The sequence below is a fragment of the Pistacia vera genome, unplaced genomic scaffold, assembly GCF_008641045.1.
Source record: "Pistacia vera cultivar Batoury unplaced genomic scaffold, PisVer_v2 Contig672, whole genome shotgun sequence".
NCBI classification, from domain to species: domain Eukaryota; kingdom Viridiplantae; phylum Streptophyta; class Magnoliopsida; order Sapindales; family Anacardiaceae; genus Pistacia; species Pistacia vera.
In genome coordinates, this window is record NW_022196526.1 from 1 (window position 1) to 72,089 (window position 72,089).

Here is a 72,089-nt window from a genome sequence, read left to right on the forward strand (position 1 = left end):
AAATCAGTAATTAGTAACACTATCCTCGTGGGAACGATACTCACTCATCACTCTATTACTTGAGCGACTAGTATACTTGCTATTTTTGCATAAACTCTCAAAAGCACTGTATGGTTTAAAGCAAGCTCTTAGAGCTTGGTTTGATAGATTAAGTAGTTTTCTTTTTCAAAATGGTTTTTCAAAAGGGAATGTAGAATCTACCTTATTTACAAAAAGGCATAGGCAAGATATTTTGGTAGTTCAAATCTATGTTGATATTATCTTTGATGCTACTAATGAAATCCTTTGCAAGGAATTTTCTAAGATGATGCAGGGTGAATTTGACATGAGCATGATGGGAGAATTAAATTATTTTCTCGGATTACAAATCAAGCAACAAAAGGAAGAGATCTTATTGAATCAATCCAAAATACATACATGATCTCCTCAAGCGTTTCAAGATGAATGAGACAAAAGATCAACCTACTCCTATGAGCACATCACTCAAATTGGAAGCCGATGAGGGAGGTAAAAGTGTTGATACTAAGCCTTATAGAAGCATGATAGGTGCACTTTTATATTTAACTGCATCTAGGCCAAACATATTGTTTATTGTTTGCATGTGTGCATATTTCCAATCATGTCCTAAGAAATCTCATTTGAATGTTGTCAAAAGAATTCTTAAGTACTTGAAAGGAACTCCAAATATTGGTTTATAGTATCCTAAAGGATCATCTTTTAGTCTTATAGGATATTCAGACGCTGATTTTGGAGGATGTAGGATAGATAGAAATAGCACTAGTGGAGCATGTCAATTCTTAAGAAGTATGCTAATTATACTTGGCAAGGCCTAGTCCCTGCTGGGCTTAGGACTGGTCCCAAAATGGGACCGGTCCTTCAAGGACCACATCTCATGGGCCTAGGATCGGTCCTAGGCCTATGAGATATAATCAGGGCTTGGACCAGTCCTTGGGTACGATCTTATGGGCCTGGAAAATTACTTATACCCCCCAATTTTTTTTTTTTTTATATTTAGGGGCTAAATCGAAATTATATACGGGTTTTATGTAATTTTTCAGGGGGTTTTTTAAAATTTTTAATTAATTAGTAAATAAATAATTAAAAATAAATGAATGGTTAATTGGTTATACATTATGAAATTTAGGGTGTTTTTAATATATATTTTAAAGAGATACTTTAATTTTAACATAAATATAATATTCATACTTCACAAATAAACGAGTAAATAAATTTATTTTCATTAAATTAATTTATATCGTCCAAATCTGTGTTTAGGAAGAGGTTGAGTAGTTCGAGATCTTCAAGGTGATGTTGTAGCCCTCTCTCTACATGAGTCTAATCCCGTAGATATGTTATGACTTCAATCATCTCATTGGTTAAATAACATCTTCTGTCTTCAACAATGCAACCACTAATTGAGAATGCTGACTCGGATGCAATTGTCGAAATTGACATAGATAAAATGCCACTTGCCATTTGGTCTACAATATGGAATCGACTTGCATTTTTGCTCCACTATTAAAGCAGATCCATCTCACATTTCTCCTTCATCGTGTAGGACATGTCCATTTGTAGGTACCGATGCAGCTCATTTGGTCCATGTCTATGCAAGCTGGAGCTTCTACTTCCGCCATGTTCCATATACATCTACATGCTTGATCTTATTCCTTGTTGATAAATGTCTTCATTAGGCTCTTGGTTGTCTCTGTTGGCACTGGTCGTTCCTCTATACCTAGTCTCATACAAAGAAAAAAAGTTTTCTAATTTTCTGTTAAAGTCTATTAAATAAGAACTATAGTAATAATCTAAATACTGGCCTATCTTAGTAACCATGCATTTAGATACGTGTAATTTAAACCTAGGATCTACAATAAGACCTAATCCATCTTAGAATGGAATATCTAACCAATATTTATGGTTTTTTTTTTTCCATTTTTGAAACAATTTCACCTAAATCTTCATCATATCTATGTCTAGCAAAAGTTTTAGATATTTGAAGTAAAATATCTAATGCTACATTTGTAATAAGATAATAAATACCACTCAATATATTAGTGAAATTGTAAAAAAATTTAAGAAATGAAAGAAAAACATCGCAAACCGTCCAATCCGAATCGTTAACAACTTTGTTTGGATAGTTTTTCCGGTTGATAAAATCTGTAATTTGTCTTGCGGTTGGCATAGCTTTTTACAACATCAAGTACATGGAGTTCCAACAGATAGGCATGTCCATACATATCCTTTTTGGTCGAATCGATGGCTCCTCTTGTCGACAATATTTTATGTACTCAGGCCATCTTGTATTGCTATCGGCGATGAATCCAGTAGTCACGCGCACCCTTTTAATCCTTGAATTTATAGCTTCCAAATCTGCTTTAACAATCAGATTGATGATGTGGCAAACGCATCTCTGGTGAAAAAATTTGCCTTCACCACGCGGATCCAATCTCTTTTCAAATAAAGAAATTGTCGTGGTGTTAGCAGTTGCATTATCAAGCATTAGTGCTATAACTCTATCAGTTAATACATATTTTTGCAAAACTTCAATAATTGTAAAATAAATTGTGTCAGCAATATGTTTTTCATATAATAGTTAAAACCTATCAATTTTTGTTATAAATGCCAACAATGATTTAGGTAATGTATTGTGACACTCAAAAAATCAGTTTTTGATCTAGCAGTCCATATGTCTAAAGTAAGTGCAATAGATATATTCCTAAAATTTTTAAATTATATTTTAAGTTGATCTCTTATTTTATTATAAAGATTTAATATGTCCCTTTTACATGTACCTTTACTAACAAGGCTATATGCTGGACAAAAAACATTTTTAATCAATTAAGCAAAAAAAGGATTTTCAGATAAAGAAAGAGGAGAGTCCGTAGCAACTATGTATCTTGCCATTGACTCTCATGCTTTGAGTACATTGTATTGCTAGGCTAAGAGAGTTGAGAATTGTGAATTAAAATTAAGTTGAGTTTGAATTTGCCTAACTGGTGCGATTGGAGTTGAACCAGACCTCAAGATTGCGCAATAAATTGGGGGTGCTTCTTCTCTAGGTGCCTCCATATTGTCAAAGTCTTGTGCTCAGCTCTAACAACGGTTGAACAAAAATTACATACCCTGCACGATTCTTCCCCCTCTCCATTTGGCTTTGCCTATTTTTATCTGGTGAAGTATTGCCATATCCCAGACACAACCCTCTTTGACGGTCTTGTTGAGCCCGTGGTGTCGTAGCTCGCTTTTGTTTGGCTGCACGTAGTTCTAGCCGTTTTTGGTTGGGGAATCGCTACCTTTGGAAAGGTTGAAAATGGATCGAACCATTCTATTTCTTTAGTGAATGGAACGTAAAACTTATTTGAGGATGATACTCCAAATGCATAATTTCGGGAATCCATTCGGGAATCCATTATGAATTTATGATAAAATAAAAAATAATTAAAATGAAAGAAACTGAAAAATATAAATAATAGAAAAAATAGAAAAATGAAAGAAATTGAATAATATAAACAATAATATGAATAAATGTAAATATAAATTGAATTGAAGAGAATTTGAGAATTTGAGTAGAGAGATTGAGAGATCGAGAGATCGAGAGTTGAGTTGTGAAGAAAATTGAGGTTTGGGAGGTTATTTATACTTGAGGTTTGGGGTGGAAAGTGTTAAAAAAAAAAAAAAAAACAACTTTCCCCCCATCATGACGATTGGCTGCTCAACGGTCAAATCAAGTTTTTTTTTTTTTTTTTAAATATCATTTTAGCCCCTATTATGTCTATTTCATAAAAACTAGACGGTTTTTTTATATTTGTAGGGGGTTTTGAAAAAAGGGAGAAGGGTTTGGGCCCCGCCATGGGACGTTGGAGGAGGGCCCAACCCAAAGACTGATCCCTCCTCCTTTGGGCCAGTCCGGGTTTGGGCCCAGGCCTTATAAGACTGATCTTGAGTCTAGGTTTTTAGGTGGGTTAATTGGGCTCGGACCCAAATTCTCACCTCTAATGCTCGTTTCATGGTTTTCAAAGAAACACAATTCAATGGCTATTTTTACCACCACTACAAGAAAAACTCTGATTCTTGATAATTATTAACTATCAAGAAGGGGGTTCTTTGACAAGTTTTGAACTGTCAAGGAAGCCTCTATCACAAAAGAGCCTTGATAATTTCCGAACTGTCATGAATCTCTTAACATATTCTTGACAGGTTTTGAACTTTCAAAGATTTGATTTTGTTTTTTGAATTTTAACCAAATTCTTATCAGTCTTAAAACTGTCAAAATTGTTTTTCGTAAATTTTTTTTGGGTAAATTTTTTTGGTTTATTTTCCTTACTATTACCAATTAAATTATGGAATAGTGCAACACAATTATTCATAATATTTATCTTTCTAACAACAATTATCACAAATAAATTAATTTATTGAATGTTACATATATTATTGTTACTCTTAAAAAACAAAATTGAACATTAATATAAGTTTTAAAATATTGCAAATAAAAAACTATAAAAGCTGAAAAGTAGATAAATTCCGTATATATATATAAATAAACCCATGGCATTAGTGCATCAATAATTAAAAGTTTGATACATATTTTTTGCCCTCATTGACTTCTGACATCACTGAAATATCAATAATTAAAAAAAGTTTGATACGTACATTACCCATTCTCCTCTAACTTCATTGACCTTCGCATTTGTGTATATTTCTTTTCCCATGAAATATAAAAGATTACAAGTAGATAAATTCAGTATATATACATGAACTACTAAAAATGCATGCAAATAAAAACATATAGAATGAAATTGATCAACAAACTACTCTTCATGAGCACACATCTCAGCTACAGAATTCATCACAAAATAAATAAATCCCTTCATCTCTGCATCTTAACTTCAGCTACTACTCTTCGACTCAATAAAAGTTCCATACAAAGGAGTAAAAGTGACAGCCCTTAACAACATAACTCATCTCAGCTCCCCAGTAAAGCAAAATAGAAAATAGCAACAACCAGCTACACTTCATTAGTAGTAACTACCAAAACAAATCATCTAATATTTAATATCTGACTATAGTCTAGTAGCAAAACCATCAACATTGCTAGTAGAGACTTGTTGAATATCCGCAAAAAGTTAACAGATAATAGACGACAAAGTGATTCGAGGGCAACATGCAGTAATACATCACCATGGTTAAAATCAGATGCAATTTCAGAATTCAGTCCAGCTAGACGAAAGGCAATAGTGTTGGCAAAATTACGTTATCCTGAATTCAATTGTGGAAGTAGTTTACCTTCTCAATAGGAACTTCATGTCGCTTGCACCATGCAACTGTGATCCTAGGGTCGAGGTAATTGTTCTTGGTTGTGCCCAACGCCACAGTTTTTAAATCCGCTTTGGTCTTCATATCTAGTTCCATTTTTTCAATCTTCGCATTGGTTTGAACTATCTTCCTCTCTATCCTGTTTATTAAATCATAAACAATAATTTAATATCACAAGAAAATGCATTAAGAGCCCAAAAAAATGGTTGCCAGTTATATTATGATTTAGGGGTCAGGTTCCTCTTTCGCTTTCCATCAGAATCCTTCAATGGGGGCTTCCCTTTTCTAGCCCTGTCCAAATCAATTTTCAGGTCCTTCAGAACACCAGCAAAATTACAGTCAGTTCCACCACTGCAAGTTCTGAGAGGAACCAATGAAGTTTCAAAAAGCATGTTCATAAGGGGCTTGACTTGGCAGCATCAAGCACCAACCCAACACAAAGAATACAATAGATCCCTATTTTTCATCAGAAAATTTATCAACAGGCAACCAAAAACTAAATATTTTCCACCAACGATATTTCTCAACCATGAGAGCTCTAAATTTCTCATTGATCTAGGAGTGGTCATTAGCTCTTCTATTTTCTCGGTCAACCTTGTCATCTGTGCACCATGTGTTTTGGAAACAGTCCGCTGATGATTACAAATAATTGCAACCTACAGCCAGGAAAAAGCCATATTTATTGACGCCATAATGGTTACTCATGACAGGCATCATCAGCATTTGCCAAGTAATTCTTTTTTAGTACCCGTCTTTACCCCTTTGTTTGCACTGTTATAAACAACAATCTTTTCCGCAGCATCACCTTCTTTAGTTCCCCTACTCAACTGTGAAAAGGCAAAACAATATTCAGAAGGAATTATATCATAGCAGGAAATTGAACAAGAAAATCCTATAAAGATCAAGCTAGATAGAAATACTAAACAATCTGTCAAATCATGAAATGATAAAAAAAAGGTTCGATGACGTGGTTAAGTGCCAAGCAAAACATAAGGCCTAACGTCTAATGGCTTTTAATGCTATTACTTATTCACAAAAATATTGAAAATTTTCATAACAAAATTATATGCCCACAGTAATCATGTTTGCAATAACTGTCTTTCCCACACATTAACTCGGTAAAACCATTGAATCTAGTCAATGATCACAAAGAAATTCCAGTCTCCAGATGACAACTTACCATATAATCCAATGTGATCAAGGGCATATACGGAAAAACTTTGTGCTGTCAGGCCAGGCATGTGTCTTCAGATGAGCATTCGGTTTAGCTGTATCCAGTCCGTCGAAAAGATCATCATTTCGCTTCTTTCCTGGAAAAAAAGAAAAACAACGCATAAGCCAATAATAAAATAAAAAATATAAACATGTGTAACCAAGTGATGGCAAATTTTTTTTTTGGCTTTACTCACCAGTTTGAAACTGCCCAATTGCCTTGTACACAGGAAGCTCAACTTCGACTGTGTTTACAGTTGAATTGAATCTTACCAGGAAGTCAAACTGATCGATCAAACAGGAATACACTATTAACACTCTAGCTAGAAGCCTAGAACAGGTACCGATTGCTCTCAATCATTCAGCTCATACTTTCCCAATCTTGTATTTATAAAATAAAATTCACTAATGTTTAATCTTGTGAGACATGAGCACCATACCTTTAATTTTGCCGGGATACACTCTACTCCCCACTTTCAAGTGTACAGCAAACAACAATTCAACTTCATCATCATCCTGCAAAAGTCAACCAAAAAAAGAAAGAACCTTGATAACCTCCTTATAACAGTGCAAATGAGAAAGTGTCTGACTAACAGCTATCAGAATTTGGGCAGCAAAAATGCAGAAGAGATATGCAAGCACCACATATAGAACTGTGGCACATGTTCTAAGAACGCTCAAAGAAAAAAAAAAAAAAAAGCAGCCAAAAATTAGAAAAGCACAAGGTATCCAACGCTTCAGACAGTAGATAAATACGCATTCGATCCCAAATTAACAATGACAAAAAGAATTGAATATAACTTAAAGTAATCCAAAAGCACAGAAACAAAACAAGGTTAAAATAGTTCAGCTTTTATCTAGTTGAAACGAACCAATATGTAAATAGAACTCAATTTGGAAAGCTCGTTGCAGAGTAAAAAGGCACAGAAGGAATAATGAATGAATCATCATAAAACTTGGTGCTGCTCATAACATCTTTACACCAGGAAAAAGACCAAACTCTACACCAAATCAACACACACAACATCCCCAAGTACGAAACCCATGTTTATTCAAATTCATCAAATAACTAACATGCACAAATAAATAACAAAAACAAACCTGTAAAATGCGTGAGAACGAAGAAGATTGGAGAAGGATTTTTGGTGAGAACGAAGAATCGAAGAGAGAATGAAAAGAGGAAAATAATTTGGGGTAGAGAGAAGGAAAAGTTTAAAGGGAAAATGATTTCGGGCAGGAGAGAATGAAAGTTTAAGGATTTTTATTTTATGATATATAAACCTTTGCGATAATGAAAAATGGGTGGAAAACTTTTCCCTTAGCGAAATTTTGAATTTTTTTTTTTTTTTTTAACTTAATCCTTGATAGTTAGCTATAGATTATCTAGTATCGAGACTACAATTATCAAGAATAAAATTAGTAAATTTTATTGTTTACCAAATTCTTAACAATTAATAACAATCAACAAAAATATAAAAAAATATTTCAAATTATTGACAAATAAAAAAATATAAAGAATTTGTCAAAAATTAAAATTATAGACAGTTTTGAGAACAATAAAGAAAATATGTCAAATTATTCTGTTAATGATGAAGTTTTTTCTAGTAGTGCACAAAAGCCAAATATGTGTCAACAACAAGTTTTTGTGCACAACTTCATATTCATTGTGATAATAGAAGTGCTATTAATTTGTCTAAAAATCTTGTACATCATTTTAGAACAAAAAATAGAGAAATTAGACATCATTTCCTACGTGATCATGTTAGAAAGGGTGATATTGTGCTTGAATTTGTTAATACTGATTACCAATTGACTGATATTTTCATTTAGCCTCTAGCTAAAGAAATATTCTATACTATTCGGAGAGAGCTTGGAATGATTGATGCGAACCAGGTACGATTCATCATCCTATGATTGTTTATAATGTGAAATTGATAGATATTATATGTTTTGTGTGTATATTGAGTATATGTTTGAGTTGATTGTGATAACATGCTTTATATACTGATTGTGTGATTGTCTTCGCATAAATCAAAGTGCAATAACTCTTACATAACCCTATTAGTGATGTGATCCATCAAATTGCAAAGATAAAAGGATTGGGATTATGAGTTGGGTACTTAAAATCTGATTTTGCAACAATCCGTATAGAGAAATCTATACGTGCTTCTCCAAAGGAGACCAATAAGGTACATTAGATAATAGACTTAAAAATCACCAAGTGGTATGCCTTTTCTCATGAAGATATGAGAACCTAGAATTGAAATCATGTGTAACAATCATTTGTAACTTGACATATGTGAAACATATCTTTATGAATTCTTGCATGAATTGTTTTGTGTTTATGACTGATAAAAAAAAAAAAAAAAAAAACTCAAGTTGATAAAATCTTGTGGTTACCATCAATTTGATATAATTTCTCATACATGAAAATTCTCCAAGTGATTGAAGTATCTAGAACATGTTTGTTTGATTATATTTTGATCGATGTGCATTAGAGTCAAAATCTTTAAACTTATTCCAGTTGGAACAATCATACCCCATAGTCATTCCTTGTCATTTGAGCGTTCAAGTATTTGCATGGCTTGTAACTACCATTAGTTTAGGTTTAAAAACCTAAGCACAACCATACCACTTTCGTGTACGACCGTGTAGAATCAAGTTGACCTAACCCTAAACATTCAAAGTTTTTAGAACAATCGTGCTAAATGAACCACACGACCGTGCTGCGTGATTTCTATAAATATAACTGTTCATTTTCTTTGGAACATGACGTTCCAAGTTAGTTTCGTCTCAAAAAAATCTCTCAAATCCTTTCCAAATCAATCCAAACCTTAGTTCTTTCCTCCTAAACCCTCAAATACATCAAGGAAAGATGAGAACCAAGAACATGGCAAGAGGTGATCGTTTACCAAGATCAAGAGACCTCCAAGGACCATATGGAGTTACATTCAAGATTCCAGTTCAAAATAAGGTGTTCAATACAATCGAGAAAAGAGGTATGAATCTTGGCAGCACTTTTGATTGGGCTATTCTTCGTGCAGTAGGACTGGAAGAAAAATTGATAGAACTTATTGATAACTTGAAATGGAGAAAGTTGATATGTCTTAGGTTGCCATGGTATAGGCGTTTGATCAATGAGTTTTACATTAGTCTAGAAGTTGTTGAATCAGAAACGGAAGAATATCCTGCTTATACAATGCTTTTTATCACTTCTGAAGAATTAGTAGAATGGTTAGAATGTGATTGTGACGGGATTTTGGATCCTCCAAGAGGATGGAGTTCTGAAATTGCTTGGCACTCAGTTGGAGGAACAGGACTTATGATCCTCATGGGTCAAAATCTACCAAGTTGAGTAATCCAGAGATGAGATTACTGTATAGATATATTACTTACTCTCTATATGCTCGAAGAAGGTCAAATGGTCAAATTACGACCAAGGATACGCTGTTAATGGAAGCGATATACAACGGAGCAACCGTAAATACAATAATCTTGCTGATAAGGAAACTTGAGGAAATTAAAAGGGACTCGGGAGAGATCCCCATGGGCATGCTAATTACTTTCTTCTGCAACGAGCTGAATCTGCCATTGACTAATTTGGATGAAGAATAGAAGATAAATTTTGATGACTCAAACTTGTTTTCACATAATGCTTTACAAAGAATGGGAATGATTCGTGCAACGAAAAATGGGCAGTGGGAATTGATTCCTACCGGAGGTTAACAAAGAAATGCAGATGCAACTGAATCATCAAGTGAGGAACCAGTTGACTCTCGAAAAAGGATGAGAGTGCAGGTCGGATCAAGCTCAATGCCTTCACGTTTGGTTGATGAGACAGTGGACAGAATTGTATTGCACGATGCAAAATTTGAAAGGCTAAACAAGGATGTGACGGACAAGTTCCTACTTCTATCCAATCAAATTTTTGAAGTCTCTAACAACCTTCATGTCCTTCAAGCCTATATACCATCTCAACCTCCTCAACCTTAGCCAAATAAATTCCATATCTGTCTTTGTCTCATCCAAGTGTCAGGTTTTGTTTTTTTTGTTTTTGTTTTTGGTTCTCTTTATACACATGGGAAACAATTGTGTCTTTTGAAAACTTGAACTTATTGTTAATACTTAGTTTTTGTTCTCATGACATTTATATTGAAATGTTTGTGATTTTTGTGCTTATTGGTATGTAATGCATTTCTTTTCATCACTCTTATCTGTCATTAGGATTATGTTGATATCTTTTTTCTTAATGACAAAAAGTGGGAGAGATAATGCATATTGAGTTTGATTGTGTGAGATATTGAAATATCTTTTGAAATGAATATGTTCTTTTTGATTGTGTGAGATATTGAAATATCCATTGAAATGAATATGTTTTTCTTCTTTGATCTTAAAAAAGGAGGAGATTGTTGAGCCCTTGTGTGTTTTGATGTGCAAAAACTAATCAAAGAGTTGATTGATCTAACAAACATGCTTAGGCATGACAAAGAGTCAAAACCAAAACAAAATGTAATTTTCCCTTTTGGAACGACCTTGCAGGATAAAGGAATGACTATTCCTTTGTATTAAATTTGCCTAGATGCACGTTTCTCTTAGCACAACAACATTATGTGTGATCGTGCGTGCTTCTGTCCAAAATGGAGCCAAGTCGCTCACACCAACATGACCAAAGCAGCACGCCCGTTCCATCTAAGTTCCATCTAAGTCAAAAGTCAAAGTTCTCAAAACCCAAACTCTTAGTGCCTTTGACGAATCATGGAAGACAAGCCTTCAATATCAAGTTGAAGATTCAAATTTCAAAAGCGGAATGACCATTCTCCGTGCTGGAATGACCGTTCACAACTTAAAGATCATTTTTGGCTAAAAGTCATCATTCCAGGTTGCCATTCATGCTATTGGAATTTTATGGATTTTAAGGAACCAATGGTTAGACCATTCCTCTTGGTAGAATGACCATTCGCGGTGACGGTACGACCGTTCCTTGTTGTGGAACGACCATACCAAAAATCCTAAAGCTGTATGAATTGATTGTTGGTGTCAAGAATAACCGTTCACGATAATGGAATGATCGTTCCCCTATGTCTGCAAGCTTTTCAGACATGCATTAAATGCAGCAATGACTCTTTGCAACCAAAGGAGAAGTCAAGCTTAAATAGATCACTTCAATGCTTAGAAAATGAGAGAGTATTTTAGAGATTTAAGTCATATCAAACATTCTCACATAATCCCTTGATCTCAAAATCCAAATCCAAGCATCACTCTCTTGTACCCATTTGCAAACCTTTGACAGTATTGTCCTTATTGTGTGTTCAAGCCTAAGTTAAGAGACAACCTTTCTCACACTTTTTATCAAATACTTTGTAGGCAAAATCCTGTAAATCTAGAGGTGAAATCTTGTCAAACTATTGCAAAGGTGAATCTTGTGAAAATTAACTAGTGTAAAGACGAAATCCGATTCTAGTGAAACTTCAAGAAGGTTGCCTCGAAGAAGTGGATGTAGAAGGGAAGTGGATAGAGCTCCAACCATTATAAATCTATGAGCATTTCTTATCTCTCAACTCATTTATTACTCATCTCATACTTACTTGAAGCATCATTCTCATACTCATATTTATTGCTCACATTCTTATATACATCTCTTTCATTTATTGCTTATTACTAATTACCCATATTGTTTGAATCACTTTCATTCATTGTTTATCATTTGTTTAACATCATACATATTTATTGCATATATTTTTTTGTGTTAGGTGTCTATAACTTGCTTGGGTTGGTGATAGTTTTATTTTCGCAAATATTCCTAAAGTATCCCATTCACACTCCCCCTCCCCCTGCCCGCCTTTCTCGAACTATTTTGCCATATAGGGTTTGATAATCACCAATATCATAAACAACCTTTTTAACTTCATCCGAAGTCACTGGGCGAGTCATATGGTCACACAAATGCTATGGGACTTTCTTGATAAACAAATCCTCTAATTCATCCATAGGGACCACCTGGGGAGCCGACCCAAGCATATTTCGAAAGTAGGATAGAAAAACATTCCCCAACTCCCCACTCTCAACCAGCTCTTCTAAATCCGAAAGAATGTGATCCACTCTTCTCGAGTTATGGTAAGATTGTAGATATTTACAGAAAAAAGACGAGTTTTGATCCCCCACACTTAGCCACTAAATTTTAGACTTTTGTTTCTAGAATCTCTCATCATCTAAAAGAGCTTCTCTGAAAGCTGCATAAAAAGGTTCCTCACACTCTATGAGCTCAAAGTTATGCAAATCCATATCTAAAGCCCTTTGAATTTGCTCCACCTCCTTGCCAAAACAGAAACTTTCTGATTGAGATTCCATTGCTTGCGATTAAAAGCCTAAAAACAAAGTTTGAGGGTCTTAAGCTTTTTGACAACTAAGAACATGGGAACACCATCATTGTCCATAGACCAAATCCTCTACACTAAGGGTTAGAATTCCTTTTTGTAAGCCAAATAATTAAAAAAATTGAAGGGTTTTGGTTTCATCATACCAAACATGGGGAAAGATGTGACCGAAGGGTTTAGGGTTTAGGGCCATCCACCAAACCCACAAGAAAGGCATCAAACCCCATCCCCAGAACACTCCAAAACGGCCACTACAACCACCTAGATCTCCCAACCCCAACCCAACTCATGGGTAAGTCCCATTCTTCCACAGTTTTGTGAACTCTGTCAACAGAACTCATGAGAGAGAAGTGGTTTAGGAGAGATTGAGAGTGACAGTTATTGGGCGTGGGCGCTGGTTTAGGAGAAATGGTTTAGTGATGGGTGATGGCTATATGAGAGAGAAATGGTTTTAGGGTTTTTCAGTTTTTTTTTTTTAAAGTAAAATACGGGTAAATCTGGTATGGGTGATTATTATAGACACCCGTACCTACCCGTTTTACCTATGGACCCGCAAGTACAGGTCAAAGTTTGCTAGGTCTAACAATGCATGACTTGGTCAATCATCCCACACATTGTAGACAGCCGGCTTCCAACCAAAACAAATCCTACAGCCACGAGTCCCTTGCTCCACATTAGAGACCCACCACCAATTTCCAAAAACACGGCCAAAAATTTATCCACATTCTAACGAGCCACCCTAACTTGGGTTTGCTGCAAACAATTGGCTTGGACCTCAACCCTAGGAATTTTCGGCGAAACATTATCCCTATCGTCAAAGACAGAACACCGCCTCCACTTTTTTGTCAAAAGAAGTAACATTTTATATATCAAAGCAATGAGTGCAAAATATTATTAATGAGATATTTATTCACAAGCAACCTTATATTGCAATCCATTAATAAGTTGTAATACCCCATATTTTTTTGTATGGAATTTTATTAAATTTTATTTTGTGATTTTGGGGGGGTAAACTGTAAGAATTTGAAAGTTTTGGGGAGTATAATGTAAGTGGGGGCAAAATTGAAATTTTCTAGATATTTTGATGAATAGTGACCATTCAAAGATTGCTTGAGTTCTCTCCTCTTGTATATTATTTTACTCTTGGGCAATCAATGCATAGTGACAGTGGTACAATAGCTTTTAAATATCAACTAATTTCTTCAACCTCTTCCCCAGCTTTGAGCACCAGTTGAAGCCTTTCATTTCTTTTACAACTGTTAAACATCATCTGGCATCTTAGGAACCCATTTCTTAAAGAGGCAAGTCTCTTAATCTATTATTTTAAAGTTGTTATGATTCTTGTTTCTAAATCAACTACTAGATTCATTATAGATCAATATCGAGCCAAGAAATCACGCACAATATGCCTACATTTGGAAGTAAATTAAATGTTGAGATTGTGATTTCACCACTTCTGAAGAAATGGCTAGTAAGTTTTACGTTGCAATGAATGGTCGATGTGTTATTTTTTGGGTTAATTTCAAAAACCATCCATAGGTTTTTGAAAAGTATCAGCTAGAATAAGAATTTGAATCTATTATCCAAAACCACCTGTATGGATAATTTTATTGTCAAGTACCTCTATATCCATGATAAATTAATAAAAATAACATATATACCCTTAGTCGATTTGAAGTGATAGTTGTAAATTTGAAGAATTGTATTTTCAATTCATTGATTTATCACTAAGGAGTTACACCCTTTATATAGGGAGTATACAATCTCCTAAATCTCCTAATTATGTCAATTGTAGATTACACAACATTTTGTCTGACATAATTAGGACATTACATAATCTCTAGAATATTTTGAGATCATATACTTGACATAACTAAAAGATTACATAATATTTACCTGATTACAAAAGATTTACACAATATTATGAAAATCTTAACACCCCCCCTCAAGTTAGTGCATAGATGTCACACATGCCCAACTTGTCCAACACTTGTGAGAAAATACGTTTGGAGACAGCCTTGGTAAGAATATCGGCCAATTGATCCACTAATCGAATCTTGGGCAGTTCAATAATATTTTCATCCAGTTTTTCTTTGATAAAAAATCTATCTACTTCAATGTGCTTTATACGATCATGTTGAACTGGATTGTGAGCAATGTCACATGCTGCTTTATTGTCACAATATAACTGGATTGGTTGATAACCCAAATCTTGTAGTAGAAATCTTAGCCACAAAGCTTCACAAATCCCAAGTGTCATTACCCTAAATTTTGCTTGAGCGCTTGAGCGTGCCACAACATTCTGTTTCTTACTTCTCCACGTGACTAGATTACCTCCTACAAAAGTGAAATAACCAGAAGTAGATCATATGTCATCCACTGCTCCAACCTAGTCAGCATCAGTATATGCATGCACATTTTGGTAGTCCTTATTTTTTAAAAATAAGATTCCCTTTCCAGGAGCATGTTTTAGATATCTCAGGATATGCATAACTGTGTTCATATGCTGCTCTCCAGGATTATGCATGAACTGACTGACTATACTTAATGCATAAGCAAGATCTGGCCTAGTGTGAGACAAGTACATCAATCTTCCCACAAGTCTCTGGTATCTCCCTTTGTCATTTGGTACTTGATCAATCTCGACTCCTAATTTCAAGACTTCTTCTATTGGTGTATCAACTAGTTGACATGCTGACATACCATTTTCTTGTAGCACATCCAAGGCATACTTTCTTTGTGATAGAAAGATACCTCTGTTAGACCGAGACACTTCAATTCTCAGAAAACATTTCAAAGAACCTAGGTCTTTGATCTCGAATTCTTCTAATAAGTACTTTTGCAGAGTCTTCCTTTCTTCTAGGTCATTTCTTGTAACTACCATATCTTCCACATATACAATAAGTGCAGGGATCTTTCCTCGTTGATTTTTAAGGAATAGTGTGTGATCTAAATTGCTCTGATGGTAGCCAAAAAACATCATAGCTTTGGTAAACCTCCCAAACCATGCCGTTGGAGATTGTTTTAACCCATACAGTGACTTTTTTAACTTACATACCTTTTGGCTATGTTTCCCTAGTAAAATACACCCTGGTGGAGGATCCATATAGATTTCTTTAGACAATTCTCTATGTAGGAAAGCATTTTTCACATCGAACTACTATAATGGCCAATCCAGGTTTGCAGCCAAAGATAACAAGACACGTACTGTGTTGATTTTGGTTACGGGTGCAAATGTCTCTGTATAGTCTATCCCATGAGTTTGAGTGTACCCTTTTGCTACTAGTCTTGCTTTAAATCATTCAATCATACTATTAGCTTTATACTTCATAGTGTAAACCCATCGACATCCAACGGTCTTCTTTCCTGGTGGACGATCAACAAGTTCCCAAGTCTTATTCTTCTGTAATGATTTCATCTCTTCATTCATAGTAGCTTTCCATTTTTGATCAAATAAGGCTTCCTAAACACTGTTAGGAATAGATATAATAGATAATTGATTCACAAATGACAAATTTGATTCTGATAGACGATTGTTAGACACATAATGACTCATGGGATATTTGGCCTTACTAGATGGCCCAGGTTTGTATGTCGGTTTAGGAATCCCTCTAGTACTCCTTGGTGGTAACTATTTCCCAATTGGTCTAGGCTCTATTGTTTCAGACTCTATTGGTGTAGACTCTAAATCAAGAATATTTGTAGTGAATGATGGTTGTGATATACCAAGAATGAGAGATTCAGACTAAGATGAAGTTTCTTTGGATGGAGATACCACATCGACATTTTCATCCACTTCATCTTCTTATTGATCAATGGGTCTAGTTTCTGACTCATAGTCTCCCACATCTTGAACAACATAGCCAAGAGTCTAAATTTCTTCCGAATAATACTCCCCCTGAAGCTCAGACTCGGAAGAAAAATACATCAACTCGTCATGGAACACAATATCCATGGTTACAAATAGTTGTTGAGTTGGAGGATGGTAACAGCGATAACCGTTTTGATGAACACCATACCCAACGAAAACAAATTTCAATGCTCGAGGAGACAACTTGTTGCATTGATGTTTATGGAAGTGTACAAAAGCAACACAACCAAAAACTCGAGGTGGTAAGTTTGCAACTGTTGGAGCATTCACTGTTTTACCAAGAGCTTGAAATGGAGTTTGGAACTCGATTGAGCTAGAAGGTATTCGATTGATTATGTAGGCAGTAGAAGTGAGTGCTTCTCCCCAAAAAGACAATGGCATGTGATCTTCTATTAAGGAAGCATGAACAACCTCTAATAAATGCCGATTTTTGCGCTCAGCAACACCATTTTGTTGAGGTGTGTTGAGGCAAGTAGTTTGATGAATAATACCATTTGCCATCAAGTACTGCTGAAGGTCTGTACTTTGATATTCTCCTCCATTGTCACTTCGTAGAACCTGAACTTGAGCATTATACTGTGTACGAACCATTTGGTGAAATCTTTGAAATACCACATTGACCTCCCCTTTAGATTTCATCAAACAAACCCAAGTCATCCTTGTACAGTCATCAATGAAAGTAACAAACCACTGTGATCCACTTAAAGTATTAACTTGGGAGGGCCCCCAGACATCAGAGTGAATAAGCATAAAGGGATTTGAAATTTTATTCAATTTTATTGGATAAGAAACTTGATTACTCTTTGAAAGTTCACAAACATCACAGCGGAAACAACTAACCTCACTTTGCTTAAAAAAACTTGGAAACAATTTCTTCAAGTAACCAAATGAAACATGTCCAAGACGTCGATGCCATAACCAGATGGAGGATTTTTGCCTGTCTTCTTTCGAGCCACTGACTGTAAAAGCTTGTTGTACTATGGCAAAAATTTTTTTTCTCTATATCCAAGTAATACAGCTTCCCTCATCTAATACCACAACCAATCGTTTGTTTTGTCTGAATGCTCTTAAACACACAAAAGTTAGGCCAAAAAATCACCACACAAGATAAAGTTTTGGTTATTTGTGAGATTGACAATAAGTTGTAATTTAGGGAAAGAACAACTAGAACTGAATCTAAGTTTAAAGTATTTTGGAAGGTTACTGATCCTTCTCCAATGACTTGAGTGGACTCACCATTGGCAGTAGGTAAAAATTTTTTTAAGGATGGTTTTAAGTGTGAAATATGCATAGAATCAAATGTCATGTGATCGGTAGCACCAGAATCAATTATCCATACACTATTAGAAACATATGTACACATATGTAAAGACTTACCATCATTTCCAATAGTTTCTACAAATGATGAGCACTGATCAACATCTTCTTTCTTTTCCATAATAGTAGCAATAGAGTTTTTCTTGGAATTCTTCTTCCTTTGATCACGACTATGATCCCATTAGTCTAGATATCCAACTAGTTCAAAACATTGGTTCTTGGTATGACCAGATTTTTTGTAGTGGGTGCACTTCTTGTTTGTGTTGTTTGATTTGCTGGATTTTGCATGCTGACTTCTATTTTGGGCTACCATTGCTGAAGTCTCAATATTTCCTGATTCTCCCTTCAAGGTAGTTTGACGGACTACCTCTCATCGGACTTCTAAGTAACTCTCTTCCAAATTTGGAACTGGATTTTTTCGTAGAATTTCTCCACGAATTTGTTCAAACTCTCCATCCAAACCAGCAAGAAAAATGTGAACTTCCAATTGCTCGACAGATTTTTGATATGCTATTATGTCATCAGGATGCTTCATAATCACTGTATTTTAGTGGTTTAATTCCTAGAATATTTCTGCCAATTCTCCATAATAGACAGAGAGTGGCCTTCCATTTTGTTTAGTAGTAAAGGATTTCTGATGCAAGGAGAAGACAAGTAACTCATCGCTTCCATCATAGAAAGCTTTGGATAGAGCACTCCAGATTTCGCGAGCAGTGGATAAGCGTAGATAACGCTTCTTAATTTCAAGAGACATGGACATCAACAATGTAACAACTGTTGTAAACTAGTAAAATGCTTGTATAACAATAATAGAAAATGGGCCCAAAACTTTTCTTTTTATTATATGTAATAAGTCTTTTATACACAAAGAGTATTATTTTACAAAATGCCATTTAAAAGACAAAAACAAGGGAAATAGTGTAGCTATTGCTCCTCGCTTGCTGACACCCCTCCGACTGCATCATCACCTAGAGCCTGCATCAACAAAGGAAAATGACGGGGTGAGCACAAAATAATGCTCAGTAAGTAAACCCTCTATTTGTCTATCCCCGTAACTATTTTTTGTAATTCCTTCCTCACACTTTCTTTCTATGGTTTTCTACTAACGTTATGGCCTCATCTTACCGGAGGTACGGTCGGATGGTGTTCACACAACACCATCTCACTCTTCATGACTGTCGGGTGGAGTTCACACAGCATCAACCCGCTCTTAGTGACTACCGAGTGAGGATCACAAAGCATCTACCCAGTTTTCATAACTATCGGGTGGAGACCACAAAGCACCTACCCGTTTCTCATGACTTTTGGGTGACAATCACAAAGCATCAACCTGTTTCTAATAACTATCAGGTGACGATCACAAAGCATCAACCTGTTTCTACTAAATATCGGGTGACGATCACAAAGCATCAACCCGTTTCTACTAAATATCGGGTGACGATCACAAAGCATCAACCCGTTTCTACTAAATATCGGGTGACGATCACAAAGCATCAACCCGTTTCTAATGACTTTCTCTACTCTAGCACTTCTCATTCTCTCTACCCGTAGAGTAGTTGCATTCAGAAAGTTCTCTACTCATAAAGCAAGTGCATACACAAAGTTTCTACTCTTCTTAAGTCACTTCTCAATGCACAAATAATGCATATGGATGGTTCATCTCCACTAATGCACTTATGAAATACCAACATGCAATGTTGCAAGAATTAAGGTTCACTACTCATACTCAAACCTCTACTAGGCATTTCATCAAACAACTCAAGTGCGTAACAAGACTCTACTATAACAATAATTCTATGTCTTTCTCTAACCATCCAAAATGGGAGAAAACTCCCTCACATAGCCATAAATCCTGTCATAGAATAACACTTCTAAAAAGGATTTCTCAATATCCTTCAATTCCATCTCAAACTACATTCCCAACCCACATCTCACTTCTCATAATCAAAGTGTATGAACAACCATAAAGCAATAATTATCTCCATTTAAATCTTAATAACATAGCATATCACATGTATATACATACACACATAATTGCAATTAACTCTCTATTCAAGAAAGTTCTCAAATCTCTACTTGGGTTGGGGTTTACTTACCTTGTGATGGAGAGATCTCACTAGCTCTTCCTTTCTCTTGGTTTGCTTGATTTTTCTCTACCTTTTAAACAATTACACAATTCAACCAAGAGACCTCAATATTCAAATATACATAAAATCTCACAAAACTTCACATCCAAAGCAAGAATCCTTACCTTAGGATGCCTTAGATTGATCTTCTACCCCAAATCACTCCAAAAGCCCTCTAAAAATCCTTGAACAATTGGAAGAGAAATTGAGAGGAAGTAAAAAGGAGAGTGGTGGTGGAGAAGAAGAATGAAGGGTTTTGCAATGACTTAATTCCTTTTAATACAATTTATGCACAAGCATTCCCATTTTGCCCTTACTCTTCCTTAGGAATTCCATCTATACCCTTTGATTCATTACAAACACATCCCCATATTAACATATTCTCCAAGCAAAATCCTTACATTTTACTCCCCACTTTTCTTACTAATTAGGAGTAGAATGGTCAAATTGCCCTTAGCGAAGAAAATATCTAAAACTTAACCAACATTTTGGTCGGCCCATCGCTGCGGCGAAAAAGCTTCTGTCGCCATGGCGAAACTGTCCAGCAGCTTCCCTGACTTCAACACCTCTTCGCCCCGACGAAGCCTGGAACACTAAACTTCTTCTATTTTCAACCAATTTCAAGGCAAGTATTCAACATACCACTCAATCAAAGGCCAACCAAACAAATAATGCTAATAAACCGACTCAAATAAGAACGAAAGGAGAAACATTAGCTACGTACCTCAAGTGGGGCGTTACAAACAACCATCATTTGACTTTCTGGTTTTCAGGATACCATTTTTCATACCCCTCATCAGATTCTTTTGGTGGTGGTTTCTTTCCACGAATATAGGAAAGTTTTTCTCTCTTCGCAATATGCATTTCCATAAGTTGAGACCACACATCGTAGTTTGATTCAGTAAGAGTAATTCCTGCACTGAAAGCTCTATCGGGTTGAATAATAATGGGTTTTGATCCTGATGATTCAGACATTGTTAACCCTTTTTTTTTCTTGGACTTTGACTTGACTTTTTCCTTTTTTTTTAAATATTATTTAAGAATAATAAAAAAAAAGAAAAAAAAGGAAAAAAAAAAGTTAAAAACAAACTCTCGGACAAACACAACGGGCAAGTCACGGTGGCATAGCAACAGCCGATCAGAGTCGTTGGAAATAGATCGAAGTTGATGTCAATAGGTCGGCAACATTAGCAACAGTTGAAGATGGTGGCGACAGTGGTTGAGACAGTAGCAAATCGGCGACAAGACGACAACAATTTGGTAGTTTCTCGACGACAAGCTTCAACGTCCATCTAGGTTTTTTTTTTTTCTTTCTGTTGACCTGGTTTCTTCCTTTCTTGGCTCAACGATGGCGGTGTGGTGGTGTTTCTTGGTGATTGAAGTTGTTTGGATGATGATGTGGATTTGCGACAGATTTGTTGAAGATGGCTGGAGTTGTTAATTTGTTTTGGATTGATTTTTTTTTTTTTTTGGTGTTTTGCAGCAGCTAGTTAGTGGCTGGGTTAGTATTTTCAGAATTTGGATTGCTGCGGTTTCTCCTTTTCAGATTGACAATGGCGGATGGAAGGATTTCTCACCAGTTAATTTCCTGGTGGTTGCTCTAGAATGAGCAATTTTTTTGATCAAAGAGTGGCTCTGATACCATGTAAATTTGAAGAATTGTATTTTCAATTCATTGATTTATCACTAAGGAGTTACACCCTTTATATAGGGAGCATACGATCTCCCAAATCTCCTAATTATGTCAATTGCAGATTACACAATATTTTGTCTGACATAATTAGGAGATTACATAATCTCTAGAATATTCTGGGATAGTATACCTGACATAACTAAAAGATTACATAATATTTACCTGATTACAAAAGACTTACACAATATTATGAAAATCTTAACAATAGTTGTATGGATTTGACTATTATATACATATTTGTTTTGAGATTTTGGCTTATGAAAAGGCCAAAAATGTTAAATTTCTTTTCCCCCTTAATCTCTTCTATTACTACATTATCGAGTTACAAGTGAGAGGGTAAAAAATGAATATCAAATTTTGGCTGTTAATTTAACAAATTTCTCTTTATATTCGAAGCTCACTCTTTAGATGAGAAAGATTTTTGTACTTCTTATTGTGTTAATTCAATCAGCCAATAAGGGTATATGCATCACAATTTTTATACATGAATTCACTTCTTTGTCCTTTTCCCTCCCCTTTAATTAGCAAATTAATATGCTTTTAAAATTAGCTATTTTTGTTCTTTTTCTTTTCTTTTCCTGTTCCACCTCTTTGTTGGTTACCTGCCTACTCAATACACCTAATCAGTATATATCTGGGATTATTATCCACTGCTTGATGATGTAAAAACCTTCAAATGCAGTACTTCTGCTTTTAGTTTTCATATATTCTGCCTTTTGTTTCAACTTTCTGGATTCCTGCATAGTTACCCTAGTGTAGACGTAAAAATCTACCTGTACGGAAGAAGGGACTGATCTCGTGAGGTTGAGGCCATTAGCGATCTACTATACCTACACATGTAGAGAAACAAATGTGAAACAACGGAAAACACCGGGGTGGTGTTTGTCGTAGGCACTCTGACACTCAAGTCAGCAAGGCTGAAAGAGGCTGATTTAGTGAGGGCTAGGGAGTAGAGAGGTTACCAGAAGTCTAGTCGGGGACTGTGACTATGGCTGTAATGTGAAGTTCTCAAGCGGGAACTCCGGGGTCTGAAGGTGTAATGTAATCTACCATGTGAGAGGGCTGGCCTTTATTTAAATAGTGATTATCTGGTCTCCTAATCCTAGTAGGATTGGGAGTTCTCATAGTAATTCGTTTCCTCCAGGGATATACTGGTAGGATTGGGAGTTCTCATAGTAATTCGTTTCCTCCAGGGATATATCCTTTGGCCCCATTATCCTGGTATGAAAAGGAGTCCAAGTATGACTCTGACACGGACCTTGGAAGAGTTGGGATGGTAGTGTTCTACTTTATCAATGTTCAAGTAGGAATGTGATCCGTAGGTGACCGTGGGCTCTGAATTCGATCATAGGTCCAGGAAGTGTACTGGGATTAGGAAGCTTGTGTCTAGACGGTTCAGATCGACTGTACCTCATATCAAACGGGCCTTATCCAGGGAGTTCCGGCTTGGGTCGCACCGGGATTGGGCCTGGGCTTTTCCTCATTGTCAGACGCGTTATCCTATTTGGGTCGAGGACTTTTTTTGGCCCTAACAGTTTGCCCCCCGCTCTCTGAGTTAAGCTTTTGCTTAAGTTAGAGAATAGGAATAATCGAACGAGGCATATTTGGTCGCCCTTCTCGAACGACCGATTACTGGCGCAACTGATCAATCGGATGTAGATAACGTGTTGTTCAAGAGTCACTCGATGTCCTTGGCTGAGTCGAATTATGAAAATAGCTCAAGAGGGTGTAGCCGATCGGTGTGCGGGGTCGAGCGGACTGAGTTCAAGGCAAAACATCTAGTGTACATGTATCCGCTTGGTGTGTCTGACCAAGTGAAGAAATGGACAAGCTACCTATCACAGATGCCTTCGATCGGTATGCCAGGTCGAGTGAGTTAGCAAGTCACTAACTGAAGGTGCGTTCACTTGATGTGTTAGGCCAAATGAGGGGATGACATCGACTCGACTAGCTTGTTTGACTGCATGAAGGGTACTCAGGTGATCCCTCGAGGCTATCCTTACTAGGTTCCTTTAGGTCGAATGAGTTACATTGGGCCCAATGTTCGTGTGGAGGCTCAGGCTGAGCAGTCTGATCCAAGGCAAGGGTTGTGCGAAGGTTAACCCTTAGGTGTCCACTCGTCTACTATGAAAGACCGAGTAGATGGGACCTCTCTTGCCTCGCTCGTCTCGAGGTAGAAAGTGGGGTAGACTATTCCAAGCTAGTTGCCCCAACTGGGAGGATCTCTTGGGCGTGGGTAGCACAAAAGTGTGTCGGCTTCGTGGCGGGAGTCAGTGTGTTGCTATGTGTTGGCTCGGTCGGGTATGAAGGACGATTCAACGGGGGATTTCGTACAGTGTTACGGTCTTCTAGGTGGCATGGATCTCTGCCACGTGTACGGTGGTGATTTGTTCTTCGCTTTAGGGCAGGAAAAATGAAAAGTATCTATGTCCTTGGGCTAATTACGGGCTGCCACGTGTCTGCCTCTGTCAGATTTCTCCCATAAAAATGAGGAAGCGGACTGTTCGTCTCCCACTTTCGCGTACTCATCTTTTTCCTTCAGTTTTTTGCGTTTTTTCCTTTCCTTTTCTGCTTTCTTCGTTTCTAGTTTCCTTTAGCAATGGTGGTTCCCTTTTACGGATTCCATACTCATTCACGGTAAATACTGTCCTCTTGTGCTGATTTTTTGGGAGATTGGGTGTGATTTCGTGAAGTTTTGAGGGATTTTGTCTAGGTTTTGAAGGTGTTGGAGTTTTGATTTTTAGAATAGGTGTGAATATTTGGATTTTTGGTGAGTTTTTGACGATTTGCCTAATTTTTTGGTACTTTTGGGTTTATGGACGGAGTATAGAAGATGAAATCGGATTACATAATACCTCGATTCGGCCCGGTCGGTCTGCCTGACTGAATTGAGTGAAAAGGTTTGATCTAGGTTGAAACAGCTTCAAGTAGGGTAGGTAGGTCACCCGGTCAACCCAACAGAGTAGTCAAGGGATCATGCTAATAGTTAAGTTGAACAAGTGGTCGGTCGTCCAGACCAAACGGGAGGTTATATAGTTGTCCACTGGTTTGGAGTATTCAGTTAGTGACCTAGGGCGAATGAAGTCATTAGAAAGGGGTCTAGGCTTTGAACTTAGGTCGGTCACTTGGGGCGAACAGGGAAAAGTAGTTACAAAATTTGGGTGCCTGGTCGATCGGTTGTGAGGGTCGATCAGAGGTCTAACTTTGGGTTGGGAGAAGTTTAGGAGAATAGGGCAAATTGTGTTAACTGGGATAGGTCAATCGGCGGTTAAGGACGAGCAATCATGAAGAAGTCTTCTTAGAGTGTAGCTCGGTAGGTGGTGAAGGTCAAACAGTGATTCCAGGTTTTGAGAAGTCAAGGTTGTGGGCTTGGATAGGCTGGTCAGCGGTGCAGGACGAGTGGTGATCCAACGCTTAGGATTTGGGTAGTTAAGGTTATGGAATTGAGTCAGTCGGTCAGTCGGTCGGTCTGTCGGTCAGGTAGGGTGAATAGGTTGAAATATTGGAGTCTGAGTAGAGTAGTTCGAGTGAGGCTAGAGCGGATGTTGGGAATGAGTACGAAAATGCCCCAACCATGGTGATAATGCCTGAAGGGGGCGTTCCGATGGGTATACCGACTATGAATGTAGCTGTCCCAGGGATGAGTGCTGCTAATCCAAGTAGTTTGGGCAGGCAAGAGGGGAGTGGGGAAGACTCCAAAGGAGTTGGTAGCCCATCCTCGTCTAGTAGTGGCTCTAAGGACGATCCGAGTCAACAGGGCAGTGGGATTCTGAGTAGGGATTATCCGCCCGTGCTTAAAGATAATGACCTGTGGCGGATCCAGACAATGTTTCACATTCCAGATTCGGTCAAGATCAAGGTGTCACGGCCGTACAAATGGGTCGATTGGGAAGCAAAAGGCTAGGTGAGTGCTTACGAGAAGTGGTTTCACGACAGGCTGAGGTTTCCCATTCCTTGCCTCGTCTGGGAGGTGCTCAACCACTTCATGATTGCCCCATCTCAGATCATGCTAAACGGTTGGAGGTTGCTGATGGCACTGGAGGACCTTTGTGTGCAAAACCAGGTGATGTTTGGGCTGCATGAGCTACTGTATTTATATTTCCTAAAGGAAAATGACAAGGAGAAGGATCGATATCTGATCAACCTCAAGCATGATCGGTCTCACCTGGTGACCGACCTTCGTTCAAGTGACAAGACCTGAAATGATCGGTACTTCTTTGTGAGGGGTGAGGCGGTCTTTGGGGAGAGAGGCCAAGGCGATATTCCAAGCACTTGGCGAGCCACTGGTGAGAAACCTTGTCTTCTTTTTTATTTTGATTACTAAATCTTATTGTGTTTTTTCTTTGTAGATCTTGAGTTCAATCGGGCCAGGCAAAACAGAGACGGCTTGGACGTGCAGGCTTAGAAAGTGCTAGCCATTCCCAAGGCGTAGAGGGATTAGCGAGTGGTTTTGGGGGAGGCCAATCTCAGGATCAACCATCTCTGGGCTGGATTAAAGGCCATTCAGCGAGGTATCCCTTCCTTTCGTTGAAGTAGACTTGGGATGTGCTTCTAACTTGCTACTGCAATCATACCACTTATGGTAAGTCCAGGCTGAATCCACTAACCGTTGGAGAGTTTGCACTTGTAGAAAAATTGATGAAAAAGCTTATCGTCCCTAGTGCGAGCGAGTCTATCGCTAGACGTTAGGAAAAGAGGAAGAGAGAGTCTTCAGCTAGAGAAGATAGAAGAGCGAAAGATGTTGTGGCGACTCCACCGAGCCGTCAGCTCGTAGCCAGAGCCGGGTCATCCCAGAAAATGGTCCTGGATGAAGAGACTGAGATGATCACCTTCACGATTCTGGCTTCTGCGTCGACCTATTCTGACGCGGCTTTCATGAGCAAATTGGTTGAGTCCTTCCTGTTCTCGGTGGACGAGACCCGTTTGAACCAGATGGGCGCGATCGTGACTGCTGACTGGGGGGTATCCCGTGCTTTCTAGGTAGGACATGAGTTTTTATTTTATTGTGCTGATGAAATCATTTTTTTGTGCAAGCATTCACGAGCAGTCTACATCTAAGGAAGTCGGTAGTGGCGCAGGAGAAGAAGATACAGGATGTGTCCAAGGTGAACACCAGTTTGCGCCAGAGAGAGGTGGCAGCCTAGAAGGCCGAGCAAGAGAGCCAGTAGCTTCTAAAGGAGGTCGAGGGTGAGTTGGAGAGGCTGAGGAGAGAGTTGGCTGAGAAGACTACAGAGGTTGAGTCCCTCAAGGAGTAGTGCCTAACCATTGCAGATGATGCCATTATCAAGGCTTGGGGAGAGCTCATGCTCGAGTACAAGGCCGGGAACACCTCTCACTAGAACCCAGATGAGGACATCCAGCTCATGCAGGAGATGTTGGAGGAGGGAGTTGGGCATACAGAGGAGCATATTGATGAGTAGGTGCTTGATTTTGCTAGCCAGTCGGACCATCGGTTACTAGAGATGTGAGCGACCAGACTGTAGGGACAAGTGCTGGTGCTGGTGATAGGGTGACCGAGTTGGAGATAGGGGAGACGACTTGCACCGACAACACTTAGCTTTATTTTTGCTTTGCTCATGTATTTTGGGGCCTGCGATGACCTTTCTTGGCATGTGTGCCTTTCATTGTATTCTAAACTGAGCCGCTTGAGGCTATTTATATATTGTACTTGTTGTTCTCTTTTTAATGCTTTCCTTATGGGTGAATGAGTTGTTGATTGCTTCTTTGTTCGTAGATACACTAGGGGTTGAACTCTTGTGCTTGTGTTGTGATTTTGGTGCGGCCCAGTGGCAGAGTCATGTAGACTTTTTGTTGGGTTGAGTCGATCACTTATCGATTTTGAGGTGTAAGAACCCGTCACTCGGTCTGGCTGACTGAATGCGTAGCTTCATGAACCAGGCAGGGTCGATCGAAGGTGTAGATCCATGAATCGGGCAGGGCCATTCGGAGGTGTAAATTCGTGGATCGGGCAGGTGATAATCCGTGAATTATACAGTTTTCATTAGACCTTTTTGTCGGATTTCAGGTACTTTCTAGTGTATTTTGACCTAAATTGTTGCTTAATTCTTTACTTTTCGTGTTTCAGGTTAAAATGGACATTTTGAGCAAATAAGGACAAAATTGGATATTTTTGACTCAGAAATTAGCGGATCTCAGAAGATAGGAGAGTTCCGGAGCAGGATAAAGCACGATGAAGCCTGTTCCCAAGGGAGAGCACCGAGAATCGAAGAATCAAACGAAGAAGCAAGCAGAGTGGCAGTTCTGTAATTTCAGAACTTTTCAAGAAGCTTTGCCCCGGCAAAGGAATTGTCTTCGCCGTTCCCAAGGGAGAGCACCGAGAATCGAAGAATCAAACGAAGAAGCAAGCAGAGTGGCAGTTCTATAATTTCAGAACTTTTCAAGAAGTTTCGCCCCGACGAAGGAATTGTCTTCGCCGCGGCGAAGTAAGCCAGGGACGAGCGTGTCTGCTTCATTCTTCGCCGCAGCGAAGAATTCTTCTTCGCCGCGGCGACAGTCATTATTTTCAGTTTTGTTAAACGCACAGTTTCGTTTTGTGCGTGTTTTAGCTGGGTTATTTGGACAAAGTATAAAAGAAAACTTAGCCTTTTGCCCAGGGGTCTTCGTCTATTTAGGGTTAGCTACTTTTACATTTTTCTTAGCAAAACTTTGAGCGATTTGGTTTGTTAAAGGGAGAAGATTCGACTCTGACTAAAGGATTCATCTTTTGGGGAGATTTCTTATCTTTTATCTCAGTTTCATTATGCTGAACTTGATTATTTCCGTTTTTCATTTTTGTATTACTGATTTAGCTATGAACTAATCTATTTTGGGTTAGGGTTTTGATAGTAGTTTGGATTTTTAATGGGTTAAGTGTTTGATTGTTTTATTTTCATATGAATATGCTTTGGTTGTGTGTTTACTCTAATTTTTAATGCTATATGTGATGAACATGATGAGATTGAGAAATGAATCATGTTAGGCTTCTTGGGTAATCACCATTATAGTATTGGATGCTAGAGATAGATTCAAGAATTAATGAAATCATTATAGGATTCTTTTGCTTAATGAGTTTGGAATTGTTAATCTTCAATTTGTTGGGTGCGGAAGGTTAATAAGGATGAGTAGGAAAACATAGCCCAAGAGGGTATGTTTGACACCTTAGTGAGTTCGATTTACAACCATTGCGTATGAATGTGAATGTAGTGTAATTTTTAGGTTTAACCCATAAAAATCCAAATGAAGTCAAAACCCTACCCGTTTTACTTGAATTGATTATCCGTGTTTTCATATTGTTTTCTTAATTAAGTTTTAATCTTAGTTTAAAATTCATTGTTATTTTTTTAATTAGAATTTGCTCCCACCAATCCAAAGAATTCGATTGCTTCAACTTGATAACATTAGGAAACTCAGTGCTTTGCTAACAATCCTCGTGGGAACAATACTCTACTCATCATTTTATTACTTTGTGCGACTAGTGCACTTGCTATTTTTGCATGTTGTAGACATGCATCAGCAGGGCCGATCCGAAGGTGTAAATCCGTGAATTGGGTAGGGTCGATCCGAAGGTGCAAATCCGTGGATCGGGCAGGGTCGATTCGAAGGTGTAAATTCGTAGATCGGGAAGGGGCGATCCGAAGGTTTAAATCCCTAAATTGAGTAGGGTCGATCCGAAGGTGTAAATTCGGATCGAACAAGGTCGATCCGAAGGTGTAAATCAGTGGATCGACCAAGGTCGATCCGAAGGTGTAAATTCGTGGATCGAGCAAGGTCGATCCAAAGGTGTAAATCCATGGATCGAGCATGGTCAATGCGAATGTGTAAATCCGTGGATCAGGCAAGGCTGATCCGAAGGTGTAAATCTGTGGATCGAGCAAGGTCGATCCGAAGGTGTAAATCCGTGAATCAAGTAGGGTCGATCCGAAAGTGTAAATCCGTGGATCGGGCAAAGTCGATTCGAAGGTGTAAAAGTCATTTGATTGATCAAGGTCGATCCAAAGATGTAAATTTCTAAATAATACTTCATTAAATTCGGGCCATAAGGCCGACTATTTATGGGGAGATGGATAGGCCCACTCACCCCTTTTAAATAAAACAAAAAGAAAAAACAAACATGTAGATGAATGAGTTCACCTAAAAGTAGTAGCGTTTGAGGTGGACTGCATTCCTACTGTTGATGATGTCTTTGCCTTCAGGAGTCTGGAGTCGGTAGGCACCCTTCCCCGCTTCTTTGGTGATCTTATAGGGACCTTCCCAATGGGGCTGAGTTTGCCAGAGTTGATCTCCTTAGTATTTTGAAAGACCTTGCAGAGGACCTAGTTGCCTGTTTTGAAAGTTATGATCCTATCGTTGCGTTTGTAGTGCCAAGCAGCCTGTTGCTGATAGACTGCATTGTGGATGCTCACCCGCTCATGTAGCTCATCGACGGTGTCTAAGGTCTGGCAGAGGTTCTGGTTGTTGGTTTCCTCGTCTGCCCATTGGAGTCTTATGGACGGAACTGATATTTCGGCCGGGATGACTGCTTCAGAACTGTATGTGAGGGAGAAGGGAGTCTCACCCGTTGATGAGCGAGCTGTAGTTCGATAGGATCAAAAGACTCCGGATAGCTCATCTGCCCATGCACCCTTCGCTTTCTGCAATTGTTTTTTTAAGGTTTGCATAATGGTTTTATTCGATGACTCGGCCTGGCCTTTGGACTGAGGGTTGCCGGGGGTAGAGAAGCTTAGCTTGATTCTCTACATTTTGCAGAAATCCCTAAAGCTTGAACTGATAAATTGGGATCCATTGTCGGTGACGATTTCCTTCGGTATCCCGAACCTACAGATGACATGTTTTCAGATAAAAGCTTTTACCTCTCGGTCTCTAACTTGTGCGAAAGCTTCGGCTTCAATCCACTTAGTGAAGTAATTTGTCACAACCAACAAGAAGACTCATTGCTCAGGCGCGGTCAGTAGCTTTCCCACTATGTCCATTCCCCACTTCATGAAGGGCCAAAGTGTGAGGATGGAATGGAGTCGTTCGGGTGAGAGGTGTGAGACATGAGCAAACCTCTGACAACTGTCGCACTTCTTAACATAAGCAGTCGAATCAGTGCGTATGGTTGGCCAATAGTATCCAGCGATGATCACTCGATGTGCAAGGCTGCATCCCTCTGCATGGTTTCCACATTCGCCTTCATGGAGTTCGGCGAGAATGCGTTTGGCCTCTTCTGGGCCCGTGCACTTTAGGTAAGGACCAGAGAATGATTTCCTAAAAAGTTGGCCCTCATATATGGTGAACTTGGCGACTTTTGCTCTCAAGCGGTGCGTTTCGTTTTTGTCACCCGGGAGCTTGTTATGTTCCAAATACTTCACTATCGGGGTCATCCAACAGTCGGCTAGTTCGATGTCCATTGCTTTCTCGGGCGACTTGTTTGCTGGTTGTTCATTCCAGTTGGCTGGCCATTGCAGGAATAACAGAGGGATGGATGATTGGGAAGAACATTGAAGCGCTGAACCGAGGTTAGCAAGGGCGTCGGCATGAGAGTTTTCCGCTCTTGGGACTTGGGACTTGGGACTTGGAGAATTCTTCGAATTGGGTCTGCAATTCTTTGACCAGGTTCAAGTAGGCCATCATCTTCGAGTCGCGTGCCTGGTAAGTGCCTTGCAGCGATTGACCACGAGCTGGGAGTCGGACTTCACCTCCAGTCTACTTGCTCTGATTTCTTTGGCCAGGGAGAGTCTAGAGATGAGAGCCTCATATTTAGCTTCATTGTTCGTGCACTTGAACCCACATCGTATTGCCCACTGGATGACGTCTCCCTCTGGTGTAGTCAGTACGAGCTTGAGCCTGCTTCTATTCACGTTTCTCGAGCCATCCACTGAGAGAGTCCACTTGGAAGGTGACCAACTGTCCATGCATAATAACTCTCTTTCTGCTTGGACGGTGGTGCTCGGGGTGAAATCAACGATGAAGTCTGCCATTGCTTGGGACTTGACAGCAGTAAAAGGCTAGTATGATATGTCGAACTCACTAAGCTTTACCGTCCATTGCGTGAGTCGGCCTGATAGCTTTGGTTTGTGTAGTATCTTCTTGAGTGGAAACGAGGTGAGTACGACTATGGAGTGGCACTAGAAGTATGGCTGAGCTTCCTGGATGCATGGATGAGGGCGAGTGCCAGTTTCTCCAGCTAACTGTATCGTGTTTCTGTGTCGAGGAGTGACTTGCTTACATAATAAACCGATAGCTGCTTCGTACCATCTTCCTGAACGAACATTGTTGAGATTGCCGTCTTGGAGACCGCCAAATAGTTGTAAAGCTTCTCCCCATCCAAAGGTTTGGAAAGAAGTAGAGGGGAGGTCAAGTATCTCTTCAATTGTTGCAAGGCTTCCTCGTAGGAAGGGGTCCACTCGAACTTCTTGGATTTCTTGAGTGCATGGAAGAAAAGGTTGCACTTGTTAGCGAATCTAGAGATGAAGCGGCTCAAGGCGGCTACTCGTCCTGCGAGGCGTTGGATATCTTTGATGCAAGTTGGAGATGGTATATTAAAGATCGCTCTGATCTGGTCGGGGTTGGCTTCTATCCCTCGCTGAGTCACCATGTATCCCAAGAATTTACCTGACGAGACACCGAACAAGCATTTGGCTGGATTCAGCTTCATGTTATACTTCTTTAGGACGGTGAATGCTTGGTTGAGGTGGTCAAGGTGCTACTCGGCTATCAAGGACTTGATGAGCATGTCGTCAATGTAAACCTCTATGGTATCCCCGAGGTGTTCGGCAAACATTCTATTGACTAGCCACTGATAATTAGCCCCGACGTTCTTGAGACTGAATGGCATCACCTTGTAGTAGTAGGTTCCCCTTTCTATGATGAAGGTTGTCTTCTCTTGGTCGTCGGGGTGCATCAAGATTTGGTTGTACCTTGAGAAAGCATCTATGAAGCTTAGGAGTTCGTGGCCTACGGTCGCATTGACCATCATGTTGATATATGGGAGCGGCAAGGAGTCCCTAGGGCATGCTTTGTTTAAGTCTGTGAAGTCAACGCAGACCCTCCACTTACCATTCTTTTTCTTTATGATCATGACGTTGGCCAGCCATTCGGGGTAGTGGACTTCTCTGATCAAACCATTACTCAATAACTTTTCAACCTCTTCATTGACGATCCGATTGTGCTCTGGTGCGGATTTCCTTCTCTTCTGCTTCACTGGCAGGTGATTCGGATCTACGTTGAGGTTGTGGACCATTGCCTTTAGGCTGATTCCTGTCATGTCGGCGTGGGACCAAACGAAGCAGTCCTAGTTTTGGCTGAGGAATTCTATCAGTTTCTCTCTCGTCTCGGGCCTGAGGCGAGAACCTATATGGGTCTTTCTTTCATGGTCTTCTGCGTGTATCTGTACTTCATCCAACTCTTTCGTATATGGTTGATCTGGCTCGGTCAGAGGGGTTGGATGAGACTGTAATTGCTATGAAGCATTACCTTTGCTTTTGAAGGCATTCTTGTAGCAATCTTTGGAAGCCTTAGGGTCGCCCTTGATTTCCCGTACTCCCCATTTGGTAGGAAACCTGATCATTTGGTGGAAGGTGCATGGAACCGCTCGCATGTCGTAGATCCAAGGTCGGCCCAAGATGATGTTGTATGGTGAGGGACAGTTGATCACTAGAAAAACGGTCTGCTTGTTTACTCCGCTGGCGTAAATAGGAAAGACGATCTCTCCGATGGTGTATTTTTGCTCGGAACTGAACCCGACGAGTAGGGTTGGCCGTCTGTTGATGTTTACTTCTTCCAGACCCATAGCCTTCACTGCTTCAAGGAAAATGATGTTTGCTGAGGATCCCCCATCTATGAATACCCTCTTGACCAGGGTGTTAGCGATTTGGAGGGAGATGACTAGAGCATTGTGATGGGGGGCGGCCAGGGTGACCGGCTTGTCTTCGAACTAAATTACTTGGTAGGAGTGTGACCAAGAAGGCCGATGGATGGATGGATTGGATTTCATGGTAGTTGTTGGCTCTGGCATAGCATTTGGTTGAGGAGTAACTGACTCCACTGATCTCTGACTCTCTGGAGATGAGCGAGCAGAATCCTTTCGGTGTAGGTTCCCATGGAGGTGGAGATGTTTCTTTAGTGTTCTTCTGGCTGATGTTGTTCTTCCCTTTATCTGTCAGCAAGTCTCGAAGATGTCCCTTCTTCAATAGTGTGGCGACCTCCAACCACAGGGTAATACAATCCCCGGTGTTATGTCCATGGTCGTCGTGGAACTCGCACCATTTGGTCGTATCTCTCACTTCGGCATTGAGCTTGCCTAGCCACTTAATGCTAGACCCCATTCCTTTCATGATCGCCATGACTTGGGTTGGTTTGACGTTGAGGTTGTATTTTGGGATTTTGTATCAGATCGAGCCAGTTCATCTGTTGTTGGTTCTAGGTGGCTGGCAGTCATATGGTTTCCTGACTTTGTTTTCGTTACGTGGAGGGGGTTGGTAAGGGGGTTTAATTGATCTGAGCTCTGGCCTCCTATCATTCCGCCTTGGGTCATACCTGGCGTGTACTGCCTGATTCATCTCATCTTCTTCCCACCTTATCTGAATCACTGCTCTGGCCAAGGCGTCCTCCATCGTGGTACAGCAAAGCTTCGTCAGTTCTTTGTATAATTCTCCATCCAGGAGGAGACTCTTCCTGAAGGCGTCTACGACTGTCTCGAGGTTGCAGGAAGGAATGGAAAGTTTTTCTTTGTTGAATCTGCAGACGTACTCTTCAGCAGCTCCCCCTTCTCTAGTATACTCTGTACAAGTTAGCCGATAGTTTCTCGAGTTTTTTGTTGCTGGCGAATTGCTTCACGAAGGTGTCGGTGAGTTGTGTGAATGAGTCGATAGAACCATTCGGGAGGTTAGTGTACCACTGAAGAGTTGGACCAGATAAGCTTGAACCAAAACTCTTACACATGCAGGCTTCTCTCAGCGCTCAAGGTATTGAGACAATGAACATTCGCTGCTTGTACGAGGCTATGTGATCATCTGGGTCGGTTGTGCCGTCATAGGGCTTCATGCCAGGGATAGTGAATTTGTGGGGCATGTCAGCTAGTGCGATCGTATCCACGAAGGGCAAATCGGCATAGCAATGAGGCGTGGTGTAGCCTGGTGGATCATCCCTTCGTGTATCGTTTGGTAGCTTAGATCATTGTGCATTCCCTTCATTTGGGTGACTCCCATTGTAACTGATCTAGTGTTTTGCCCTACATGAATGGTCAAGAGGGTTGTTTGGTACTTGCTCTGTCCGTTCGGATGGATGGACTCCAACGGGATGGTTTGGTTTGGGTGACCGTTCGACCCACGAGGGTGAGCTGAGCTGAATGGAGTTTGTGAAGGGATGGTTGACTGGAGGTGAGGTGGGATGGAGAGGATGGGCGGTTCTTGTTGAAGCGGGCTTTCTTTCACTTGGACACCTTGATCTTGTGCCTGAGGCAGATCGACCGAGAGGGGTTCCTTTGGCAGATCCCTTTCTCCATGAGTTAGGACCAAATCGTCAACCACCGACGAACATAGTTGACGCGACCTTTTATCAGAGACCACGGGTTTGTGCTTTGGGGTATGGAAAGGCTACATAGATGGAACCGAGGCGCGGAACTGATTAGGTGGTACCTAACAAGGCAGAAGCTCAAGATCATAAAACTAACTTACCTTCTCTTTTAGAGACTGGTTTTCGGCCCTGATGGAGGCGTTTTAGGTCCAGATGGCAGTGTTCTCTGCTTCCAATGCGGCTACCTTGTTTGAATTCTGTTGCATGAGGACGGTCAGAGGCTCCAGTTTGGCCTTGAGGCCGGGGTTAGCATTGTCAGAATTGTCAGCCATGGAAAGTTCCTTTACGTAGCAGGGTTTGTTGAACCGAATGATTGCTAGAAGCCACACGGTGGGCGCCAAACTTTAGACGTAAAAATCTACCTGTACTGAAGGATGGACTGATCCCGTGAGGTTGAGGCCACTAGCGATCTACTATACCTGCACATGTAGAGAAACAAATGTGAAACGACGGAAAACACCGGGGTGGTGTTTGCCGTAGGCACTCTGACGCTCAAGTCAGCAAGGCTGAAAGAGGCTGATTTAGTGAGGGCTAGTGAGTAGAGAGGTTACCAGAAGTCTAGTCGGGGACTGTGACTATAGCTGTAATGTGAAGTTCTCAAGCGGGAACTCCAGGGTCTAAAGGTGTAATGTAATCTGCCATGTGAGAGGGCTGACCTCTATTTAAATAGTGACTGTCTGGTCTCCCAATCCTGGTAGGATTTGGAGTTCTCATAGTAATCCGTTTCCTCCAGGGATATATCCTTTGGCCCCATTATCCTGGCGTGAAAAGGAGTCCAAGTATAACTCTGACACGAACCTTGGAAGAGTTGGGATGGTAGTGTTCTACTTTATCAATGTTCGAGTAGGAATGTGATCTGTAGGTGACTCTGGGCTCTGAATTCGATCATAGGTCCAGGAAGTGTACTGGGATTAGGAGGCCTGTGTCTAGATGGTTCAGACTGACTATACCTCGTATCAAATGGGCCTTATCCGGGGAGTTCCGACTTGGGTCGTACCGGGATTGGGCCTGGGCTTTTCCTCGTTGTCACATGCGTTATCCTATTTGGGTCGAGGACTTTTTTTGGCTCTAACACCTAGTCATCCGTAAATTTAGAACACAATATTTGTCAAATAAGAGCTGAACTTGGTAAATAATGGACTAGCTAATAAAACTTGTACTAGAACCAGCTCAGAAGAGTTGAGAGAAAACATAGGTGGCGATAATACCCATTAAAGAGATAGATAAAAGAAGACAAAAAAAAAAGCCTGGAAATATCAAGTCCTCGTCCATGTATTATGGGCAATTTTTTAAAAGAAAAATTAGCTGTTCTTAAGCAAGAGTTGGTGCATGTCACCCTCTCAAAAGAGAGAGAGAGAGAGAGATCAGATAATGATGCAATAATAATCTGTGAGGTAGCCATTGACTGTGAATGGTCGATTAATGCTACTTTCAGCTATGCAAATTGTGCGGTGACAGATAAGTGTTGAGAAGTTTTTTTAGTTTAGGAATTTGGTCAATTTCTTGTAAGGTTTGGTTTATGATAAACTAATCAAAGACTTGGTCTAAATATTCACCATTCATTATAAATACCTTTACAAGAATAAATACTTTGACTCAATGATTAGTTTCTGGGATAATTATATAAGCTACTTTGACAGGTTTACTTGAATTCCAAGGTATAATAAACAAGGGTTCATTTTTTTTTTTATCAGAGTTTCTCAAATTAAAACCAACTGAATTGAAAGGCATGAAGGGTGGTTTGACAAGAAAGTTTACCTTCTTTATCGTTCTGAAATCTAAACAAAATTTAGTTAAAGATATGATTTTGATATAAAGGTCCACTGTACAAAAATCTGACCATCTGGAATTCCGAAAAGGTTTTTTATGTTTTAGGCTCTTTTTTGAAGCTTAATTTCGGATATGTTGTTGTAGACTTTTTGAGGAGTGTTAGAAATTTATTTCACTTAAAAATTCGAGGAATTGAATTTTATATGGATTTTTGAATTTGCCTTGTGAATCTTGGAATTTTCGTTTTCTGCAGAACATGTATATTTTGAAAATGATTTGATGCATCAATTCTTATCAAAATTGAGTGATTTTAAATTCTGATAAATCCTATGTGTGTCTAGTTTAATTCTGGAGATTTTCGTGAAGTTTAGATTAAAGGCTAAATTGTTACGAATTTTCTAATTCAGTAACCTCAATTCTGGAAACAGTTGGCAGATTTGAATGAGTTGAAAGAAAATTGTGTTTTAAATAGTTATTGATTCTAGAATGACTTGAGAAAATTATGGGAACAACTTATGTGTCTCTAGAATGCCCCATTAAAATTATGGCTTAAATTGATGAATGAAATTTTTATGAAAAATTCGAGAATGACTGATGTTCGGTTATGAGATAGTTTTGTTAAAGAATAAGTTAGGTTAATCTTTTGGTGTGTGAAGTTTCCCATGATTTTAATATTGAGGTGTTACCTTAGGGGGACTTATGTATGGAGGATTTATTGGATTTTGTATATAGGGAGGCAAGCAGGGGCATTGTTAGAGGATTTCAATCTTTTTCGGCTTAAGGGTCGAGCTCCAAAAAGTGAGTGGAAAAATCTAAACCCCTAACTTTCATTTTAACAAAGTTTTATCTCTAATTATTGTTTTGAATTGCCTAATATGTTTGATTTCTTTATATAAATGAGCTTTGTTGCAATCTTATTGTTGGAAATTGTTGATTGACATGAGAAAGATGGAATTTTGATGCTTTTGGGCAATAGTTTGAAAAGAAATGAAAATGGGTTGAAATTGTTAGATTTGTAAACATTTGAGAACTTGCATTTATATTTTTACGTTACATGATATGTTATGAAATTTATTATATGCTTATGAGAAAAATGTTTTGAGAATAAGTATGAGATATTAGTGGTTTTCAAACCACACTACGTAATACCTATCCCCCTCATGATATTGATTTTATTCTACGCATGCGTATGATTTGATATTGTTGGCCCAAGTGGGTCGAAGGCCTGAGCGAGGCAGATATTATTACCCATGATTTGATATTGCCGACCCAAGTGGGTCGAAGGCTCAAGCGAGGCAGATATTGCTACACAGGATTTTGCCGGCCCAAGTGGGTCGAAGGCCCGAACGAGGCAAATATTGCTACACATGATTTGGTTTGCCGGCCCAAGTCAGTCAAAGGCCCAAGCGAGGCAAATATCGCTAGACCGAATATGATTGTGCCAGCCCGAGTGATACTTGGTCTCACTGGGTCGAAGGCTTGAGTGGTGACAGATTCTGCCTAGCAGGATGGATTTAGTGGTTCAACCCACGCAATGTTAGATCTTACTAGGTTGGACGGATTTACCCCTAGGCACTATTTGGGTAAGAGTTTTCACATGTGATTGAGAGATGATTTGGATATATATATGAAATATTTTTAGAAATGATATTTTTAGATAAACATGAGTATTGATTTATTTATCATAATAGTTTTTCTGAAAGAAGTTTTGAAATGAGAGACTTCAACATTTGTTATGAAAGATGACTTATATTATAAAATGTGTTTAGGGAAATGAAATTGTATAAGCATGACTGTTTTATTGTATATTGAAATGTTATATTGTATACTAACCCATTCCCCACTCATTGAGCATTTCTAGCTCACCCTTCATTTTCAAATGTTTTTCTTTCTTCCCAGCAGGTCAAGAAGGAGATCGTGCACATGAGTAAATCCCACTCAAGGTTCAGCCACACGACTTTACTTCATCATATGTTCCATAATTGTGTTTCATTTTCCGCTGCAAAATTTATATTTCCTCATCATGTATTTATTTCATGTTCTAGATTGTTAGAGATATGGAAAAAAATCTGATCCCATACATTTCATTTTGTAAAAATTTCAGTTGCATTTGTTTATTTGCAAATAATGTTATATTTACTATTGAGAAAATAAAAAGTGTTTATAAATGTTTTAGCTAGAAGAGTTTTATGACGTTTTAATTCATAAACTAGTTTTCTTAGTTTTCTCACATGTCACATCTCAATCGCCCGAGTCTCATGAGTGTGCCTAGAGCCTATGAGATAAAGAGGGTTGGGACGAGTCGTGTCATAAGTGATAACCAAAATACAATTTCAGGAATCACGCAATGCACAAAACGCATTCTCCGGGAAGATGAAGGCATAAAACCCAAGCTTTTCCTGTATCAAATTACATCACAAAATCTTGTCGAGACCATTTCACAGGATTTTGAGAACAGTAGTGTAAATTGATATATTTGTACTGGAGGGACCAGAATTTCTCCTAATCTGAGTTCAGACCTAAACTTTCAAAGACTTGTGATTAGTAGTTACAAAATAAAAATATATTAGACAAATATTATGAGATTTTAAAAATTCAGGGCTCAAATTAGGAGAGGATGCTGCTGATCCGTACCGAAGATATGCAAGCCACGAGAAAATTCAGAAACCAAATACAATCACTCGGAGGTTGAGGCAAAATTAAATTTGCGACAGTCATACACGTCGCAAAAAGCTTGTAACATCATCAAGAGCAAGAGCAAAATGGTAGCAATCAAGGTAAGAAACTGCCAAGAACGAAACACATATAACCTCATAAATTTCCCCAACTTAACCTTCCATCGGCTGTTGTGATACCTATTAACATCTGCAATCACCTTATCAATCTGCGGCAATTTCGTCAGTCTAATTGATTTAATCATCCCACTCCACATATTAGCAACCTCCGCATCGCTCTTCAACCTGTTTAAAATAATCCCTCTCTCCCTAAGAATTTTCACATCGTCCTCAGAATCAATAATCCCATTCATCAATCCAGTGTAGCGTGTGAAAGCCAATGGCCCTGATGCATTCGATGCTTCATAAGCCACCAAGTTTCTCAGTATCACCTCTGTGTTTACGTCTAAACTAATGAGGGGAAGGCAAAATATAGCTTTCTCAGTGTCGAAACTGATGGTTGAAATGTTACCTTTAGCTGCCACAAAATGAACCTGGGAGTTCAAGAGCTCAGTGACAGAAGGAATTGTGATTTGCTCCACTAATAGTGGCTTCTTACTGTCACTCTCACTGTCAGGATCTTTCTCCTCGCCACCTCCTGACATTAAAACTTCTAGAGGTTTTGCCGAGATTAAGAGCCCAGGAAGCTTAGACAGTAGATTCCAAGGCAATTTAAGAATCAATTTGATTGGTTTGGATAGTAAAACTTTTTTGATTAAACGTATGGGGCTTTTGTTTAACTTTGAGAGTAGCTTCCAAATCTCACTCAGGAACATTTTTAAGAACGTTGAGTCACCTGAAAATGCAAATGCGTCCTTTTGTGCAGCTCCACCATGATCCTGATCGGTGCTCCAGGTCAACTGTGTCCGTAGTGGCACTTTCGGCACAATTGTGTCGTATAAGTAATCTAGCAAGTGCGCAGATTCTGAAACGCGGATCTTCGGCGTGCCCTTCATCATCTTGAAAGGCGAAAGCTCTTCGGAGAACCCGATCAACATAGCCTCCAACATCTCATCAGCGGATTCTAACGACGAATATTGAACTTCAAGCATCTTCCTCAACGCAAATAATGGAATTTGATTCTCAAGCATCACCACATCTCTTAGAATCGCACTATAAGCGGCTTTTGACCCTGCATAATCATGAATATGCGACATGGATCTTGAGGAAACACTTCTGCTCGCCTTTTCTTCTTTGATGGCACAGATCTGAAGGAACTCAAGCAAGAATGATGCATCAATAGCCATCATCCAAGTTAAAGTTTCGCTACTAACATTCAAGAACTTATGATAGTAAGCTCGAATTATCGGCTCAAGTTTAGTCAATTATTCAACAGCATACTGGAACTTAATATCGCCAGGGAGATGTCTTTGAGTTCTTTTAGCTGCTGCAAGCTTGTACCTTTCCATCTCATACAGCTCCGGACGCCAATAATGGTAAGGACCGATTGCTACTTCTTGTGGAGTGTATGAATCGGGATCGCTAGACCTCAAGGGTTTGGGCACGCTGGAATTTCTATGTCGCTAATTTCGAGCTCTTCCTCAAGAGTTCGTCGGATGTTAATGATCCATCGACGCTCGTCGAAGCGTTGATTAATGAAGAAAAAAACAAATATGGGAAAAATGAAGTTTGGTTTTGAGCAAGGGGTGGAGTTAGGGCGAATACGGCTTTTATTAGCATGAGAACTAGAACAATATGAACATAAATTAAAGGCATGATTTTCATGTTTAATTTATACAGTTTAAAATTGGGAGCCTTTTTACTTGTAAAAATGTTAACATATGATTTGAAATTAGTGGGCTGCAGCCTATCCGAGTAGCTCAACAACTACTCAGGATCGGCTGTCGAGCTCGAACCCTTCTGTGAGCCGAGCTTGAGCATGTTAGGCTTTGTTTGGCTCACATTTGGGAATACTATTATTAGTATTCCCAATAAAGTTAAACAGTAAAATTGCAAAAACTCACAATATTATTCAACTTTTTGAAACCCCTTAAATTTGTTAATTTAATTAAATACCCCTAAATATTTTTTAAGAAATTGTAAAAAAACCCTAGCAACCCACATTTACCAGATTTCGGCCACCATCATCGTAAGATGGTTGGAATTTGGTATAATGGCGCACTACTAGCTGAATCTGGCCATTAGTGCGCCGATCTAGCCTTTTCCGGCCAGATCCACAATGGATCTGGCCGAAAAAGACCAGATCTTTGGCTGTAGCCAGTCGTCAACAATGGCCAACAAATGGTTGTCGTTGACCATCAACGACGACCGTATCTTTGGCCGTCGTTGACGAGCAAATACGGCCAGATCTGGCCATCAATGGCCAGATCTAGCAATAGATCTGGACTTTGCCGACTAGATCCACAATGGATTTGGTTGGAAAAGGCCATATCGGCTCATGACCGACAAGATCCAGCTGATCATGCTTCGATACTATGACTCTGGCCACCCTCTGGCGGTGGTGGCCGGCTGTCCATATTTAATGGGTGGGTTGGGGGTGTTTTTGTTAACTTTTAATGTTTTATTATAGGGGTGTTTAGTAAATAAACAAACATAGGGGGTATTTTATTAATATTCAAATCCTACATCGTAATACCCGCCCAATTCAACTTTTTTTAACTTTTTTCAAAAAACTTTTCTAAAAAGTGTAAAAAAGTGAACCAAACGGAGCCTTAATGCTTGACTCAGACGGCTCGTGAGCTCTAATGAGCTCGCGTATTTTAATGAACTGTTTCTGTTTGCCCATGCAGTCGCGACAGCCCTCGCCAACTTCATTTGCTTCAAACTTCAAAATCAAATAAAACCCACTTCAATCTCCGCCGCTTCAGCCTCCAATCCACCGCCTCTTTAGCCTCCAATCCTCCGCCACCCCATCTTCAATCATCAATTGGACTCAGCAAGTGGCCAAACCTCCGCCACCCCATTTTCAATCTTCAATTCGACAGGAGCCAAGCTCTGCCAGTCGCTACCTGTGGCTAAGCTCCGTTGTCGCTCTCCACCGGTGACCAACTCCGCCGCTTTCCTCATTCAATTCTTATTTAAATTGCCTTAAACTGCACAAGGAATGTGAAAGTCGAGCTCATGATCGAGCTCATGATCGAGCTCATTGGACTCACTTGAACTCTCGAGAAGCCCGAGCTTGACTAGTATTCGAGTCCAGCTTGAGCCCCAATTTACTTAGCTCAACGAGCTTGAGCTCTAAATTTTTTAATCAAGCTAAGCTTGACTGACCAATGTGATAAAAGCTACTGTTATGGTATTTCAAAATACCAAATTTTAATTGCTTTGGACTGTTATGTGATTTTAATTGCCTCTGGACAGTTATGTGTTAAAAGCAATTGAAACTTTAATTGCTTTTGGATTGTTATGTGCAATTGATATCGAATATTGCTTTTTTGTTGGACTGTTACGTATTAAAGGCAATTGAATTGTTCCAAGTTATTGCAATTCAAATGGGCAGTTATGGTTTTAAAAGCAATTGATTGACTTCGGTTACAGCAAGGGAAACAGGCAGAAATTCAAGTATAAAAAGGGGGTGGTTTCTCATTTGAACTTCTCGAGATGCATCCTTTTGGAAAGAGGCAGTAAATAATGAAATCGAGTCCATTATGAGTAATCATACATGGGAAGCAGTTAATTTGGCTCCAGGAACTAAATCAATAGGGTGCAAATGTATATTTAAAATGAAATTAAAGACTGATGGATCAATTGATAAATACAAGGCAAGATTGGTTGCCAAAGGTTATACACAAAAGAAAGATATAGATTATTTTGACACTTATGCTCCTGTAACAAGAATAGCATCAATTAGAGTGTTAATTGCTTTAGCTACAATTTACAAATTACATATACATCAAATGGATGTAAAGAAAGCTTTTCTTAATGGAAACCTGGATGAAGAAATTTATATGAAACAACCAGAGGGTTGTGTTATCCCAGGTAAAGAACATAAAGTGTGCAAACTGGTAAAATCTCTTTATGGACTTAAATAAGCACCAAAACAATGGCATGAGAAGTTTGACAAAGTGTTAGTCTCAAATGGTTATACAATTAATGATTCAGATAAATGTGTATATTTTAAATCATTTGAAGACAATACTTATGTGATAATATGTCTCTATGTTGATGACATGTTAATATTTAGTGCTAATATGTATGTGATAATTAAGACTAAAAGGTTTCTTGCCTCAAATTTTGATATGAAAGATATGGGAGAGGCAAATCTTATTCTTGGGATTAAAATCATTAAGATAAATAATGGTCTTAAGTTATCACAATAACACTATGTTGAAAATTTCTTAAGAAAATTTGGGTATTTAGATAGTAAACCCGTCTCAACTCCTTATGATGGAAATACTCAACTCAAGAAAAATACACAATACAGTGTGAGTCAAAATAGATATGCCCAAATCATTGGTAGCCTTATGTACTTAATGAATAGTACAAGACCTGATATTGCTTATGCTGTCACTAGATTGAGTAGGTATACTCATAATCCTGATAAGAGTCATTGGATAGCATTAAACAGAGTTGCTAGATATTTGAAGGGCACCATTGATTATGGGCTAATGTTTGGAAGTACACCACCTGTATTAGAAGGATATTCCGATGCCAATTGGATATCAGATTCAGATGAAATAAAATCCACAAGTGGTTATATATTTACACTTGGTGGAGGTGCTATGTCTTGGAAGTCTTCCAAACAAACTTGCATAGCTCGGTCTACCATGGAGTCTGAGCTTATCACCTTAGAAAAGGCATGTTTTGAGGCTTAGTGGTTAAGGAATTTCTTAGCAGATCTTCCCATTGAAACTCACCCTTCTGTTTCAGTATCAATCCATTGTGATTGTCAGGCCGCAATAGCGAGAGCAAAGAGCAAAATTTATAATGGGAAAACCAGACATATCCGGATAAGACATACCATTATAAAGCAGCTGCTAGAATCTGGGGTAGTGGGCCTAGATTTTGTGAAGTTAGAGTTAAATTTGGCAAATCCTCTGACTAAACCACTAAGTAGGAGGTTAGTGGAATACACGTCGAGGGGGATGAGACTTATGCCTAAAGCATAAGGCAAGAGTAATGGTAACCCTACCTATGTGATTGGAGATCTCAGGAAGTAGGTTCATAAGGGTAATAACAACTCACTTGTTGTCTTGATAAGCATTATCGAATTTTATATAGAAAGTCCTCCCTATGGCGAGATAATATTGATTGCAGTGAATAAGGTTGAGTAGAATTATTCTTAATGAAATCCATAGCCAATATAAATGGTGGTGTGAAAAATTGCAATTCACACCTTATGGAGGTTCACCTATGTGAGTGTGGAATTGGGTCGATTACTATGAGAGCTTAGGCAGACATCTCTAGAGCACTCATGAAATCCAGGCTGGCACAGGGTCACAAAGTGCTAAACCGGAGAACAATATACAATATTGAGAATTTAGTGCGAGGAACTAATCCTCTGAATTACATAAAGAAATTTTTGGTTTATAGAAACTTAGTTTCACCAAATTTCTATAACTCACGTTTAGTTACTCAATGATTGGTTCATAGTCTAAAAGGCACCAACTCATAAACATTAAATTCTATAATCAGTGATGATTGGTTATTTTGAAATATGTGGGGGATTGTGATAAAAGTTGCTGTTATGGTATTTCAAAATACCAAATTTTAATTGTTTTGGACTGTTATGTGATTTTAATTGCTTTTGGACTATTATGTGTTAAAAACAATTGAAACTTTAATTGCTTTTGGACTGTTATGTGCAATTGATATTGAATATTGCTTTTTTGTTGGACTGTTACGTATTAAAGGCAATTGAATTGTTCCAAGTTATTGCAATTCAAATGGGCAGTTATGGTTTTAAAAGCAATTGATTGACTTCGATTACAGCAAGGGAAACGGGCAGAATTTCAAGTATAAAAAGGGGGTGGTTTTCTCATTTGAAACACACAACTTTCCACTTGAAAAATCTTTGTTTCTCTGTGTTTTTTAACTTTCCAGCTCTCATTCACTATCGTTACTTTTCTTATATTGTTCTAAATCTCAATTAGAGTGTGCACTCTAAAAGAAGATTCGTCATTATATCCTGGAGATCAATCCGTTGTTGAGCCTTGTTGCACCACGAAGATTCTTCCAGTAGGGGCGGAATTCTGATCTTAAAGACAATGCTTTTGCACGCCTTGACACTGCTGTCTTGCTGCTATTTCGCTGCTGTGTTCGTTGCTGTTTCACTGCTGTATTGTTACTGTATTGCTGCTGTCTCCCTGATGTTTTTCTTGCTGTTTCATTGCTGTTCTTTTACTGTATTGCTGCTGTCTCTCTGCTATTTTTCCTGTGGTTCTCTTGCAATTTTCCTGCTGTTTCACTGCTGTTCTTCTCCTGTTTCGTTACTATTCTTTCACTGGTTTGCTGCTGCTGTTTTGCTGCCAATTTTTGTATTAAAATCCAACAACCAATACTCGGCTTGGCTCGAGTTGGTTGCAACCCTAGTGTCGGCTCTTTCTTACGCACAACTACGGAAGCATTCAAACAATGAAAAAGAACCTACCTAATATTAATATATGTTTGATTAATTAATTTAGATATCACGTGTCACTTAATCCTTGTAGATTAAGATTGTTAATTACTTGTATATGCTAACAAAATGTAAATATTTATCATGCTCAAAATGCCAACAAATAAGTTTAAATTTACGTTCTCAATTAGAGTTAAGATCATGACTCTTTATATACAAATCTCTTTATAATTAGAACTTTTTGGTATACATAAGGAAAAATTTAACAGAATGTGAGAAGCAGTTTCATTGATTAATTATCTGAATTTAGATACAAATAAATTTATGAAACTTTGATCCAAATAGTTCCTGGTATAACCTTTTAAGGTAAAAACAAGTGTGAAATTTGAAATAGGAAAAATATTTGTTCTTTTCTTAGCTTTGAAATTAGTTTTAATGATTATAAATAGCTTTGGATATTAAAAGCTAATTTACCTTAGCTGGAAAAGTTATAATTAATACATCATATATATGAATATGACGTCATTATGTTATGGATTTATCTAATCATAGTTTGATGTATGTTAATTTAACTTAATAATCACAAACTAATTTTGCCATATGCTTGTCTTTTTCCTTAAGCTGGGGAGTATTTTATTAGTCTCACTTACCCTGATTTGACATGGTTACCTGTTTTCAAATCTACGAGCCTTGTTGGTATATATACTTGGTGCAATATCTTAATCAAAACGTCTTAATTTAAAGAGTTTTATTTTATTATTCAACTATTGTCTACATTCACTTCCCTGCATGTGGAAAGTGACTGCGTAAATGCTTCAACTTACTAAAGGTTACGTATGAAGACAAACCAATTATAAATTATGTTCTACTAAAGCTTACCACGCATTGTTGAATTCTTTAGTAAATTATTGTATCTTCAGATCTACTATCCAATGCCCTTCAGTTAATTAGATACAGTACGCTTAATCGATGTTACACATTACTTTTGAGACAATTAATCCAAATAAATGAGACCTCATAACCTTTGAGGCAAAAATTCTTGGAAAGAGGGTGAAGACTTACCAATTAAGAAAATGTTTATTATTGCAACAAAACCAATCAAGGTCACTGAGAAGACAAAAGCAATTAAGAAGCTTATTTATCTATGAACTTTTTAATCATTCATTGACGAATTCAATATAACTATTAACATATGTATATTTTTAATTACTTGCGAACTGCTCATCATTCTACAGTTTACCTATCAATTTTTAGCAATGTTTTAATACTTGACTTGAGGTGTCACTCAGCCAATAGACAGTAGGGGTGTTCGGTTCTGGGTACCCTACACTTTTTGAAGGAATTGGAACCGGAACCGGAACCGACGGTTCCTTGAAATTTGGAACCAGAACCGGAACCGACGGTTCTGGTTCCTAGGTACCCAGAACCAGAACCTGTAACAACGGTTCCGGTTCCGGTTGTGGGTACCCTGTAAAATTACATGACCTCCCAAAAGTTTTTAAAATGGCAAAAAAATCTTTAAAAACTTACAAATACCCCCCCACCTGGCACTTGTTAAAAAAAATAAAATTACAAATTATAAATTCAAAATTACAAACTCCATTACTTTGTAAAGGTAGATTCTCAAAAGTCAAACCAACTTACTTTAAATGTTATGAAATATAAATATAAATGTATTCACATTACTTTTTCTACAAAAGTTTATATTAACTCCCCTAATCTTTAATTTTATTTTATATTAGTCTCGGTTCCTGGTTCCTGGTTCCGGTTCTGGTTCTAACTATATGAACCGGAACCGGAACCGCACAGTAACGGTTCCAAAAATTTGGAACCGGAACCTACCCATTGACGACTGGTTCTGGGTAGGAACCGGAACCAAACCCAGAGTACCCGCCGGTTCCAGTTCTAACCGGTTCTTTTGAACACCCCTAATAGACAAGGTACCTAGTCAAGCAGTTGAACTAGCGGATCAGACTAATGACATCATCATACTAACATCAACATGATGATGTCATCAAGCCTGAAGAAATAATAAATTCTAGGTAAAAGGTAATTAAAAAATGAAAAAAAAAATTGAATACAACGCTAAGAAGGGCAAAAAGGCCTTAAGGGCTCGGAATCTTGGTCAGACCCATGAAACCAAAAAAAACCACAAAAGGCCTGTACAAATACCGCTAAATCAGCACCTAAACCTGGACAAGCAGCAGGAAAAAAAAAAAATAAAACCAGGAAAAATCTGCACAAGAGTGCGGCAGCAGCTCAACATTGCCCAGTCAACAGAAAATGTCGCATATATACACCCGCAATATGAACCTATAACAGCAAGCCAAAACAAAAACAAAAGGCAATAGGCAGCAACAAACACTCCACTAATCCATCTCCCAAAAGAGGCCAATCTGCAGAAAAACAACCCAACAAATGCACAAGAAAGCAACATCAACAGGGCATAAACTCAACACTGCCTGGGCAACACACTGCAGCAAGCACCCACACATTGCATTCATAGCAGCCAGCCAAAACAACCCAAAAGCACCAAGGCAGCCACAAAAACGCCACTAGGCCAACCCCAAAAAATAGTCCAGGCAATAAAGAAGCAACCCCTAAAAAAAATGAGCAAGAAACCAACAGCAATAGGTCACCCCTGCGCAGCACACACCTGAAATCTCAAAATCCACAAAGCAAGCATCAACAAGAACCAAGTAGCCTAAACGGAGCAAGAACAAAAATTGTACAAGTAACCAAAAAAAAAATTATAGACCCTATGACAAAGGAACTAACCTGTGAAGGATGCATTACTTAATCCTGCACAAACATGGACATGTGTATACCTTTTCGGCTTTTCCCCCACTGAGACGTTACTTCTTCTTTTTCAGATTCCCTTGAAGAAAGACTTCCAACAACAGCTGACGGCAAGACTGAATTGAACACAAAAACCTACAATGATGACTGGCAACCTTATGTTCTTTCTATTTTTTGAAGAGCAATCGACAGGTTCCCACCCAAGTTTTAACCAAATCCCAAGTTCATACCACTACAACAAAAATAGCCTATGGTAATACTGGATAGTAACACTTTTCCTTAAAGTGTTTATAGTAAACTATCTATAGTAACTGACACGACCCATCCTGACCCTCCCTATCCCGTAGGCTCCGGGCGCACTCATGAGACTCGGGTGATCGAGACGTATCATGTGGAAAAACTATGAAACTTGTTTATAAATTAAAACATCATAAAACTCTTTTAGCTAAAACATTTATAAGCACTTTTTTTTTTTCTCACAAGTAAATATAACATCATTAGCAAATAAACAAATGTAACTGAAATTTTTACAAAATGAAATGTATGGTATTAGATTTTTCCATATCATTAACAATCTAGAACATGAAATAAATACATGATGAAGAAACATAAACTTTGCAGCGGAAAATAAAACACAACTTGGAATATATGATAAAATGAAATCGTGTGGCCCAACCTTGAGTGGGATTCACTCCTCTGTATAATCTCCTTCTTGACCTGGTAGGGGGAAAGAAAAACATTTGAAAATGAGGGGTAAGCTAGAAATGCTGAGTGAGTGGGGAATGGGTTAGTATGCAATATTTCATGCTTATAAAATTTTATTTCCATAAACACATTTTATAATATAAGCCATCTTTCATAACAAATGCTAAAATCTCTCATTGCAATACTTCTTTATGAAAACTATTATGGTAAATAAATCAATACTCATGTTTCTCTAAAAATATCATTTCTCAAAACATTTCACATACAAATAACATTTGCATTTATAAATTTCAATTTCAAATAAATGATATACATGTATATATCCAAACTATCTCTCAATCACATGTGAAAACTCTCACCAAATTAGTACCCAAGGGTAAATCCGTCCAACCCGGCAAGATCTAACATCACGTGGGTTGAACCACTAAATCCATCCTGCTAGGTAGAATCGGTCACCGCTCAAGCCTTTGACCCAGCAAGACCAAGCATTGCTTGGGTCGACACAATCATAACCTGTCTAGCGATATCTGCCTTGCTCGGGCTTTCGACCCACTTGAGCCGGCAATATCAAATCCTATGTAGTGATATCTGCCTCGCTCGAGCCTTCGACCCACTTGGGCCAGCAAATGATCAATCATACGCATGCATAGAATCAAATCAATATCATGAGGGGGATGAGTACTACGTAGGGTGGTTTGAAAACCAATAACATCTATGCTTATTCTCAAAAGATTTTTCTCATAAGCATATAATAATTTCAAAACATCTCATGTAATGTATAAATGTAAATGCAAGTTCTCAAATGTTTTCAAATCTAACAATTTCAACCCATTTTCATTTCTTTTCAAACTATTGCCCAAAAGCATCAAAATTTCATCTTTCTCATGTCAATCAACAATTTATAACAATAACATTGCAATAAAACTCATTTCTATTAGGAAATCAAACATCTCGGGCAATTTAAACAAGTATAAATAAGCATTTAGAGATAACTTTTATTGAAATGAAAGTTAGAGTTTTAGATTTTTTCCACTCACCATTTTGGAGCTCGACCCTTAAGCCAAAAAAGATTGAAATCCTCTAACAATGCCCCCACTTGCCTCCCTATATACAAAGACCAATAAATCCTCCATACATAAGTCCCCCTAAGGTAACACCTCAATATTAAAATCATTAACATAACTTATTCTTTAACAAAACTGTCTTGTAACTGAACATCGGTCGCTCTCGGATTTTTCATAAAAATTTCATTCATCAATTTAAGCCATAATTTCAATAAGGCATTCTAGAGACACATAAGTTGTTCTCATAATTTTCTCAAGTCATTCTAGAATCAATAACTATTTAAAACACAATTTTATTTCAACTCATTCAAATCTGGCAACTGTTTTCAGAATTGAGGTTACTAACTTGTAAAATTCGTAATAATTTACCCTTTAATCGAAACTTCGTGAAACTCTCCAGAACTAAACTATACATATATTGGATTCACCAGAATTTAAAATCACTCAATTTGGATAAGAATAGATACATCAAATCATTTTCCAAAAATACATGTTCTACAGAAAACGAAAATTCCAGAATTCACAAGGCAACTTCAAAAATCCATATAAAATTCAATTCTTCAAGTTTTTAGGTGAACTAAATTTCTAAACAGTTCTCAAGAAGTCTACAACATATCCAAAATTCAGGTTGGACAAAAACCAAACATACAAATTTTTTTCAGAATTCCAGATGGTCAGATTTTTGTACAGTGAATCCTTATATCAAAATCACATCTTTAACCAAATTTTGTTTAAGAAACACATGTGTTCTATCCACATAACATTATTGAACTCAATCTTCCCATTTTAGTGTAATCTCATGTCATTACACTCAATTATAACCAACACAAATCTAATGAACTAAAACTCATCAAAAAAGGAAATTTTAAGCTTTACTCACCTCCCATATGCTTGATCTTCCTCCACTCTCTGATCACCGGAGTTTTACTTGCCGGCAGCCACTTTTCTAGCCACCTCTGCCGCCCTCTTCTCTCCTTTCTCTCTCTATTCTCGGTTTCATCTTTCTCTTCCTTCTTTCTTTTCTTCTTCCTCTCCTTCTCTTCTTCTTTCTCTCCTTTTTCTTCTCCCTTTTTCCTCTATTTTCCTTCTTCTTCTCTATTTTTCTTTGAGGAAAGTTAACTCCCCGGACATCCCAAGTTTGCATTTAAAAAAATGACCTTGAAATTCTTTTTGAATTTTTTTTTTTTAAATTTAGAAAGGCTAACGTGGCATATTTAGGATTCATTAAACATGTAAAATGGGTTAAACTGAAAGATTTAAACATATGTGGGTAAACTCATAATTAACAAAAGTTGTTTAAATTTTGAAATTTGAAAATGAGCCCCACCCTTCAAAATTGCTTGATCGAGCCATATATGCAAAAAATGACTGACGAAGACTTTCGTTTATCTGCAATTTCTGGTGACCACAGTGCCTAAATTCTGGAAAATTTTCAATCCTAAAGCTTCCTTACACAAAACCATGGCTAACGTTCACAAAGAGGAGGAAAACCCAACCCCACTCCGAATCCTAGACTCCGGCGGTGCCATTAGTTCAAAGGCTGTCGAAGACGACGCTCTGGTGGATCATCCGATGAGTGAAGGTGGTCCATAGGCAGAGGAGACGACGACGGCTTCAGAACTGGGAGAAGAATCAAAAAACGGTTTTGAAGAGGAGGACGTCGATGAAGAAATAGTACATTTTTTACTTTTTTTTTTTTTTTTTTTGAATTGGATGAGAAAATGAATTGATTTGTACGAATTTAGGGGAGATGTAGTTGGTTTTATTGTTATGGTGGTTGTGGCATTTTGTCGAGTAGTTGGCAGACATTGGTGGAATGGCTTTGTTTGGGTTCCAAAGGATGGGGGAAGGCAAGGGAGGCCGTAAGGAGGTTGTTTCTAGGATTTTGGTGGGTTGGGGATGGGAGGAGGTGGCAGAATATGGGGCTAGATGGCTGCCCTACATATTGGCATGGCTGGCCACACACAGCGCATGTAGCGCTGCGCGTACTCTGCGTGGCCAGCGGAATAGGGGAGCTAGAGGGCTGCCCTGTATATTGGCAAGACTAGCCACACACAACGCTGCGTGCATTGTGCCCACTATGCGTACCTAGCCCTGTAGGGCTGGCTATGATTGTTGTGTTAGAAGTGTTAAATTGCAAGGTTTTTAATTCATATGTTTGTGGGGTTTTAGCTTTGGTGATTATTTGGATGTGTTTTTTGAATTGTGGGGATAATGGTCTTAATTGTGGTGATCCTTAAATTAGTGATCTTATGAATTTGTATGCTATGAATGAATGTGTAACGGTGGTGTAGGTGTCATGTTAATCTTGTTATGTGTGATACTAATGTTTGTTGGTTGTACTTGAAGTGTGAAATGAAACATTGGTGAGGTTTTAATTGAGTGATTGTTTATATTATTCGTTGGCAGCCTATTAGTTGTTTTGGTTTTGTTTTTCTTTTTTTCTTCTTTTTTTTTTTCTTTTTTTGCTGATATTTAGTTTATATCGATTGTGCAGATTTTTCAAAGCGTAAACTATAAAGACTATGGGTTGGAGGTTGTAAGCAATAAGATACCGTACTTCCCTGTAAAGGAGATAGTTAAGTTGAGTTGGCAAGTTTTTACTAGAATAATGGATATTTTACTGGAACAGAAGAAGGGTTTAGACCGATTCAAAGAGAGTTGTTTTGGTCATTTTATGAACATCGGAGAAAATTGGAAAAAGGCGTTCTGGGGGCAGGGAGTGCATTATATGTTGCTGCACTAAGTTAAAAGCAAAAAAAAAAAAAAAAAAAAATGTGGTTCGTGGTGGATGGAAAGCCATTACATTTTGGGATGATGGAATATGCCTTGATAACAGGCTTAAGATGTGGGAAATTACCAAATGAGGCAGAGCAAGAGAGAGTAAAGAACAATAGGGCAGCCAAAAACTTGGCTAGTAAGGTTTTGGGGGGGAAGCGTTTATTATGGGATGCGATTTAGAGGAGAGGTTAGAAGAAGGTGGGTATACTTCTTCAGAGAGGTTCAAAATGTGCCTGGTATGGTTCGTGCATTCAATCCTAATGGCTTCTGACTTAACAAAAGCTGTTAATATGGATTGGGTGAAGTTTGCAAGCAACATGGGCTTCTTTAATGCTTATCTGTGGAGACGGGTATTATTTTAGCTAACCATGGACTCCCTGCAAGGAAAAGACATGGTGTTAAAGTAGTCCCAATCTATCGAGAAGAATAGACCGAGCACGTACAATTTGTTTGGCTTCCCATGGGCAATGTAGCTAAATATTAATAGCTTTTTGTTATATTTTTTGTATTATATGTGTTTTAATTATGATATAGCCTATTTTTTTTACAATGTAGGCTTGGATGTATGAGGTCATCCCTGTCCTGGCTAAGGCCGGGGGGGGGGGGGGAGAGGGAGGATGAAGACTTCGGATGAGCAACCACAATTTCCTAGGATGTTGCGATGGCACGTTGAGAAGTGTACCCATTGGGATTATGACAAAATAGACATGGAAATTCAAGTGGCTCTGGTAAGATTAAAGGATTAAGCTTTTGAATATGCACTTGCTTTAAAATGTTGCTTAAATCTGATTGATTTTGTTTCTTATTGTAGGGAGTCGTCCGTCCCTTCCTCACCGCTACTAGGGGTGAAGCGGGAGAGGAGTATGTTACATCCTTCCAAGCATTGGAGAATGAAGCAGATGAAGGGATTGACCGCCTAATGCGGGACCTAGAAGGGGTTACACATGTGAGTGCAATTGCAGGGCCACTGCTTGAGAATGTTGTTGACGTCGAGGATGATGAAGCTCCAATCGGCGGGAGGGAGGAGGAGGAAGAGGAAGAGGTTCATACGGCTCCACCCAATTGGCAAACCGGTATAACAAATACCGTTTTGCCTAGGCACTAGGTTAGGTTATTGAGGTGGTTGACCTCATAAACTGTCTGTTTGAGAGTTTTACAACAACCGTTTATGAGAGGTTTGAGAAGATGGAAGAGCGGATGAAAAGGGTGGAGGAGAAAGTTGATAAGGTGGTAGAGAAAGTTGATAGGGTGGAGGAGGAAGTTAGTGGAGTATTGAAAACGGTAGAAGTGCAACCTGAGCTAAAAAGGGAGAGCCAAAGGAGTAAGTTTGTCAAATCTCGTTAGACCATAGTAACGTATAGAAAAAAAGAGGAAAATGAAGAAAAAAAATTGAGGAAGTCCATGAAAGTGGAGAAGCAAAAATGGAGGAGGTTGCTAGAGGAAGTGGGGAAGTGATAATGGAGAAAGGTGAGGCAGGATGCGAAGGAAAGGGGGATGTGCAAATGGAGGAAGGTGAAGGAAGTGGGCAAGCGAAAACAGAGGAGTTAAAGGTCGATTTGTATAGGCCAATAGAGGAGGAAAGGAAAAAACTCTTCTATGCCTATTACAATGAATTTGGAAGTGATGCCCATGTGAAGTGCAAAACCGAGGATTATCCCCAGGACTGGTTTGAAAAGATGTTGACGATGGGTAGGTGGCTTGACAACTCGATGAGTTATTTTTCCTTATTTTTTCTTATGTTTTCCATGAGGAATTGTATACTTATCATGTTGTTTTTATTTGATGCAGCACATCGATGAGGTATTGACACTTATGAGGCTACGACAGAGCAATAATGGTGATATATTGTATCCCGATTGTGCCATCACCGTTGTGGCCTTTAGCCAAACGCTAGTAACGACATATGACACTTTAAAGAAAAAGGCCATTAGTAAAGGTGCAGCAAGAGAAGGCAAGCGAAAAAGATTGGGTACAGATGACTTCGACGGCGTCCTGATGATTTTCAGTTTGATGACGGGATCATGCAGTATGTACAGGGGGAAAGGCCCAAACATGGCCACAGTTGGGCAAAGGTTAAAAGAGTATATTGCATCATCAACATCAAGGATATGCATTGCATAACAGTCTTTGAGCTTCTAGAGGAGGGCTTGCTAAAGATCCTTGACTGCAACCCAAGTATTTGTCGAGAAAGGCAGTTGGAGATGGAGTTGGAGCCACTATGTGTATTGTTCCCTTGACTGTTGCACGACAGCAGGATATTTCAGCACTTCAGTGACAAGGTACTGGCGAGAAAGTGGCCACTAAGCGCCTTCCCGTCCTAACAAATGACTTTAGGTAAATTTTATATAAAACTTACATAATACAATTATTCTATAAGCTGATTCTAATGCTAATGCCTTCTTCCTATGGTAGTACTAATTGTGGGGTATATGCATCGAAATTTATTGAGTTCAACATGACCAACACCCCGATGGACGGCTTGAATGGCGAAACAATAAGGAATTGTCGGGAGCGTTGGGCTATTGAGTGCTTCCATGGATATATGGATCCCTTTTGACTGACCAGAACCCAATCCAAGTCATTGTTGATGCTGTCATCAAAAGGTATGGAAGTGGGACTTAGAATTTTGTAGTTTATATGATGTTGTCTTATTGGGTTGTCTTGAATTATTGGATTGTCTTAAATTGGATCAGCTGGTATTGTTAGACGTCAGGTTGTTGATACTTGGGTTGTGGTGGTGATGCTGAAGGTGTGCCAAATAATTTTGGAGGATGTGGAAATGGTTGAAGAGAATCATGAAGATGGGGGATAGAGGCTGCCGGCCCTGCCTCTTTTTTGGGTGTATATAGGAGATTTATTTGTTGTACATAATGTTGTCATTAAATGTAATTGACACATTTCAGATTAATACAAAAGCAATTCAGTATTTCTCTCCCTCTTTTGAGTTTGAGTTTATTTAGTATTCTTATTACATGGCCTTGATGTGTTGATGAAATTAGGTTGTCAATTTCAGGAGAAAATATGGAATTAATATGTGTTGGTGATTTTAGTTTGTCAAAATTCAGGAGAAAAGTTGGAAAAAATATGTATTGCCCATGATCGCTTAAGTGATATATAAGCGACTAGATATATCACTTAAACGACAAAGGTTTTTTCATAAAGGATCGCTTAAGCGATAACATAAATCACTTAAGCGATCGTGCATCTAGGCAGATATTGATTCTACCTCGAACTTGATCGCTTAAGCGATTACAAATCGCTTAAGCGACCTAGTGTAAACGCGAAGAATCACTTAAACGAGACTCTAAATCGCTTAAGCGATCGTGCATCTGGGCAGATATTGATTCTACCTCGAACTTGATCGCTTAAGCAATCGATAATCACTTAAGCAACCAAAGGTTAAAGCAAAGAATCGCTTAAGCGATAACATAAATTGCTTAAGCGATCATGCACCTGGGCAGATCTTGATTTTGCCTAGGACTTGATCGCTTAAGCGACCAAGTGTAAAAGTGAATAATTGCTTAAGCGATCATGCAACTGGGTAGAACTTGATTTTGCCTCGGACTTAATCGCTTAAGTGACCAAGGATAAAAGCAAAGAATCACTTAAGCGATAACATAAATCACTTAAGCGTTCGCGCACCTGGGCAGATCTTGATTCTGCCTAGGACTTGATTGCTTAAGCAATCGTCGATCGCTTAAGCGACCAAGTGTAAAAGTGAAGAATCGCTTAAGCAATACCATAAATCACTTAAGCAATCGTGCACCTGGGTAGATCTTGATTTTGCCTAGGACTTGATCGCTTAAGCGATCGTCGATGGCTTAAGCGACTAATGTTAGTGAACGACCCACTTACGCAGCAGAAAACAAAAAAACATAAATGACATGGATCGTTCCTTAGAACCAAGATCTAGGTATAATATCACAGTTTATACAGTATATAAATTAAATTTGCAGAAAATTAGATTCAAGATTCAATAATCTTACGGACGTTTGGAGGCTCCTCTAACTTTGTCCTTGAGCGTTTTGTTACTAACCCAAGTGTAGGATCGAACCGACGTACTCCACACGAAGATAATCACAAGGAACTAAGAAGGGATTTGCTAGATCCTCCTTAGCCTTAAGAAACAAAGAAGAAAATGAGTATTTGATTTTGGCTATACCAAAATCTGGCGTGGGAGAGAAAATGGGGCTATAGGGTTTTGCACTTTTCAATGAAATAGTGAATGAATAATAAAAAATTCTCTCAATTTTTCAATTAACACTTTTTTTTTATAGTGTTATTTTACTTGCCCTATTCCCATATGGAATGGGCTTGAGCTCCAACCCAAACAACCCATATTTCCAAACACCCCCTAATTAGATATTTATTTTAATTCATCATTATCTTCAGTTAAAATCAATTAATATATATTTAATATATATATTAACATTTAACAATAATGATAATTTATTTAAATATATGTGAACACATACTTAAACATAATTTCACTTATTTAATTTTTCTAATAAATTAAATAAAGGCTACGACCTTAGCAAATTTAATTGCACTGTAAAATTACAAAAATACCCTTTCGCCTAAAAAGATGAAAACGCCCTTCTTTCTTCTTGGCTCTTAAATTATCTTCTATGTGTGTGACCTATAGGCTCTTCGTCATACCGGCAGTGTATAGTATCGAGATTAACACCAATTAATCGTCTTACTAAACACAGACCAAGATTGGCCCCTAGCAAGGCATCATGGCCACCCGATAGATTCGGATTCCGCAAAGTAGCTACTTGTCAATGATATGGTTACTGTACAATTTGATCATTTCATCATATGCTATCTCGACGAGACGAAGGAATAGAAATAGTGTCAATCTTCAGTTACTCTCGATATTATGTATTCAGTTTCTGGACCAATAACCTGTATTATAATCCGGGTAGAGCAACAACTCAATCCCACTGTGGCCACAGTCTTATTGTCATTGCCATATACTGAATTGCGCGGTGAGATAACTTCTCCCGTACCCGGGAGTGATGAATCCTTTGTCAATCCACCATAGTCTTGATACACTCCTTGATGTAGCCAATCACCACCGTATTGACAGCTCTGAATAGAACTGCGTTAGGCTAGTGTCAAACTGCACCAATCGGTGCACAAGGCGCTCTGGTGATCTCAAGTCTAAGAATCACATGCACCACCATTCGTTAGAGGATTTGTTCCATAGACACTGGGGTTACTATCCATATGGAATCCTCTGGTGGGTCAGTCCAGTGAACTTGCTGCGGTGTATTCGCCTACAGCAAGCACCCATGTGTTGCACTAAGTTATCACCAAACAACCTCAACAAGTGAGATCAGTCACTACCTTTCGACAGGGTCGTTCAACACTATGATAGTCTTACCGTATTATCTGTGCCCTTACTTTAGAATAATACTGGAGCTACGGACGTTTCTAGAATAGCCACCATATGTGCTCATAGGGTTCTCACTATCAAGATTTGAAACACCTGATACCCTTGTCACGGTTCTACCATTCTAAGGACATATATCAATACATATTGCAATAATAATGATTTATGCGATATAGGATAAAATGCCTTTTATTATTGATTAATGAACATTATTACAAAAAGTCAATTCTACAATAATTGATTAGCTTTAGGGCATCTACTCTAACAATCTCCCACTTGCACTATAGCCAATCATTCATGTATTTAATACCAAATGATCTCAAGTGCCTTTCATGCTTCTGTTATGATAGAGGCTTTGTCAGTGGATCTGCGAGATTGTTGTCAGTATGCACTTTACTAATCTGCACGTCTTTCCTCTCAACTATCTCTCTGATGAGATGGAATCGTCTGAGTATGTGTCTAGAATTCTGATGAGACCGTGGTTCCCTGGCTTGAGCAATTGCTCCATTGTTGTCACAATAGATGTCTATAGGATCAACAATCGTAGGAACCACACCAAGTTCAATAATGAACTTCTTAATCCAGACTGCCTCCTTGGCCACATCTGACAATGCAATATACTCAGCCTCCATTGTAGAGTCCGCTACAGTGCTTTGCTTGGAGCTCTTGTAGCTCACTGCACTGCCATTGAGACAAAATACAAACCCTGATTGAGATTGATAATCATCTTTGTCCGTTTGGAAACTAGCATCATTGTATCCTCTTACAGTGAGCTCATCTTCCCCTCCATAAACCAAGAACATATCCTTAGTCCTCTTCAGGTACTTAAGAATATTCTTGACTGTCATCTAGTGACACTCATTTGGGTCCGACTGATATCTACTACAAGTGCTTAAAGCACATGAGACATCAATTCGAGTACATAACATGGCATACATGATGGTTCCAATTACTGATGCATATGGGATCCTCTTCATCTTATCTCTCTCATCTTGTGTCCTAAGACACAATTCCTTAGAGAGATAAACACCATGTGACATCGGAAGAAATCCCTTCTTGGATTCTTCCATACTGAATCTTTTTAGTACTTTGTCAATATATGCACTCTGACTCAGGCCAAGCAACCTACGTGATCTATCACGATAGATCTTTATACCAAGGATGTAGGCTGCTTCTCCTAAGTCCTTCATGGAGAAGCACTTGGATAACCAAGTCTTTACCAACTGCAAGTTTGGTATATCATTCCCGATCAGAAGTATGTCATCGACATAATACAACACTAGAAATGCTACTGCGCTCCCACTCACTTTCTTGTAAACACAGGGCTCATCTTCGTTCTTGATAAAACCGAGTTCTTTTATGGCTTCATCAAAACGAATGTTCCAGCTCCTTGAAGCTTGCTTGAGTCCATAAATGGATCTCTGTAACTTGCATATCTTATTAGCTTGACTATCAAGAACGAAACCATCAGGTTGTGTCAAATCTCAAGCATCCTCCTTAAGGTTTCCATTCAGGAAAGCAGTTTTGACATCCATTTGCCAAATCTCATAGTCATGATATGCAGCAATCGCAAGCATAATCCGGATGGATTTAATCATGGCAACCGGCGAAAAGGTTTCTTCATAGTCAATGCCATGAATTTTTTTGAAACCTTTGGCAACCAGCCGTGCTTTATAAGTATGCACGTTGCCATCCATGTCAGTCTTCTTCTTGAAGACCCATTTACACTATATGGGTTTTACCCCTTCAGGTGGTTCCACTAGAGACCACACTTGGTTCTGATACATAGAGTCCATCTCAGATTTCATGGCTTCAAGCCATTTAACAGAATATGGATCCGATATAGCGTCTTCGTAGGTTTTGGGTTCATCGTCTTAGTAGACTAGTACGTCACCATGTTGAGTCACGAGATAACCGTATCTCTCGGGCTCATGGCGTACTCTCCCATATCTACGTAGCTCCTGTGCTACCTGAGGTGGTTCACTTTGATCCACAAGTTGTGGAGTAACCTCCTCATGATGTTCAACCATTCCTGTGGCACATCATTCTGTCCTTCGTCTAGTATATTTGTGGTTCTAAAACTTCATCGAGTTCTACTTTTCTCCCACTATTACTTCTTAGAAAATATTCCTTTTCTAGAAGACACACCAGATCGAGTACAAAAATTTTGCGCTCTTCTGGTGGTAGAATAGTATCCTTTGGTCTACTTTAGATACCCCACAAATACATTTACAGGATTTTAGGCCTAGCTCGTTCGAAGTCAATTTCTTAACATAAGCTTCGCAACGCAAATCCTTAGATAAGACAAGTTGGGCTTTTGCCCACTCCATGCTCATATGCAGTCTTATCTACAGACTTTGATGGCACACGGTTCAAAACTGAGTCACAGTCTCCAGACATAACCCCAGAACGATGCAGGTAAATCACTAAAACTCATCATGGACCTGACCATGTCAAGTAAGGTCCGTTCCTTCTTTCTGACACTCCATTGTGATGGGGTGTATAAGGAGGGGTGAGTTGTGATACTATCCCACATTCCTTCAAGTATTCTGAAAACCCTAAGCTTAAGTATTCACCTCCTCGATCTGACCAAATAGCTTTAATACTTTTGCCTAACCTATTCTGTACTTCATTCTTGAATTCCTGATTTATCAAAGGCTTCAATTTATGCTCATGAGGTAGACATAACCATATCTACTGAAATCATCATAAATGTGATGAAGTATGAATATGCACCTTGTCTTCAACTGTTAGTGGCCACATACATCACTATGGATGATGCCTAACAGCTCAGTAGCCCTTTCACTTTGTCCTGTGAAATGAGACTTGGTCATCTTGCCTAACATGCTGACTAACCTACCTCAAATGACTGAAAGTCAAAAGGGTCAAAACTCCATCCCTTTGAAGTTTTGCAATGCGAGTCTTATTAATATGACACAATCTACAGTGCCAGATATGTCTGGTTTTGATTGCTATGTTTCTTTCTTGGTTTCAATGTTGGATACTTTTATTGTTTAAATCAAGAATATAATCCATTACCTACAATTCCAAATAGAATATCAAACTAAAGGACAACAATCTATTGGATTCTCAAAATGATACCCTATATTATCCAAAGCGGATATTGAAATAATTCTAGAAATAAAGGTACGTGATAACAATTATGTAGTTCCATAACAAGCCCATAGGCAAAGATAAACAGTAAGTCTCTATAGCCAATGCAGCCACATGTGCTCCATTTCCAACTCGTAGGTCCACCTCTCCCTTGGCGAGCACTCTACTCTGCCTTAGTCCCTACACATCAGTACAAATGTGAGCACCACACTCCTGTGTCAATGACCCAAGATGTTAAGGAGAGAAATTAATCTCAATCATAAAAATACCTGAAGTCGTAGCCTATGACTCCTTCTTGCTTGCAAGGAAAGCCTTGCAGTGTTTCCTCCAGTGCCAGGCTTGCCACAAAAGAATCAGACTACCTTGCCCTTCCCTATCCACTCTCAGGCCCAAGAGCAACCTGTCCTTTGGGCTTGAGCTTGGGTTTGGCTTTGGCCTTACCCTTGCCGTTGCCGTTTGCTTTAATGGCAGCAACCAGTAAAACAAGCTTGGACTTTTTCAATTCCTGCTCTGTAGTCCTCAACATGTTCAAAAGTTCTGATAGGGTTTTCTCTATCAGTTCATATTGAAATTCATTATGAACGGAGCATAAGAGTCAGGCAAGGATTGCAGAATTAATCCATTTGTAATTCTGCATCCAAGCCACCTCCAAAGTCTCAAGCCTCCTATGTCTCATCATCTAAGCATATGAGGACCAACTTAGGCTCCCTTAGTCAGACGACTCCCAAACAGTGCTTTCGACACCTTGTACCTCTCATGTCGAGCATTTGTTTCGAAAGCTCCTTGAGGTGTAGAATATTGGAAGAAGCATCATATTCTCATGCTGCTTTGCAACATAGGTGTCATATAACACCCCACTTGAGGTACGTAGTTAAGATTTGATGAAGGGTTCAAATGTTTATCGATTTATCCTTAGTTGAGTCTGTATGTTGTTATTATTGTTTGGTTTATCCTTGGTGAAAAGGTGTATTGGTTTGGTTGAGTGTTTTCCTTGAAGGTTAGTATGATGCAAATTTAGGGTTTAGTCTTCGCCGGGGCGAAGGAGTTTTGTCGCCGCGGCGAAGAGGGAGTGCTTCACCCGGTGGCCTCTTTGAGTTTTCGCCGAGGCGAAGAAAATAGCTTCGCCGCGGCGAAGACTCAGCTGAATGTTTCCCTTGAGTTTTTGAGATTTCTTTCTTTTGAGACCATGACCATTCTACCCCTTTTTAGCAGGAAAAGTGGGGAGTGAATTGTAGAAAAAATCATGGAGAATAGTTTGAGTGGGTTGTTTTGTAAAGAATGAAAGGTCTTAAATGGAATTTCAAGAGTGAGTAAGGGTATTTTGGGAAAGAGTGGAGAAAAATAGTGATATTAAGGGTTAGCTTTAGAAACCCCTTCATTTGTTTTTCTCACCACCGCCTCTTTCATCCCCTATTTCTCTCAAATTTTTCATCCAGATTCCAAGGATTCTTGAAGAGCTTTTGACTAGAATTTGTTACAAATTGATCCTAAGTACTAAAAGGTAAGATTCCTTACTCTGAAGCAAATTTTCATTTGTTGAAAGATGGGATCCTTATTAAGTTTTGTATTGAAGGTTAAGAGAAAGTGTTAAGCCATCAAGAGTGGAGAGTTTAAGTGGGTTCTACTTGTGTCCAAGGTAAGTAAATTCATCTAAGTTGTGATTTACTTGATTGAATGAGGTGTAGAAAGTTTTAGATCTATGATTAATCTTGAATGTTTATGTTGAATGAGTTGATGAATTCATGAATGGGTTCAATGTTGTTACATGAAGGATTTTCCACCATGAGGATGTGATTGTGTTGTGAAATTGTGGTAGAAGTATGGTAGAATTAGAAGTAATTGAGAGGAATTTTTGAAGTGTGTTTCTCTTTGCAGAGTGTGATGATTTAAAGGAGTTGAACTCCAATTTTGGATGGTTAGAAAGAAATATGATTAAAGTTAGAATAGAGTTTATGTATGCACACATATTGTTTGATGAAATGCCTAAAAGAACCAAAGTAGAATTAGAGAACCTTACCTTATGCAACGTAGCATATTTGCATGTCATGAATGCATTAAGGAAATTTATGCATGAGTCATCCATAGCATATGTTTAATTGAATATTACATAAGAAAGAAATATGAGAAATGAGAAGAAACACTCTATGAATAGAGTAAAGAAAAGAACAAATTCTCTTAGAGTAAAGAGAAGAAAGACTAGCACTAGAAGATAATGATTCTTAAGTGCTATAAAAGAAAAGAACTAGGTTGTGCGAGGAACTCGTGAGTATAGAGTTATCCTCATGTAAACCGTTATGAGAAAGAACGGTCTCCCCATGAGAGAGCGATGCTTGTAAATCGCTATGTAAGCGATCTCCGCCTGAGAGAGCGGAATGCATGTGATCCGTTATGAGAAAGACGGACTCCGCCATGAGAGAGCGGAATACACGTAAACCGCTAAGAGAGAGAGAGCGGTTTCCGCCATGAGAAAGGCGTATGAGATTGAGAAAGAGAAAGAATAGAAAGAAAAGAAAAGAAAGAAAATGAGAAGTTGAATTAGAATTTTGATAAGAACACAAAGAGAATTGAGGAGTAATGCACGGGATGATAGCGTAAAGACTTGTTACTTACTGGGCATCTTTATGCTCACCCGTTGTTTTCTTTGTTGTACAGGAAATAGGTGAGGACTTGGTCGGATGGACGTCGGCAAGCGGGAGATTTGGCTGCACTGTCCCTTGTTTCGTTTTGTTCGAAAGTCCTTGACATATGATGTTTTGTGTTGTAACGAATGTGATTACTAAGTAAAGGAAATTTTTGGGCCCAACTTGTTTTGATAAATATGCTATCTTTTTATTAATCGATATTATGAATCTGATAGAAAGAAAGTAGTTGTTACATGTCATCAATGCTAACATCAAGCATTGAACGCTATCAACATCATCAAGGAACTTTTGATAAGTATCCTTTACTTTCTGAGTGGCATCAGGATCAGGCTCAGCCATGTATGGCTTTTCAAGGATATACAATTTCTTTTCTGACTTGCGTATAATTCGAAGATTACAATACCAGTCTGAGAAATTGGATCCATCCAACCTGTTTTCTTTCTCGATTATCGATCACAGGTTCATAATGCTAATTTTGGTGAATCTACAATTGCAGAAAGATAAAGTTATTATAAAGTTCATTATTATTTAATATGGTCTTTTATTAAACGATGCTCCCACTATTTTAGTCAAGCCAATAGCCCTCACTATTAACTCGGGAAAGCCCGTTGACTTTCCTACTGGACCGAGATCCCATCCGGCCCATTTCAAACTTTTGCTTTGGCGAACAAGCCGAAATGAGTTGATTAAGTAGGCCAACAAACTTAATCCATACCAGTTGATAGCTCAACTATCAACCTCAAATGCGAAAAAGCTAACAAGCCAATCACACAATCCAATGGCTCTGACCATTGTCCTCAAGTGTGATTTCAGTATCAGTAGAGTGGACACTACATGTCACCACGTACACATAATATTTGTACTACTCTACTATGCCTATGACGTGTTTATCAACCTTCGCTTTGGCGAACAAGCAAAACCGTCATTTTAAATCGACCCATCACCATTAAGAAAAACTCCAATGTATTTTAACCTCCCACTGGTAGAAGTGTACCCTTCGCTTTGGCGAACAAGGTTTCGACGAACAGTGGTTTGATTAAAACCATGGTGATGGAAGTCTTACGTGACTTAATATACTATAATTGAGGGTTTTTATTTAATGTCTCATCAGATTATTATCTTTATTAGAATGACTTTGTTTGGCATGTTCTTCAACATTCAACCTTAGCATGCATTCTAAACAAAATATTAAAACATGCCAGTACATGGCCCAACTAAAACCGATTTCCTCGAGCCTAGAGGAATCGGTGGGTCACCTAGGGGTCCTGTAATAAATATCTTGAGTCTTCAAGTATGGTGGCCTAGTCCTTTGTTCCGTCTTCAAGTACATTACAAAAACATCATTCTAAATTTACAATAAAATTAATCTTAAACTAATTTTACATCAACAAATTTAGAAACCTCGATGTACATTCGAGGGGAATGAGATGAGAAGAGAATGTACATTGAGAAGAGGAGAAAGGCAGGACACGCAGGCCCTATTTAATAAATTATACAACCAAACATACCCAAAAATAATTTAAAACATTCACCATAGGTCTAAGGCTCATGTACCGGGCACCATGCAATATACAAACAAGTACATAGCATACATTTCAAAAACAATCAATTTCTTAATTTGGTGGGTTTATTAATTAATTACCCTCTTTTATGTGCAGAATGATTATTGGCTTTATAGGTTATTAAAAACTACAGATTGGTCCCTTCGCAAAAAATACAGAATTTGGAAAGCTATAGACTTCGCCGGGGCAAAAAATTCCAAAGAGCACTTCGCCGCGGCGAAACTTGGAAATCCCTAATATGAACAGTTTGCCTTTTTTTGCAGTTTTTGTGTAATAACATGAATCCAAATCGAATCGAACACACACACGTTCAACCAGGACATCAACCAACCAATATAACATCCATCAACACATTATTAAACCAATTTATCATTTGAATCATTCATCCAAAAACAGATTTTTTCTGATTTTGTATTTTTGCAAATTTTTCAAAAATGACATGTTATCAACCAAATACATGTTATAAATCATACAATAAACTATAGAAATTAATACCTGAGTCTCTAATACCACTGTTAGTGAACGACCCACTTACACAGCGGAAAACAAAAAACATAAATGACATGGATCGTTCCTAAGAACCAAGATCCGGGTATAATATCACAGTTTATACAGTATATAAATTAAATCTGCAGAAAATCAGATTCAAGGTTCAATAATCTTACGCAAGTTTGGAGGCTCCTCCAACTTTGTCCTTGAGTGTTTTGCTACCAACCCAAGTGTAGGATTGAACCGGCGTAGTCCACACGAAGATAATCGTAAGGAACTAAAGAGGGATTTCCTAGATCCTCCTTAGCCTTAAGAAACAAAGAAGGAAATGAGTATTTGATTTTGGCTAAACCAAAATCTGGCGTGGGAGAGAAAATGGGGCTACAGGGTTTTGCACTTTTCAATGAAATAGTGAATGAATAATAAAAACCTCTCTCAAGTTTTCAATTAACACTTTTCTTTTATAGTGTTATTTTACTTGCCCTATTCCCATATGGAACGGGCTTAGGCTCCAACCCAAACACCCCCTAATTAGATATTTATTTTAATTCATCATTATCTTCAGTTAAAATCAATTAATATATATTTAATATATATATATTAACATTTGACAATAATGATAATTTATTTAAATATATGCGAACACATATTTAAACATAATTTCACTTATTTAATTTTTCTAATAAATTAAATAAAGGCTACGACCTTAGCAAATTTAATTACACTGTAAAATTACCAAAATACCCTTTCACCTAAAAAGACAAAAAAGCCATTCTTTCTTCTTGGCTTTTAAATTATCTTCTATGTGTGTGACCCATAGGCTCCTCATCATACTGGTAATGTATAGTATCGCGATTAACACCAATTAATCGTCTTACTAAACACAGACCAAGATTGGCCCCTAGCAAGGCATCATGGCCACCCGATAGATTTGGATTTAGCAAAGTAGCTTCCTGTCAACGATATGGTTACCGTACAATTTGATCATTTCATCATACGTTATCTCAACAAGACGAAGAAATAGAAATAGTGTCAACCTTCGGCTACTCTCGATATTATGTATTCAGTTTCTGGACCAATGACCTGTATTATAATCCGGATAGAGCAACAACTCAATCCCACTGTGGCCACAGTTTTAGTGTCATTGCCATATACTGAATTGCGTCGTGAGATAACTTCTCCCGTACCCGAGAGTGATGAATCCTCTGTCAATCCACCATAGTCTTGATACACTCCTTGATGCAGCCAATCACCACCGTATTAACAGCTCTGAATAGGATTGCGTTAGGCTAGTGTCAAACTGCACCAATTGGTGCACAAGGTGCTTTGGTGATCTCAAGTCTAAGGATCACATGCACCACCATTCGTTAGAGGATTTATTCCATAGACACTGGGGTTACCATCCATATGGAATCCTCTGGTGGGTCAGTCCAATGAACTTGCTGCGGTGTATTCGCTTACATCAAGCACCCATGTGTTGCACCAGGTTGTCACCAAACAACCTCGACAAGTGAGATCAGTCACTGCCTTTCGACAGGGTTGTTCAACACATGATAGCCTTACCATATTATCTGTGCCCTTACTTTAGAATAATACTGGAGCTACGGACGTTTCCAGAATAGCCACCATATGTGCTCATAGGGTTCTCACTATCAAGATTTGAAACACTTGATACTCTCGTCACGGTTCTACCATTCTAAGGACATATATCAATAAATATTGCAATAATAATGATTTACGCGATATTAGATAAAATGTCTTTTATTATTGATTAATGAACATTATTACAAAGAGTCAATTCTACAATAATTGATTGGCTCTAGGGCATCTACTCTAACAACCAAGTGTAAAAGTGAAGAATCACTTAAGCCATAGCATAAATCGGTTAAGCGATCGTGCTCCTGGGCAAATCTTGATTTTGCCTAGGACTTGATTGCTTAAACAATCGTCAATCGCTTAAGCGACTAAGGGTAAAAGCAAAGGATCGCTTAAGCAATAGCATAAATCGCTTAAGTGATCGTGCACCTAGGCAGATCTTGATTCTGCCTAGGACTTGATCGCTTAAGCGATCGTCGATCGCTTGAGCGACCAAGTGTAAAAGCGAAAAATCGCTTAGCTGATAACATAAATCACTTATGTGATCATGTATTTGAGAAGATCTTGATTCTGCCTTGGACTTAATCGCTTAAACGATTATGGATCGCTTAAGTGATCTTAAGATTTGCTTGTACGTGATAGCTTAAGCGACGGCACCAGATCGCTTAAGTGACTAAGGCTAAATACACAGGATCGCTTAAGCGATTTATGGTATCTCTTAAACGATCCAATGTATTAGGATTATTTTTATTGCCTTTCACAAAGATCGCTTAAGCGATTAACGCTATCACTTTAGCAATGAAAGCTTATCAACACTGGATTACTTAAGCGATGACGGGTTGTCCTATACTGATTTGATTATTTATGTCACTTAATCCATTTTTTTAAATTAAATTAGTTTTTTTACGTCTATATTAAACATATATGGTGTAGAATGTTTACATTTATATTAAACATATATGGTGTATGATTAGTTCAATGGACCATGATCTGTCTTGTGTCAATTGATTTGATTATTCATATCACTTAATCGATTTTTTTTTTTAAAATTAAATTATACTATATTAAATTAAATTAGTTATTTTACGTCTATATTAAACATATATGGTGTAGAATGTTTACATCTATATTAAACATATATGGTGTATGATTAGTTCAGTAGACCATGACCATGATTATATTTTAATTAAATTAGTTCTTTTACGTCTATATTAAACATGGTCCATAAACTTGGAAAAGAAATATTGAAGTAAATTACCCTTAATCGCTTAAGCAATCCTGCCTATTTAGCCTTGGTCACTTAAGGGATATATTGTTTCACTTAAGAGATCATGTTTATTTAGTCTTAGTCACTTAAGCGATAATAAATCGCTTACGCGATGTTGTCAAAGGCAGAATAAAGGTCAAGTATAGTAGATCACTTAAGCGATCCTAAGTCTCTCTTAAGCGATCCAGTATGTTCAAAGTTAATAGCTTAAGCGATCACTTACAAGCGAGGATCAGGATCACTTAAGTGATGCTTCACTTTTACCTTTAGTCGCTTAAGCAATCATGTACAATGCAGAATCAATATGTGCCCAGATGCACGATCACTTAAGCGATTAACTTTCTCGCTTAAGCAATTTAAGCTTTTACCCTTGGTCACTTAAGCGATATAAAATCACTTAAGCGATCAAGTCTGAGGCAGAATCAAGACCTGCTCAGATGCACAATCGCTTAAGCGATTCATGTTATTGCTTAAACGATTCTTCGCTTTTACCCTTGGTCTCTTAAGCAATCAAGTTCAAGATAGAATCAAGATCTGCCAGTCGCACAATCACTTAAGCGATTAACGGTCTCGCTTAAGCAAGTCTCTGCTTTTACCCTTTGTCACTTAAGTGATCCACAATCGCTTAAGTAATAAAGTCTGAGGCATAATCCAAATCTGCTAGTTGCACGATTGCTTAAGCGATTTATGATCTCGTTTAAGCGATTCTTCACTTTTACCCTTGGTTGCTTAAGCGATTAAGTTCGAGGTAGAATCAATACCTGCCCAGATGCACGATCGCTTAAGCAATTTATGTTATCACTTAAGCGATTCTTTGCTTTTACACTAGGTCGCTTAAGCGATCGACGATCGCTGAAGTGATCATGTCTTAGGCAGAATCAAGATCTACCCAAATACACGATCGCTTAAGCGATTTATGCTATCGCTTAAGCAATCCTTTATGAAAAACCCTTTGTCGCTTAAGCGATATATCTAGTCTCTTATATATTGCTTAAGCGATCATAGGCAATACATATTTTTTCCAGCTTTTCTCCTGAATTTTGACAAACTAAAATTACCAACACATATTAATTCCATACGTTCTCCTCAATTTGACAACCTAATTCCAAACTAAAATCACCAACACATATTTAGGTCATGTAACAAGAATACTAAAGATAAATGATGATTTATTCAAGGTAACAATAAAATTTAAAACATCGAAAATTGAAAACAACAACTCCTTGATGGTTGGCCTTGGCAACTCTCTCGATTTCATCCTTCTTCGAACCTAATTTTCTGGATCTGCAAGTGATTGATTCTGGCAACTACTTCTCTTCTGGCCAGGTTGCTTGCAAATTGAGCACTTATTCATCTTCTAGGGAACCTCAAAGGCTGATGGAATACACTTAACTCTTTTGCTTCCGTTTTCTGCCTTCTTGAATGGCGGATGGATGATAATGTCAGCCAACTCTGGCGGTACTACCCACTATTCTTCTAGAGGAATTGGATATATCTGTTAGAGTCATGAAAGTGACTCTATTTTGGTGATAAAAATACCCCAAGTGTGATTAAATTGAAGTATATTGAGACAATTAAAGAATTTATGAATTTATTCACGAAAATCGCTTCCTAATAATTTTTTCTTATGAATTTAACATGTTTGGAATGATTTTGGAAAGGATATGAGTTCATACTAGGTTGTGGTTTATGGATTATGGGTGATTTTGTCTCATTTATCCTATTTAGGGGGTAAACTGTCATATTTATAAGGGCTGATTTTGTCACTTTTCAATCATGCAGGGACCAGAGTGATATTTTCCACTTTGTGTATAAAAGAAGATGAAGCATCAAAAACCGAGGAGCGCCGACACCCATCCACATTTTTTCCGATGACTCTTCCTCTCCCATTTCCGGAGATCTCTAGCGGCCTTTCACCTTCCATTTACACCGACCAACACCACCGCAAATCACACGAAGTTTCGGCGACATTTCGCATTCCACCACCGCGACTCTTCACCTTCCAGCCATGATTTCTCTATTTTCTGGTGACATTTCAGCTCCCCAGGACTTGATCTTCCTTTTCCATGGCCGGATCTATCCATTACAAGCTTCAGTTGCCACGAACACTGTCGGAATTCGCTAAATCACCGTCGCGCCTCTTCATCTTCCAGTCGAGATCTTGCTCATTTTCGGTGACCTTTCACCTCCCCAGGACCTGATCTGAACTCC

The 72,089-nt window shown here is 38.5% G+C and overlaps 1 protein-coding gene, 1 long non-coding RNA gene and 2 pseudogenes across 2 annotated transcripts; 1 reads left to right on the forward strand and 3 right to left on the reverse strand.

The window, feature by feature from the left end:
* Window positions 1-4,655: 4,655 nt before the first annotated feature.
* LOC116112999 lies at window positions 4,656-7,571 on the reverse strand (annotated as a pseudogene).
* A 7,717-nt stretch (window positions 7,572-15,288) lies between these two features.
* Window positions 15,289-15,783, reverse strand: LOC116112982 (uncharacterized mitochondrial protein AtMg00810-like). The gene has a single exon (XM_031399107.1). The coding sequence runs from the start codon at window positions 15,781-15,783 to the stop codon at window positions 15,289-15,291; it is 495 nt and encodes a 164-aa protein (XP_031254967.1).
* Window positions 15,784-39,907: 24,124 nt separating this feature from the next.
* LOC116112983 lies at window positions 39,908-47,689 on the reverse strand (annotated as a pseudogene).
* Window positions 47,690-63,762: 16,073 nt separating this feature from the next.
* Window positions 63,763-65,015, forward strand: LOC116112989. The gene is made up of 3 exons (XR_004125342.1): window positions 63,763-63,823; window positions 63,896-63,958; window positions 64,975-65,015. It is a non-coding gene; the product is annotated as an uncharacterized LOC116112989 (long non-coding RNA).
* The last annotated feature ends 7,074 nt before the right edge of the window (window positions 65,016-72,089 follow it).

What these genes read in the sequence shown, in the direction of transcription:
- LOC116112982 (XM_031399107.1), bottom strand. Translation starts at nt 15,783, where the DNA reads ATGGTAGTTACAAGAAATGACCTAGAAGAAAGGAAGACTCTGCAAAAG.